Source organism: Apium graveolens, chromosome 9 (assembly GCF_009905375.1).
Source record: "Apium graveolens cultivar Ventura chromosome 9, ASM990537v1, whole genome shotgun sequence".
NCBI classification, from domain to species: domain Eukaryota; kingdom Viridiplantae; phylum Streptophyta; class Magnoliopsida; order Apiales; family Apiaceae; genus Apium; species Apium graveolens.
This window is the reverse complement of record NC_133655.1, coordinates 6,273,536-6,345,624: the sequence shown is the minus strand read 5'-3', so window position 1 is coordinate 6,345,624 and position 72,089 is coordinate 6,273,536. Positions and strand designations below refer to the sequence as shown.

The 72,089-nt window shown below is 35.9% G+C and overlaps 5 protein-coding genes and 1 non-coding gene across 7 annotated transcripts; 5 read left to right on the top strand and 1 right to left on the bottom strand.

The window, feature by feature from the left end:
- The first annotated feature begins 98 nt into the window (after positions 1 to 98).
- On the top strand, positions 99 to 1,296 carry LOC141686706 (2-hydroxyisoflavanone dehydratase-like). Its single transcript, XM_074491756.1, has one exon. It carries the CDS (start codon positions 203 to 205, stop codon positions 1,175 to 1,177), a length of 975 nt encoding a protein of 324 aa, XP_074347857.1. The 5' UTR covers positions 99 to 202; the 3' UTR covers positions 1,178 to 1,296.
- A 1,925-nt stretch (positions 1,297 to 3,221) lies between these two features.
- On the top strand, positions 3,222 to 4,745 carry LOC141684926 (uncharacterized). Its single transcript, XM_074490061.1, has 3 exons — positions 3,222 to 3,341; positions 3,443 to 3,526; positions 3,630 to 4,745. Exons 1-3 carry the CDS (start codon positions 3,222 to 3,224, stop codon positions 4,743 to 4,745), a joined length of 1,320 nt encoding a protein of 439 aa, XP_074346162.1.
- A 38,655-nt stretch (positions 4,746 to 43,400) lies between these two features.
- On the bottom strand, positions 43,401 to 43,507 carry LOC141688586 (small nucleolar RNA R71). The gene has a single exon (XR_012562020.1). It is a non-coding gene; the product is annotated as a small nucleolar RNA R71 (small nucleolar RNA).
- Positions 43,508 to 56,308: 12,801 nt separating this feature from the next.
- On the top strand, positions 56,309 to 57,979 carry LOC141682721 (uncharacterized). 2 transcript variants are annotated; one of them, XM_074487419.1, is made up of 4 exons: positions 56,309 to 56,620; positions 56,838 to 56,878; positions 57,013 to 57,174; positions 57,274 to 57,979. In XM_074487419.1, the coding sequence occupies exons 1-4, from the start codon at positions 56,378 to 56,380 to the stop codon at positions 57,341 to 57,343; spliced, it is 516 nt and encodes a 171-aa protein (XP_074343520.1). In that variant the 5' UTR covers positions 56,309 to 56,377; the 3' UTR covers positions 57,344 to 57,979. The 2 variants fall into 2 exon arrangements, with proteins under 2 accessions (XP_074343520.1, XP_074343519.1); XM_074487418.1 differs by having other exon boundaries at positions 57,010 to 57,174; positions 57,274 to 57,742.
- A 5,780-nt stretch (positions 57,980 to 63,759) lies between these two features.
- Positions 63,760 to 64,785, top strand: LOC141684925 (uncharacterized). The gene has a single exon (XM_074490060.1). It carries the CDS (start codon positions 63,760 to 63,762, stop codon positions 64,783 to 64,785), a length of 1,026 nt encoding a protein of 341 aa, XP_074346161.1.
- A 2,885-nt stretch (positions 64,786 to 67,670) lies between these two features.
- LOC141684924 (secreted RxLR effector protein 161-like) lies at positions 67,671 to 68,153 on the top strand. Its single transcript, XM_074490059.1, has 2 exons — positions 67,671 to 68,010; positions 68,095 to 68,153. The coding sequence occupies exons 1-2, from the start codon at positions 67,671 to 67,673 to the stop codon at positions 68,151 to 68,153; spliced, it is 399 nt and encodes a 132-aa protein (XP_074346160.1).
- Positions 68,154 to 72,089: the final 3,936 nt, after the last annotated feature.

The following is a 72,089-nucleotide window of genomic DNA, read 5'->3' as shown; positions in this document are numbered from 1 at the left end:
AACTAATATATGAATTTCAGTTAAGTGACCCCTTGATATTTAATAGGTATTGAAAATAAATTTTGAACTCTTAACATTTATCATGTCTATATAACCTACTCATACAGCTAAATCACACAGCTGCATAATAAGTTGCATTCAACTCTCTCTGTCCCACGGCAATACTAACACACAAAAATCTCATTTCTCTTCCATATTTACCATGAGTTCTCTTGTGCAAATGGTGAGTTCTCCTCCAGAAATGAACTCGAAAACCAGTGACATTGCTCATCACTTGCCTCCATTTTTGACTGTATACAAAAACGGCACCATAAATAGGCATCTTGGCAGCCCATTTATGCCTGCACCGGAAAATCTTAACGGTGCCAGATCAAAAGATGCTGTGGTTTCATCTGATCCCAAAGTTACTGCTCGTATTTTCTTGCCCGAGTCTTTGACACCGGGAGAAAAACTCCCGGTGTTAGTGTACATTCACGGAGGCGGATTCTGCGTTGAATCCGCCTTATCGTATTTTTACACTCCTTACACTTCGTCCATAGCGTCGAAATGTAATGCGTTGGTTGTTTCCGTTGATTACCGGCTTGCGCCAGAACATCCGATCCCAGCGTGTTATGATGATTCATGGGAAGCCTTGAAATGGATTGTTTCTCATGCATCCGGGTCGGGTCCTGACCCGTGGGTAAACGAGCATGCAGATTTCGGGCGGGTTTTTTTGGCGGGTGATAGCGCGGGAGCGAATATTTCACAAACAATGGCTACATGGGCGGGTGTAAAAGGACTCGAGTCGGGTGTTAAAATTTCGGGTTTAATTTTGGTCCATCCGTTTTTCGGGAATGACAAACCCGATAAAATATGGAATTATTGTTGCTCCGATGAAACGGGTCTTGACGACCCGAGATTGAATCCGGCTGCAAACCCGGGTTTGTTGGCAAAGCTTGGGTGTGCGAAAGTGTTGATTTCTACGGCTGAGAATGATCTTTTGAGACAAAGGGGTTGGAGTTATTACGAGGCTTTGAAAGAGAGTGAGTGGAAAGGAGAGGTTGAGATTGTGGAAACTAAAGGGATGGGCCATGTGTTCCATTTGTTCGACCCGAATTGTGAAAAGGCCGGGTCACTAATGAAAATGATAGCAACTTTTATAAAAGATGACAAGGTAAAGGTTCATTCTTTGCTTTAGATTTTATAGAGAATCAATAATCAAGTTCATGTTGCTATAATATAATGTATTGAAGCTAGTGAGGAGATGTGTAATAACGTGCATGACTTGGCAAATCTATAATATTTTAGTTTATTTTACTCCTCAGTTCATTTTTAATTGTCATATTTTCGGTGGTTAAATTATAAAAAATTAAAAAACATCAGTTAAATTTTGATCAATTTAATTAAAAAAAAAGTTAAATGTGATGATTAAAAAGGGGGACCGACGTGGCGGGTGCATGAGAAGGACCTTGTTGAAGCAGTGTATCGACATTATCATTATTGTTGCAGATCCTATTCATGGACAATTACTTGGGTGGTTCAAAATGATGCTATCACAACAAGTCACGTCTAACTTGTATTACAAGTAATTTTTGTTCGTTTTTTGTAAGTTCCTTATCGGAAGGAATCCCAAATAGACACCAACTTTTGTAATAATAGGGTTCCAAGGGTATCAAATATAATTTTTGAGTGACTGTCTTACCAATTTTATGATATATGAGCTATTTTAATTGATGAGATTATTTTCAATGCATGAAGTATATCTCGTATAATTGTAATATGATTAATAAAAAAATCACTTGAAATATAAGAATCATTATGAAATTCAGTTTAGATATGTTAATATTTTCCTTTGTGATAATACTAGCTATGTTGATATTTTCCTTTGAATCGACTCAAACTCCTTTATGTGGACTTCGCTCAGTTAGAACTCGTACACTAGCCGAGTTTGAACTTGAACTCAAACTCATTTATTAGCAATTTGGCTTGACTCAACCCGATTTACTGCCCTTATAATCACACCAAGTAAATTTATCCAAAAGTATTGAACATATCACAAAAAATCATTCGTCAAAAGACTTAAACAAGACTTAAACAGGACTTAAAAATCAACAAAACAGTGTTTCAAGTTCAACATCTAGTATATGGACGTAGGTGAAAGACACGACTGCGTAATTTCACCTTTCTCCTTTATGGCATCAAATTTGTGGTCTCCCTACGGTCGTAGCCGTAGGAACCTTAAATAGAAACGTGACTCTCCAAACTCCCTTTCTCCTTGGTTCCATAAAACCCATTACATAATAAAGGGCCTACGTCCACCGTAGACGTGGCGCACCTTCGGAGTCCGTAAGTCAAAATATCTGCAAACCACAAGCGACAAGAGGTTATAGCCGAAAGCTCAATTTCCGTAGGCCGTTGACCCCACATCTCAATCTTATCCTCTAAACATTACATGTGTCATTCACCAGGGTACCATGTCACACTCTCCTCTTCTCCCTGTCTACCACGTGTTGAATAGCCTATCACAGTCACCCACTACTGACCTAGGGGACAGCTGACTAGTTATAGGGGATAAAAAGGAAAACCAAAGAAAAAAGAGAGACAGACACAACAAGACAACTAAAAAAATATAGACTCCCTACGTACCACACCCAGAAACCATAAACACGCTATCAAATTGGCGCCACCGCCGGGGAAACAACAAAGAATACTAATCACCATACCACAACGACATTCTCTCTTTCTTTTTCCAAAACCCTCAAAGAAAAATGAGTAATGGATCAGACAACGAATCCCACACTTATGGCAGTTCTTCAGAAACACCTAATAATCTTCCTACGCATAGTATGTTGTCCAACTTGAGGGCTCAGCTGAATTATATGCAACAGTAGATGGATCATTTAACAGCGCAGATGGCTGCAAATCAACAACAAGCTCATTACCCTCAATATTACCCTGAAGCCGTTTTTGGTTCTTATCTTGGAGGACACTCTAGGTCTCCCTCGCCTGAATATTCCCAACCAAATTCACCAGACAAAGATTCCCAAGGCTCTTATCCTAGCTACAACACTCTTCGATCTGGAGAACGCCCTCCCCGTAGGGCCCAAAGGACTCCATCTTCTAAATCATCAGGAAATGGTACTTCGCATGATGGAGGAGGGTCCCGGTACAAAATGCCTACCCCAGCCCGAAGGGTCAGGAGGTCCCCATAACCAAGGAGAGCCCATCGAACCACTACCCCCATGGAAAGGCAGGAAGACATGATGACTCGCCTAGCCAGGCTAGAAGGTTTATACCCTGGGGCTGCCGCGAATACGGCCACGGGAGGATCACCTTTCACTGAAGCTTTGGAAGCTACCCCCGTCAATCTTTGAGTAAAAATCACTGGCTTGGAATCGTTCAATGGTACTTCTAACCCGAATGATCATTTAAGTTATTATGAAAATTTGATGATATGTGATAGGTACAACGACATCACCAAATGTCGATTGTTTATTTCAACCTTCAAAGCCTACGCCAGGACTTGGTTCTCAAGTTTAGCCCCCAGGTCTATTAGTTCTTAGGAAGAGTTTAAGGTATTATTCTTATCAAAATTCCGTGTTAATACCCCTCATGCTATTCATACGATATCTATAGAGAATGTAAAGCAGGAACAGGGTGAAACCCTACGGGATTATATTGAGAAGTTTAAGAATGCGAATTCCAAAGTTAGAAAATTAAAACACACAATTGTTATGGATTCCTTCATCCGCAATATGAACTATCAAGAATGCAGAGATTCCTTCAAGGAACCGTGTAATCGAGAGCCTATAGATCTTTTTGAAGCCTATACCATAGCTTCGGCCTCTATAGCAACAGACGAAAGGATTCGTGCTTATTATCCTTCGGCTCGGGGAGAATCTTCCTCGTCAAGCCGAAGAGCCATGCAGGTAGATGGGATGGAAGACTTCCGAGGAAGGGGCCGGAGAAACTTCCCTACAGATAAGAGGGCTATCCCAAGACAGATCCGAGAAGAACCCAACTTTACCCCATTAACACAAACCCCATCTTATGTACTTCAACAAATAAGGACCAAAGAATTCTTCCAATTGCCCAATCCTATGAGGACACCCAAAGAGAAGAGAGATCGAACCCGCTTCTGTGATTACCATGCGGGAATTGGACATAACACAGATGAATGTACCTCCCTCAAATACTTCTTGGAGAGACTAGTGAAGAGAGGACTCTTAAATGATTATCTTCCCCCTCGAGACCGTCAGAACCCTCAACAACTGGAAGGTACCGCAAGAGCTGCACCACCCTGGCAAGTGGTTGATATGATTGTAGGAGGAAACATGACACCTGGTGAGATCATGCAAATAGAGCCCCCGCTTCAGGCCTTTCGCCTTACTGGCACTTCCATTTCTTTCTCAAATGCTGATTATTCCAAGGGAGATGTTTGTCGGAATGGTCCACTCACAGTTACTCTCGATATGGCCAACCAGGATGTCAAGAAGGTCTTGATAGATAATGGCTCCTCCGTAGATATCATCTTCAAACACGCTCTCAAAAGGATGATTTTAAGTACTCCCCTGGAAGACATGAAGCTCAAAGACATACAGGGGCCTGTCTACGTATTTGGAAATCAAGCCGTACCCATTCAGGGGGCTATTGACATTCCCACTACCTTCGGTACTTCTCCACAAGAGGTAACTTCCAAGGTTAAATATTATGTCATTGACATGGCCTCTCCAGCTTCTCTGAGTAGCACACTAAACACAGTTTAGTGGCAATCCAACAGGAACAAAGGAAACACCAAAGGTGAAAAAAGCATTTAGATCACCACCAAATCACAATTACAAATCTTTTGCATTATAGTAATGGAAAAGGTGTAAAGCATTAAGATCTTCACGCTATTACTAAATTAGGCTTTTGATTTACGAAATAGATGAAGAAAAAGAAACAAATACTTCAAGGTTTGTAGATTCCATGCTCTCATTGTAGATTCTTGCTCCAACTCAAGGTATCTTGCTTTGGCAAGCCCTTGCCATATTTCTTCCACCATGTAACCCTTAGGATCTGCGCCTCTCCCAAGATCCAGAGCCTACATTTATATCAGATTAGAAAATTTTCCTTACTATATTCCTTAACAATCAGCTGTATTTGTTTCAGACTGCTTGAGAAACATCAAATAGTACTTCAGAAAGACTCTGCTCCCAGGACCGTGGATAGGATATCGTGCTAAACTCGACACTCTTATGAAAAATTTGAGATAATAAAACTTCAGCTAAATGCCTACTATTTGAAATTAAATTTGAATGTATGTTTCTAACCAAATTATGAAGAAACCCTATGTTTACTGATTTGCCAGCTTGTATATATAAGACCATATGAATAATTCGGTTCTTCTTTCGAGGATTTCTAATGATCGCATTTAGTCTTGCTATATATAATACTATAGGTCTATAGCACACAAAAATATTTTCTTAATGTGTGCATGTCAAAGAACCCAGAATTTGTAGCAAAACACTAGCTTGATGTTAATACAAAATTAAGTGAGTGAAATATTGTGTGCGCTATTTTAATTTCAGTTAACATAATATTACTACATTTTAATTTGCTTTGTTCACCAGCTAACAAACATTCAAAAAGACTTGGAAATAACCAAAACACATTCACCCCCTGTGTTGTATTCATTTCCTAACAAGTGGTATCAGAGCAAATTCTGAAAGCAAACAGATTAAAGATCTTGGAAGAATGAATACACAGAAAATTAGCAATATCAACATTTCTGCCTTTGACAGATCTAACTCATATTATGGAAAAAGAAAATATTGTTGTTTATAATGATGACCAATATATCATATGTTCAGATTCTCAAGAATGGACCTTTCACCCCTATGGAAAGAGTTGAGGAATCTACAGATATAGACATAGTCATTCCAGGCCATTATGCTCCTAAAGATCCCTCAAAGTATACTGAACCTAAAAAGGAGAAAGTCTCTATAGATAGTGGCTTGCAACTGATTTTGATAGAGTCACTTGACAATGTAATGTATAATAACATTATCAACTATGACACATCCAAACAGATCTGGGAGAAGATAGAGATTCTATGTGAGGGAACAGAGGAAGTTAGGTCAAACCACAGGAGAATTTTGGTATCTCAGTATGGGGGTTTTATGGCTAAACCAAAGGAGAGTATAACTGATATTTTAAAAGATTCAATAAGCTGATTAATGACTTGCAGCTTCATGATAAATACTATGAAGCTGAGGACGTTAACTTGAAGTTTTTTCTCACCCTTCCTGACCATTTAGAACATAAGATCTCAGCTATAAGAGAAGGGAGAGACTTGAGTATGATGACACTGGAGGTTTTATATGGTATCTTAAAAACCTATGAACTGGAGATGATTCAAAGAAAGTATTTAAGAGCTGGTCATGGACACATTTTTGATGGATCAAGTGCTCTAATTGTTAATGACAGCCAGTCATTTGATGATGAACAAGAAATCTAGACTCCAGTTATTTCAAGCAATGAGCAAAAGAACAAGGAACAACAGAAGCAAGTTATTCTTGAACTTGAAGAGGATGAAGTTTACACCTTAGATGAACTGGATGAGCTAGATCAGTCCATGGCTTACTTAGCAAGGAAATTCTCTAACATTAGAGTAAAGAAGCTAAAGTTCTTCAAAAATAAGGGACAAACATCCAACAAGGACAATAGATGGAAAGGAAAAGCACAGTACAACTCTGGTGGTAAAAATGGCTACAAAACTGGATCTGTTGACAGATCAAAGATTAGATGCTTGAATTATGATGAATTGGGTCATTTTTCCACAGAATGCAGAAAGCCTAAAAAGGTGAAAAAGGACAAGGCTTATCTTGAATTGGAAGCAAAGTATGAACCTCTTCTAAGAAATCAACAGGGCAAAGCTTATATTGCATAAGGAAAGAGTTGGGATGATTCTGACAATGATGAAGATGAGGAGTTTGGAAACTGTGCACTCATGGTCTTGGAGCGAGGAGAGTCATCCTCATCAAAGACAAAGGTACCAACTCTTACTACTATTGATTTGAATGCTAGTCAATATAAGGAGACTGTTAAAAAGATGAGCATGAAAATGTTCCACATCCATACTAGCTTGGTAGTAGCTACTGAAGAGGTCAGTAGGTTATCAAAAGCTAATGAGAAGCTTGAGATTGAGAAAAAAGATCTAGAACTGCAGCTTGTTGAGCTTGAAACTGTCAAGCAAGAAAATGATTATCTAAAGAACAAGCTAAAGTGTGCTACTGAGATAGAAGCTGTGTTGAGGGAGAAGATAGAAAAGAATGAAGTGAGACTGAAATCATTCAGAAATACATCTCAGTTAGTTGGTCAGTACCATGAGAAGATAACATAGTTATTGGCTTGGATTATGATGCATTGAACATCAACAAGAAAGTTGAAGGTGATAAGGGAAAATCAACTGCAAGTGAAGATGTCCCAGCTATGCTGAGAAAGGTTGGTTCACCTATGTTCACAACAGGTGAAGTAAATTTCAGTGAAGAAGAGTTGATCATAAAGCAAGAAATTGCTGATGAAGATAATGAAAAGAAAAAATACATAAACAACTCTAACTTCCAAAGCTGAGAAGAAGCCCATAATTGATCAAACCCCTAAGAAGCCAATCAAGGAGGTTAAAACTGAGAATGCATGAAAGAAAAATAAAAACAGAAATGGGAAGATTGGGATAAACAAAAGCAACAACTTTGCATTTGTTACTGATGCTCCTAGAATACAATGTCAGAAGTGTGGCTCTACAAATCATCTAACTCACCTTTGTAAAAAGGCTGTTAGTGAGTCAAGATTGGGAGCATGCAAGTATGGTGAAGCAAAGACTGAAGATCCCTATTCTTTCTATGATAAGTTTGATTGCATTCCTTGGAACATGAAAGTTATGACAAGTTGCCACAAGCTGAGAGTAGACCTCAAATAAATCAATGTTCGGTCTACAACCAAAAAGGAACATGCAAAACAAGCAATGAACACCATTCTTTCTGAATCAACTCATTCTAATTCTGCATATTCTGTTAACAAGAAGAAAGTATCAAACACTGCTTGGGTAGCTATAACACTTAATCCTCATTGTGTGCTGGGAAAAATGAAGAAAGTCATATGGATCATTGACAGTAGTTGCTCAAGACATATGACAGGTGATATGGCCCTGCTATCACAGTTTGAGGAGATGGCTAGCCCATTAGTGACTTTTGGAGACAACAACAAAGGTTTCATAATGAGATATGGCAAATTTATTTCTGGAAATGTTATCATAGAAGATGTAGCATTGGTTGCTAGTTTGGAAGTAAATCTCCTAAGTGTTAGTTAGTTCACAGATAGAGGATTCAGTGTCAAATTTGAAAAAGGAGAATGCTTAATCATCAGCAAAATGAGCAACGAAGTTTTTCTGAAAGGAGTAGAAAGGGAAGCCTATTTGTTGCAGACTTGAACTCAGCAAATAAGGATGAAATTTGTTACTTCTACACCAAGGCATCTGAAGAACAAAACAAACCATGGCATAAAAAGCTCTCTCACTTGAATTACAAAGCAATCAACACTCTGGTCAAAAGGGAGTTAGTGAGAGACATGCCAATTCTGGAGTTTGCTCAGAATAAGGTCTGTGAGGCTTGTCAAAAAGGAAAAATGAAGAGATCAAGTCACAAGAGTAAAACTGTGAATTCTATAAGTGCACCTGTTGCAACTTATTCACATGGACTTATTTGGACCAGTTAATGTCTTATCAATTTCAAGAAAGAAATATGCACTTGTGATGGTGGATGACTACTCAAGATACACATGGGTAGAATTTAAGCATTCTAAAGATGAAACTCCACACATCATAATTGAACACATCAAGAAGATTGAGAAACAGGCTGAATATCAGAATTGTGTGAAAAGATTGATGAGTGACAATGGCACAGAATTCAGAAATACAACTCTAACTGAATTCTGGAAAGACAAGGGCATTGCTCAAGAATTCTTAGCAGTTGGGGCACCTCAACAAAATGGTGTTGTGGAAAGGAAAAATAGAATATTAGTGGAGGCTTCTAGAACAATGTTGCAAGATGCTAAATTGCCAACAAGTTTTTAGGAAGAAGCTATTAACACTGCATGCTATACTCAAAACAGATATCTCATCAACAAAAATCTTGGAAAATCACCCTACCCAATCTTTTCTAAAAGGAAGCCTACTGTGAAGCATCTTTATGTGTTTGGAAGCAAGTGGTATGTTCTAAAAGACAACTCTGAATATGTGGGAAAATTTTACTCTAAAGTTTTTGAAGCAATTTTTCTGGGATATTCATTGGAGAAAACTGCCTACAAAGTCTATGTGCTTGAAAAAAGAAAATTATGAAAAGCACAGATGTAACTTTAATACAAATCACAGAATGGATGAAGAGTCAATTGAACAAGTGAATCATGAGAATGGAAGCTCATCTCAAACACCTGAATTTGATAGCACAAACTCAGGGGGAGAAAGAGAAGAAGGTTCTGCAAGTCATGCCAGTGGTGAAGAAAATGCAGAAAACTCAAGTCAACAAACTCACACCAGGAAATGGGATAGAAGTCACACAGGAGAAGCAATTATTGGTGATCCAACTGTTGGAGTAAGGACTAGAAGTGCAACTGCAAATGAATGTCTTCATGCATGTTTTCTTTCACAAGTTGAGCCCAAGAAAACTGAAGAAGCTCTACTTGATCCCGATTTGAAATCTTCTATGCAAGAGGAGCTAAACCAGTTTGAAAGAAACAAAGTTTGGGAATTGGTTCCTGCACCAAAGAACATGAGTGTAATTGGAACAAAGTGGGTGTACAGGAATAAAATGGATGAAAATGGAATTGTCACTTTGTACTGTCAGAATTCTTGCTTAAACATGAGTGTAATTGGTATGACATACTGTCAGAATTCTTGCTTAAACATGGATTTACTAGAGGTACAATTGATAAGACTCTCTTCTACAAACATCATGGTGATGATATGATTCTAGTTCAGATTTATGTGGATGATATTATCTTTGGTTCTAGTAATGAAAAGCTATGTCAAAGATTCTCAAAGCTTATGCAGAGTGAATATGAAATTAGTATGATGGGAGAACTAAGTTACTTTCTTGGACTTCAAGTCAGTCAAAGAAGTGATGGAATCTTCATTAGCCAAACTAAGTATGTCAAGGATCTATTGAAAAAGTTTGGCACGGTTGATTGTTCACCTGCATCTACACCTATGTCTACAGCTACTAAGTTGGATGAAGATAAGAAAGGAAAAAATGTGGACATTTTTAGGATATAGAGGAATGATTGGATATTTACTGTATTTAACTGCTAATAGACCAGACATTATGTTTGCAACATGTCTGTGTGCAAGATTTGAAGCCAATCCAAAAAAATCACATTTGATTGATGTGAAGAGAATTTTTTCAGATACCTAAAAGGGACTCCAAACTTGGGATTATGGTACTTAAGGGAACAGGTTTTGAAGCTGTTGGATACACAGATGCAGATTTTGTTGGATGCAGGGTTGACAGAAAGAGTACCAGTGGAAGCTGTCAATTTCTTGGACAAAGACTTGTATCATGGTATAGCAGGAAACAACAATCTGTATCAACTTCTATAGCTGAAGCTGAATACATAACTGCAGGTAGTTGTTGTGCTCAAGTGTTTTGGATTAGAAATCAGCTAATGGATTATGGCAAGTGTTACACAAAATCCCAATTATGTGTGACAATACTAGTGTTATATCTATTGTGGCTAATCCAGTTAATCATTCTAGAACAAAGCACATTGATGTAAGGTATCATTTTATTAGAGAACATGCTGCAAATGGTACCATTGAGCTAATTTTTGTTCCAACAGAAAAACAATTAGCTGACATTTTTACTAAACCTTTGGATGAAACAACTTTCACTAGATTTGTAAGTGAAATTAGAATGCTTAATTCTTCATCCTAAAGGCAAGAACTCAGCTAATGTTTTGCAGCAGATTAATTTCTAGTAAATCAAGATTAATTTGATTTAATTGGAAATTAACTGAAATATGAATTATAAATATTTCAGATTTCTCTACATATTTATTTTTCATTTTACTTATTGTCAAACTTGGAATTTGTTATAAATTCTAAGTAAACTGTCTTTTTGTTAATTCATATTTTCAATATATGAAGTTAATAAAAGATAGATTTCAAAAGCAGGAAAAGTATATAGAGAACTGAGTTCTCGATAAATATAAATGACTTCTCGATAAGTCATTTTGAGATTCTCGAAGTATTTCTCGATAAGTCAGTTTTGGACTTCTCGAGTAATACATCTCGATAAGTCATTTTGACTTCTCGATAGATTTCTCGATAATTCTTTACTACAATGCTATCATTGGGCAGCCTACCTTGTTCTTTTTAGGAGCTATCATATCTTCCCCTCACATGAAAGTGAAGTTCCCTACTTCCATGGGACCTGGTGAACTGATTACTGATCCTATAGCTTCTCAATATTTCTACTCCACTTCTTTAAGCTTGGCTCAGACTCAGCCTAAGAAGAGGAAACCCTACGGAGAACCGAAAGAAGGAAGCTCCTCTAAGACACCTAAAACTTCACAAGATGAAACTTCGCAAGTATTCTTGATTGAAAGTTGATTCTCCTATTCAGAAACTTCTCTAACAAAAGCCGAACTTCATCGTACACCTAAAGTTGAACCGGGGGAACCCGTAGAAAATATTGAGCTAGTAGAAGGAGATCCCACTCAGTGTATTTCTATCGGATCACGCCTTCATCCCTCTCTAAAGCAAGAACTAATTCAACTCCTGCAGGAATTCTCAGATATCTTTGCTTGGAAGCCTGAGGATATGCCAGGCCTTGATGCCAATAAAACCGTGGTCAAGCAGAAAAGGAGGAATTTCGCACCTGAAAGACAGCAAGCTATAGATGAGGAGATCAACAAATTATTGAAAGCCAAGTTTATTTATGAGATACAATTTCTCGAGTGGATATCGAATGTTGTGTTGGTCAAAAAGACTAATGGCAAATGGCGAGTTTGTTGGATTTTAATCGCAGCGGGTGCATGGTAAAACACTTTTTCACACATAAAATCCAAATAAAAGCATATAAATCGTGGTAAAAATGTAGGGATCGATTACTAACCTTTAATATGCGATCCAAAAGCAACGATCGGAGATCCTTAGCAGTTGCTCCTCAAACATGAAGCACTCCACCGGTATCCACCAAGAAAACGACGTTAAGGAGGAGGAGGAGGTGGAGAGAATTTGGTTTTCTAAAACTTTTGGGTTTTTTTGGGGTTCAAATAAAATTAGGGTCTATAATAGTATATTTATAAACAAAATTTTCAGCTGAAATTTTCCCATAAATATTATTATTATTATCCCATTTATTATTCTCATTAATAATTAAAACACCTTTTAATTATTAATCCTTTTTCTAAACACTTTAGAAATAATTTTCTCTCTTGATTTAATTTCCAAAAATTAAATCCTTAATTAATAATATTAAGAACTTTTCTTAATTAATTTATAATCAATTAAATCTCATTTAATCAATTATTAAATTTGTCAATTAATTATTTATTTCATAAATAAATAATTATTAGCCATTATTAATTATTTCCTCCACCATTAAATCATTCTCTTTTTATGGTGTGACCCTGTAGGTTCAATATTAAGCCGGTAGTAGAAATAAATAATAATAAAACTATTTTATCATTATTTATATAAATTCTCTAATTTATTAAATATGATTAATTAATTAATCACATTTATTCTACATCGTGAGGGATACTTCTCAGCATATCGCGACTATCCGGATAATATGAATTCACTGCTTAGAATACCAAGAACCTATTCAGTGAATAGTTACCGTACAATAAACTCCTTCTACCCTACAATGTCCCGATTAAATACAAGGCATGGATCTCGTGTCAAGCCTATCTAATTCAATCACTTGCTTACCATTTACTATGCGTAGTTCTATGCAAATTAGAAACTCCTTTCTAATTTCATTTACTCTGGCCAGAGATTCCTGAACTAGCATAAGTGGATCAGCCTTGAACATTCGCTTCCTTCACTGGAAGGGGTAGATCCTTTATTGATCATACACTATCTTCGTGTATAAATTCCTATACCTAGTAGAGCCCTAATAATTGTCCTTGGAGACTAAGAACTAAACCAAAGCATAGTTCAGTATACACAAGATGACTATGATAACCTCAAATCTAAGGATACTTGTACAACTATCACTATGTGAACAACTGCTGACACGTGAGTGAACTCCATCAGTTGTTCAGCTGTGCGAGTCATGTTCAGTGAACTTATCTTAATAATAAGCACGTACATACTAGCTATAGTGTCACCACACAAATGTCTATGAGAACAAACATCCTTCATAATGAAGCAAACATAGTATGTACCGATCTCTGCGGATTATTAATTACCAGTTAGTAATCCTACGACCAGGAACTATTTAAGTTTAGAGTTATCATCTTTTAGGTCTCACTATTATGATCTCGTCATAATCCATAAAAAGCTTTACTCTAAACTATGGTATATCTTATTTAAACACTTAAATAGATAAAGCCCGTAATAAGAACAAAACAAGTCTTTTATTAATATCAATGAAATCAAAACAGATTACATAAAAGTTATTCCTAAATCCTCATACATGATTGGACTTAGGACATATTCCTTTCAATCTCCCACTTGTACTAAAGCCAATCACTCTGGTATCTAATACTCATCTTGTCTTTATGACGATCAAAGTGACTTTCATAAAGTAGCTTTGTGAGTGGGTCTGCTATGTTGTTATGTGTGTCAACTCTAATTCAATACAATACAAGAAATGTTACCGCGCTCCCACTAACCCTTTTGTAAACGCATGGTTCATCTACGTTTTTGATAAAATCAAACTCTTTGATTGTCTCATCAAAACGGATATTCCATCTACGAGAAGCTTGCTTTAAACCACATATGGTTCGCAGTAGCTTACACACTAGGTTTTCATTTCCCTCGGAAAGAAAACCATCTGGCTATATACCAGATCTCATAGTCGTAGTAAGCAGCAATCGCAAGCAAAATCCGAACTGATTTTAACAGGGCTACAGGTAAAAGGTTTCATCAAAGTCAATCTATTGCCTTTGTCTGAATCCTTTTGCCACAAGCCTGGCCTTATAGGTCTCCACCTGGCCATCTGCTATAATCTATCTTTTGTATACCGTATACATAGATTCCATTCTGGATTTCATGGCACTATGCCATTTCTCTGAGTCAACACTACTCATAGCCTCATTATAGGTCACAGGGTCGTCATCATAAATGATCGACAACTCATTGTCATTCTTAATGACAAGGCCATATTACCTCTCAGGTTGGCGAAACACTCTCCCTATTCTATGAATGGGCTATTCCACAAAAGGTTGTTCAGTCAGAACAGGTGTTTCCACTTGATCCGTAGTAGTTTGTGCTTCTTGAACTTCATCAAGTTCAATTTTGCTCCCACTGTTTCCTTCAAGGATAAACTCCTTTTCCAAGAAGGTAGCATGTCTGGAGACAAACTCCCGATGATCGGTGTAAAAGTAATACCCTAAAGTCTCTTTAGGATATCCCACAAAACTACATTTTACGGATCGATATTCCAGCTTGTCTGGGTCAACTTACTTGACATAAGCTGGACATCCCCAAATCTTAACGTGTTTAAGACTCGGTTTCCTTTCTTTCCATATCTCATACGGTGTTTGAGGAACAGATTTGGAAGGCACCTTATTCAGTAAATATACTGAGGTTTCCAATGCATAACCCCATAGGAATACTGGAAGATTCTCATAGCTCATCATGGACCGAACTATGTCTAACAAAGTTCGATTTCTCCTTTTAGATACCAATCTGGAGGAGTCCACTGGGAGACTATACCATTTAGTTTGAGATAATCTAGAAACACTCCATTAAAGTATTCACCACCACGATCTAATCGAAGAATTATAATACTATGTTTGGTTTGTTTCTCCACTTCATACTTATACTCTTTGAAATTTTCAAAGGCTTCAGACTTGTGTTTCATCAAACACATATCCGAAACTAGATCTATCATCTATGAAAGTAATGAAGTATGAAAATCCACCCATGGCTTGCTTAGACATTGATCCACATACATCTGTGTGTACCATTCCTAGCAAATTTGCAGTCCTCTCTCCATGTCTACTAAATGGAGACTGCAGTGCCACTATGAAGTGAGATTTTCATCATCCCTTTTCTTTTATTAGTTTGTTCAATCTGAAGTAAATTATGTCACATATATACAGACCATTATTTAAAGCACCACGTCCATAAAGAATATTATCTCTAAGAATAGAACATTCATTATTCTCAATAATAAATGAAAATCCAGCCAAGTCTAACATGAGAATAATATTCCTCACAATCGAGGGATCAAAATAATAATTATTTAAAACAATAGTCTTGCCCATAGGCATATGTAAATGAAATGATTCTACATCTTCAGCAGCAACTCTTGCTCCATTTCCCATCAGTAGAATCACCTCCTCTTCTTCAAGAGTCCTACTTCTCCTTAGTTCCTGCAACAAATTGCAGATTTGAGAACCACAGGCGGTATCTAATACCCAAGTAGAAATTTTATTTAATGACATATTCACTTCTATCATGAACATACCTGAATCAGAAGCGGTAGTCTCACTACCCTTCTTCTTCTTCAATTCTGCAAGGTAAACCTTGCAGTTCCTCTTCCAGTGCCCCACCTTGTTACAGTGAAAGCAAACAATTTTGCTCTTGGGGTCTTCAGCTTTTGGTGGAACCGGCTTTTCTTCACCTACTTTCTTCTTCTTGGAAGAGTTCCTCTTCCTTTTCTTAGGATTGGAACCTTCACCAATTAGAAGAACAGAACTCTTCTTAGGGGGGAAATTTGATTCCGCAGTCTTCAACATGTTGTGGAGTTCAGGCAGGCTGACATCCAACTTATTCTTGTGAAAGTTCACAACAAACTGCGAGAACGAACTCGGAAGCGATTGCAAGACCAAGTCTTGGCTCAGCTCCCCATCCATGGCAAAACCAAGTTGTCCAAGACGTTCAATCAAATTGATCATCTTAAGTAAATGGTCATTCACAGATGATCCCTCAGACATCCTACAACCGAACAACTCCTTCGATATCTCATATCGAGCTGTCCTCCCTGCCACATCATACAACTCTTGTAGATGCATTAGGATAGTGTGAGAATCCATATGCTCATGTTGCTTCTGTAGCTCAATGTTCATGGAAGCTAGCATGATGCATTGAGCAATATTTGCATCATCTATCCACTTACGATACACAACATGTTCATCATTATGTGCATCACTAGCAGGTTCAGTAGGCTTAGGTGAGTCAATCACGTATTCCAGCTTCTCAATCCTGAGAACAATTCTAAAGTTTCGAAGCCAGTCAGCATAATTAGGACCAGTCAATTTGTGAGCATCCAGTATGCTCCTAAGTGATAGTGCAGAAGACATAATGTATATTGTAAACCTATAAATGATAAACACATAACAACACTTAGCAAATATTCGATTTCATTTTAAAACACTATATGAATAGGGTCTTTATTCATAAGTGGCTCCCACTATTTTATCTAATTTATTCAACCCCCTACGTGAGAAATTAAGCATTCATAATGCTAGTGGAAATAGGGATCCTACATTCCATTACACAACCCCGGCTGTAGCACGAACCGCCATGTAATGTTCAATAGGCAGACAACTCTTGTCAATTACATCTTATGTTATTCCCTAATCAAACTTTAGCCTCTTGAATAATTGAGTCTCGGCTGTGGCACGACAAACTCAATATTCTAAGTCAAGTCTAACCCAACATTCCGTACAGTTGAATCAGTCCCCAAAGGTCCACGGCTGTGGCACGTACCGACCTTTAGATTCTTATTCAATGTACACATCTCTATGTAATAGACAAGTATATCTTATTTCGAAATCAAAGCCCTCGGCTGTAGTACGAACCGACAATGATTCAAAAATAAGAACTACTTTCTATCATGTTGGAAGGCTATGACCGACACAAGCCCGTTATATCATTGGCCAATTACTACTTGATATTATTTAATTTTAGAGGGATTATATTATGTTATAATCATAATCATATTATAAAGAGATTCTTCCTTTTAAATTAAAAATTTCAAATCAATAATCAATAATCAGATGATTCCCAGATCGGGTGGAGCATTGTCAAGAGGCGTCACTTAATAACCCTTTCTTACAGATAGAAATCTGTTGTTGACAGAATCATCCTTTCTCTCATATCAAAAATTCATATTCAATTACGTGTTTCATAAACACAAGAATCTCATGATTGTATTCATAATATTGTTATTAAGGTTATGAAACAATTTCACTATACTAGGTTGTCTAACAAACGCCTTATGTTCATTCAAGTTCACCTAAATCTATCATCGCATGATAAACTAAGCATATATCAAATATATAAATATGAATAAACATCAAGGTAGGCATGTTACATCATCTAGCACATTAGTCTAAGCATTATACATCTCTATGTATCACATGAAGCATTTAAAAGCAGTTAAAACAGTTAAAAACAGCTTTAAAACACTTTTGGAAATATAAACAGTTCAAAACTTTTATATAAACTAAAATTGATCACTCCATTAGATCCGTCTCGGAAAAACGAATCCAACGGTATATTGCACGCCCAAAACGGAGTTACGAAACTCCTAGAAAATCAATTTTAATGTAATCAGTTGGGCTGTAACGCATTACAGGAACGCGTTACAAGCCCTGTAACGCATTCCGGTGATGCGTTACAACCCTTTTAACCAATTAAAAGGTGTAACGCATTCCGTGAATGCGCCACAGGGTGTAACGCATTCCCGGAATGCGCGACACCCCCTTTTTTTTTCTTTTGCAGCAGCCGCCGCCTGACAGTTCTCGCACGGAAATTCGTGCCGCCTGACATCTGTGTCTTTGTTCCTCTGTGCAAACACCAGTACAGCAACAGACAAGCAGCAGAAGTACAAATATATATACATACTTACAACTTATATATATATATATATATATATATCTTTATTTAATTATGAATTTAATTACAACAACTTCAAAAATTCATAATAAAAAATCTATACATCATAAAATTATGAAAAAAATACCCAGACGATCTACAACACTTGTAGAACCCAGATCAACATTCAAAATTATTCTGAGAAATGATTTCTCATCAGATAAAATTAATTCATGATATAACTTGTAAAAATCATAATTAATTCATACAAGCACATAAAATTCTGAATTTTTTACTACAGATCTATATGCATATAACCTATGCTCTGATACCAGTGTTGGATTTTAATCGCAGCGGGGGCATGGTAAAACACTTTTACACACATAAAATCCAAATAAAAGCATATAAATCATGGTAAAAACGTAGGGATCGATTACTAACCTTTAATATGCGATCCAAAAGCAATGATCGGAGATCCTTAGCAGTTGCTCCTCAAACGTGAAGCACTCCACCGGTATCCACCAAGAAAACGACGTTAAGGAGGAGGAGGAGGTGGAGAGAATTTGGTTTTCTAAAACTTTTGGGTTTTTTTGAGGTTCAAATAAAATTAGGGTCTATAATAGTATATTTATAGGCAAAATTTTCAGCTGAAATTTTCCCATAAATATTATTATTATTATCCCATTTATTATTCTCATTAATAATTAAAACACCTTTTAATTATTAATCCTTTTTCTAAACACTTTAGAAATAATTCCCTCTCTTGATTTAATTTCCAAAAATTAAATCCTTAATTAATAATATTAAGAACTTTTCTTAATTAATTTATAATCAATTAAATCTCATTTAATCAATTATTAAATTTGCCAATTAATTATTTATTTCATAAATAAATAATTATTAGCTATTATTAATTATTTCCTCCACCATTAAATCATTCTCTTTTTATGGTGTGACCCTGTAGGTTCAATATTAAGCCGGTAGTAGAAATAAATAATAATAAAACTATTTTATCATTATTTATATAAATTCTCTAATTTATTAAATATGATTAATTAATTAATCACATTTATTCTACATCGTGAGGGATACTTCTCAGCATATCGCGACTATCCGGATAATATGAATTCACTGCTTAGAATACCAAGAACCTATTCAGTGAATAGTTACCGTACAATAAACTCCTTCTACCCTACAATGTCCCGATTAAATACAAGGCATGGATCTCGTGTCAAGCCTATCTAATTCAATCACTTGCTTACCATTTACTATGCGTAGTTCTATGCAAATTAGAAACTCCTTTCTAATTTTATTTACTCTGGCCAGAGATTCCTGAACTAGCATAAGTGGATCAGCCTTGAACATTCGCTTCCTTCACTGGAAGGGGTAGATCCTTTATTGATCATACACTATCTTCGTGTACAAATTCCTATACCCAGTAGAGCCCTAATAATTGTCCCTGGAGACTAAGAACTAAACCAAAGCATAGTGCAGTGTACACAAGATGACTATGATGACCTCAAGTCTAAGGATACTTGTACAACTATCACTATGTGAACAACTGCTGACACGTGAGTGAACTCCATCAGTTGTTCATCTGTGCGAGTCATGTTCAGTGAACTTATTCTATAATAAGCACCTACATACTAGCTATAGTGTCACCACACAAATGTCTATGAGAACAGGCATCCTTTATAATGAAGCAAGCATAGTATGTACCGATCTCTACGGATTATTAATTACCAGTTAGTAATCTTACGACCAGGAACTATTTAAGTTTAGAGTTATCATCTTTTAGGTCTCACTATTATGATCTCATCATAATCCATAAAAAGCTTTACTCTAAACTATGGTATATCTTATTTAAACACTTAAATAGATAAAGCCCGTAATAAAAACAAAACAAGTCTTTTATTAATATCAATGAAATCAAAACAGATTACATAAAAGTTATTCCTAAATCCTCATACATGATTGGACTTAGGACATATTCCTTTCAGAGTTTGCATTGACTACACTGACTTAAACAAGGCTACTCCCAAAGATCATTATCCTCTCCCCACTATCGACCAGTTGATGGATGCCACTGCCGGAAATGCCTACTTCAGCTTTTTAGATGCCTTCTCGGGATATAACCAAATTAAGCTAGCTCTCGAAGACCAGGCTAAGACCGCACTTATTACCCATCTAGCGGTATAAGCTTACCGTGTTCTTCCGATGAGATTAATGAATGCCGGAGCTACATATCAACGGACCATGAACAAGATATTTTCCAGCCAAATTGGAGGAAATTTAGAAGTATATATAGACGACATGATTGTCAAGTCCAAATTTGAGGAAGGACACCTGCATGATCTGAAAGAAACCTTCTTAACCATTCGAAATCATGGCCTTCGATTGAATCCCTCCAAATGCACCAATGGAGTGGCTAGCGGGAAGTTCCTAGGCCATATGATTAGTGGGCGTGGGATAAAAGTTAACCCAGAAAAAGTTAGGGCTATACTAGAAATGGGCCCCCCAACAACACCCAGGCAGATTCAGTCGTTGAATGGATGTTTAACTTCTCTACGAAGATTTGCTAAGTTGGCTGAAAGAAGCTGCCCCTTCTTCGATGCACCAAAAGGAGTGAATAAATCCAGAGAAGTGCAGTGGATGCCTTCGTGTCAAGACGCCTTCGACTCTCTAAAGAATTACTTATCATCCCCGCTGATTCTCTCTCAGCCTCTGGAGAACCCTTATATTTGTATCTTGCCGTCGCCCCTGGAGCTGTAAGCTCATGTTTGGTTCGCGAAGAAGGAGATAAACAATTTCCTGTGTACTATGTCAGTCATGTCTTACGGGACGCAGAGACCAGGTATCCCACTATTGAAAAAATGGCATACTCTCTCCTGCTTGCTAGCAGAAAACTTCGCCCATATTTCCAAGGACACGACATCAAAGTATACAGTAATCAGCCCCTATGGAAGATACTTCACAAACCAGACCTCTCTGAAAGATTGGTAAATTGGGTTGTAGAGCTCAGCCAATTTAACAGCACCTACCTACCTCGTCCTTCCATCAAGGGTCAAGCTTTGGCCGATTTCCTAGTCGAATGCTCTACACCTTCAGAGATTGAACCACCTACGGAAAACTCCTCCGAGTTGGTACACCTACCTCCTCCATGGCTGTTATTTGTTGACGGATCCTCTACCTCAGACAGCAGTGGAGTTGGAGTCCTATTAATAAGCCCCGAAGGATTCGAGGTCCAACAATCTATAAGGTTCGACTTCCTTGCTACAATAATTGCTCAGAATATGAAGCACTTCTAGCGGGTCTACGTTTAGACAAAGCTCTTCAAGTACAACACTTAATGGCCTACAGTGACTCCCAACTTATAGGCAACCAAGTTCTTGGTGGGTTTACTGCCAAATCCCCTCTAATGATAAAATATCTCGAAGTAACTAGAGCCAAACTCCTAGAATTTCACATTGCCTCCCTTGAAAGGATTATGCGAGAGAAAAATCAAAGAGCCGATATCTTAGCAAAGTTAGCCATAGACGAAGATCACTCCCCTTCTATGGGTCTTTACAAAATTTTGCTGACATCTCCTTCGGTAACTCCTCTGACCGAATTTGCTTCAGAAATATTAGTACTCTCCTACGACCCAAATTGGATGACTCCGATCTACCTTTATCTGCAACAAGGGATCCTCCCTCAAACCAAAAGGGCTTCTTAATTGCTACGTTCTAAAGCTGCTCATTACACCATTATAGATGATATTCTTTATCAAAGATCTTTCTTAGCACCCCTTCTTAAATGTGTTGAAGTTCATGTGTTGATTGTGCAGAAGCAGACTATTGTGCAGAAGCATACTTTAAGGAGAGATTGCTTAAACTATGTCAAAACCTGTGCCGAGTGCCAGTTTCATGCTTCAGTTCCCAGGTTACCTCCAGTTTTTCCTACGGCTATTTTATCCCCATCCCCTTTGACATTTGGGGAATGGATATTATGGGACCTTTTCCCCCAGCCAAAGGAAATATTCGATTCCTGCTGGTAGCCGTTGATTATATGACAAAGTGGGTTGAAGCCAAGGCCGTGGCTCATACGACTTCAGCAGTATGTCGAAAGTTTTTCCATGAACATATCGTCACCCGGTTTGGGATTCCCCGTATTTTAATTACTGATAATGGAAGGCAGTTCATCGAATCTGAATTTGAGGAATATCTGACAGCCTACGGGATACAACACCGCGGATCATCTGTGGCCTACCCCCAATCTAATGGCCAAGTCGAAGTCACTAATTGAACCCTCCTATAAAGTTTGAAGAAGAATGTTTAGGATTCCAAGGCACTTTGGGTAGAAGAATTACCAAATATATTATGGGCCTATCGCACTGATACCCGCAAGCCTACCGGAGAAAGCCCCTTTCGGCTCACTTATGGCACTGAAGCTCTCATACCAGTGGAAATAAAAGAATCCTCATCTCGAGTCCAAGATTATAACTCTCAGCTGAATCAACAAGGCCTACGAACAAATCTGGATTTTCTCGAGGAAAGAAGAGAAAATGCTCTTATACGGATGGCTAACTACAAATAGAAGACTGCTCTTCACTTTGGCAAAGTACTTCCTCGGCAGTTTCAGATTGGAGATCAAGTGCTTAGAGCCGCTTCAGTTTCTACTCCCTCCAAAAACAAGAAGCTAGACCCCACTTGGGAAGGTCCCTATGTCATCACTCAAGCTACCCGGCCAGGGACTTATCACCTCGCACAATTATCCGGAGAACCCCTTCCAAACACCTGGCACGCCACTCATCTCAAGCATTTTTATCAATAAGTCTTTTGACTTATTAAAGATGTTATGAATGTTGTAAATAGAACCCTAAGTTTATAAATACGTTTGCTATAAATATTAGAATGATAGTGTCTCTTACGATTACTACAAAAGCCATAATCGGCCCGGGCTTAACCCTCTACAAAAGCTTACCTATTGAAAATCCTACATATGCAGCCTACGGCCTGCGGCATAGGTAATGCCATCTCACAACTATTTGTTACAACATCAATATAAGCGGTTCCTTACCTACGGCTCGAATAGTTTGCTTAGACAACTATTTGTTACAACGCCAATATAAGCAGTTCCTAACCTAGCGGCCCGAATAGTTCGCTTAGATAACTATTTGTTATAACGCCATTATATGCAGCTCACTGCCTGCAGCTTGAATAGTTCGCCTAAATAACTATTTGTTACGAAAACCAACACAAGCAGCTTACCGCCTGCGGTACAAATAGTTTGTTTGCACAAATATTTGTTAAAAATTAAATTGTACAAGCATCTTTATAACATGTTCTCCCTTAAAAACATTTATTGTACAAACTATGTTTATTAAAATGCTTACGGCATAAACACGCATGTTTATAAAAAATTATTTGCCTTTTGCTCTAAATCCAAACTATTATTTGCTTACGATTGGCACATGACTCAAATTCATTTTTATCACAATAATCATATGTGCAAAATAGTAAAACACGGCATTTTATTTCATAAGTTTTAAAAAAACTTAAGCATTAATCCCCCATGGGATACAATTTATCAAATGAAATTTTTTCAAACATCAACAAAACATTTAAAAACTTAAAAAGCATCCCCCACTAAAATACTCAAGCGATAGTTTTCTTCCTTCACCAAAACTAAAATCTCTCGCAGTTCTTCAACCTTCAACTCCAACTTAAAGATTTTGCTATCCTGACGATGAATCCTTTCCTTGTCTTGGAAATAGTAGCCAACAACTCTTCCTCCTTCTTCATAGATTTCTTCCCTTTGTCACTTAAACAGCTACCTTGGGACTCCATGGAAAAGTTTGGATCTCGCTTTCAGAAAAAAGAAAGGAGAAAAGACTCATTTTTTAAATAAATTTACTTCATAAAACCTACTCTTTATATAGGACAAAGTGATTCTTTACCTTCTTGCATTTAGAATAGGAATATTAATTGCATTAAATAACTCTTCTTGACCCTTTGAAATTCCTCCTCCTCAAACTAATACGTTTTATTAATTAGCACAACTTACTAAACTTTTCATTTTCCCAAATTTCTTTTGACCAATTGTTTAAATTAATTAGAATAACACGAAAATGAAAAATACGAAATCAAATCCAACAGTCAACACAGAAACTTATTATAGCATTTCACATAAATTAATTACATAATTTAAAATTAAAATTACATCATGAATAACGCGGCCTACGGCCAACGATATCCTCAAGTCATTATTCTCATTCTGAAGTCTACGGAGAGCCTCACTGAGCACTTGCACATGTTCCTCCTTCACCACAATTGTCGCCCATAAAGACCTAATACTATCCCTCGACTCCTTTAAGTATTCCTTCAACTGAAACTCCCTTGCAGACTTTCCCCCACTTGAAGATATATATTTTTTACCTACGGACGTAGAAAAGGAATAGATGAAGAAGTAAAAGATAAATCACATTTTCACTAACCACACCCCTTATATAGCCCATCCATCACCAACCAACCGTTCCAGTCAACAGATGACTCCTCGTTTTCACAAAACTATTCACTACCCCTCATAAATGAATCCACAATTATTCACTTTCCAAAGACTTTACATTTTCCACAAGAATTTACTTCCGTTAAAAATCATTTCCTAAAGGAAATGTTTCCTTTTCGAGGGGGCAACCCCCCAAGCGGATTCCAAATTCTTCAAAATTAAAAATCCATATTTTAAAATTTGTTTTCTTAAAAATTAAATCCAATTATCACAAGCAACAACGATAAATATTCAAAATCTTAAAAATCTTAAAACAAATATCAAACTCCAGCCAACGGAATGCACGAATATATTTTCAAATTAGTTATACAGGACATAATACTAAAGTACTGCCATCATCCAAATCACTTAGGAAAATATATAAAAAATAGTAGCAAACAAAACAACTGAAAAAGAAAAGTTATGAACCCCAAGATCAGACATGTAAAGTTAATCATTGAGGGATTCTGTCTGCACAACTTGAGGGCCCTGAGCCTGAATAGTATCCCCCCTCCTGCCGTAGCCGCGACCACTGTGTTGGAGCCTGGACATTCCTCTACAACAATTGGATCCAAAGCTATGTCTTCGGCCCCGGGAATGGTCATTTCACCCTCAGCCTCTGCCCTTCCTCCCTGTAAGGCATATGTCATAGCCTATTTGTATATTCGAGGATTCAACTCAACTCAAATAAGAATGTAATAAGTAAATAGTGGATCTACCGTCAAAGAGATCTCGCAAAGTAATATCTGTCAAAGGATTCAGAAACAAGGTTCATCTACAGACTTGAGGAATTTATTCACTGGAAGAAGTTCAAGAAATTGATCATGCCTCAGTGATATAAATCAAGATTGTGGATTTAATCAAGTGACAGAGATCTCGTCAGGGTATCAATTAATTACAAGGATTTAGTCTGAAGAAAATGAAGAGTATCAAGGTCAAGGCTTGAAGAAACGTCACGGAAGTTAGTCACTCATGAACCAGACAGTACATTGAGTGTCAACATTGAAGTGGTGGAATTGATTCATAATTGACAGTGATTTTCAGAAGATTTTCAGAAGAATGGTTGCTGCTCAAGATTAGTATTAATTCTCTATTAATTAATTAAGTCATATAATTTAATTAAGAAAATAAATTATATCTGCAAAGATTAATTTATTGATTAATTGAATTAATTGATTAATTAATTCAGAATTAATATTAAGGATTTTCAGAATTTAAATTGGATTAAAATCTATTTAAATTCAACAAGACAATCTGATTGTACTAATATGACAATCGGTATGACAATTGATAGTCATACCGAAAGTCATGCTAATACAAACAATTGTCTTACCGAAAGTTACACTGGGAGGAGGATAGTCTTGCTAGTTCATTCTGATAGTCTTGCTAGTTCATTTGATAGTCCTACCGAAAGTCTTGCTAGCTGTTGGGATTGTCTTGCTGAGCTCAGGATTGTCATTCCAATTCATTCTATTCGGTTGTTTGATTAAAAGAAGCAGAAGCAGAACACATTCAATCATCCAGAACACAAGTAAAAAACAAGAACACAGCAGAACAAATATTTCATCTTCTCTGCTAATTTCAAGACATAATTTCTAGTTTGTAAAGTTAAATCCAAACCACTAGAAATCTTTATCTTGTTCTTGTGTAACTATCTAGCGGATCAAAATCCCTAGAACTTAATCTCAAATCGCGTTTAGCATTTGATTCTAATTATTACAAAAATAGAAAAAGTTCATGTCGAATTTATTCTATATTTGTGATAATTAATTTGAGATTAATTCCTTGTAATCGATACAGTTGTTGTAACACCTTTCAAGTTTAATAATATTCTTATTTAACTTGAATTTTGTTTCATATTTTTATTCCGCATTTAATTCGATTATTTGGTATTGTTTGTATTCAACCCCCCTTCTACAAACACATTGGGACCTAACAATTGGTATCAGAGCCTTCTGATTAACGAACAAATCAAGATCCTAGACTTTTGTGATTTTTCAACTCCTTGAATTTTTATTTATTCAAAAATTCATAATGACTTCACAAAAAGTTGGAACCGTTAAAATTCCACTATTTGATAAAGAAAATTATATCATGTGGAAGAAGAAGATGCTCTTGTTTTTACAAGTTGCAAATCCCAAATATCTGAACTTGTTAAAGAAGGGTCCAACAACTCCAATGGTTATTGAACCAGAGGTGATAGTAGATGATGTTGTGATTACCAAAGCTCAAACCTATCCAAAGGAGCCTGAGGATTTTTCTCCTGCTGAAAAAGAAGAAGCCTCCTTGGATGCCAGCCTTCAGTTAATTTTAATTGATTCCCTTGATCCCTTGATGAACAGACATGTGATGAACTGTAAAAATTCCAAAAACATGTGGGAAACTATTGAGGTGATTAATGAAGGCACAGAGGAAGTTAGGGAGAACAAGTTGGAGATCCTAACCTCTGAGTATGAATATTTTAAATCAAATCCAGGAGAAGGAATTACTGAAGTGTTTGAGAGGTACAATGCGTTGATCAACAACCTAAACATAAATGGGAAATATTATTCAATCAGGGAGGTCAACAAAATGTTTCTTTTAACACTGCCAACTCATCTTGAACATAGAATCACTGCCATTAGAGAAGCTAGAGATCTGAGTGAGATTTCTTTGGATAGACTCTATGGTGTGTTGAAAACCTATGAGTTGGAGCAGATTCAGCAAAAGGAAGTCTACGGGAAAGATAGAATGGTCAGCACATCCACTGCTCTTATAGCTGAAGGTCAACAATAACAACAATCTCAACAGTCGGAGAGAATGGTACAGTTTTCCAAGGCTGAGGAAAATGTGATAGTAGCAGAATATGATCCTCCTACTATAAATCAATCCAGTGATGATTTTTATTCCTTGGAAGAGCTGGAGCAATTGGAAGATGAGTCAATGGCCCAAATTGTCAAGAGATTCTCCAATGTCAGATTCAAGAGAAATCCCAAGTTCAAGTGCAAGTCCAACTACAACAAATTCCAGAAAGGTGGATCTTCATCCTCTAACACCAGCAGTGGTGGATACAAAACATGGATGGTTGATCGGAGCACCATTAGATGCTATAACTGCAATGAGTTGGGACACTTTGCCACAGAATGTAGAAAGCCAAAGCAAGTAAGGAAGAACTCTTATGATTCAAATCAGAAGAGTAACTCTGAAAGGGCTTATCTGGCAAAGGGAAGAAGCTGGGATGATACTGATAGTGAAGATGAAGAAGAAGGAAATCTTGCTCTTATGGCTGTTGATGGAAAAGCTTCATCGTCAAGAAAAGAGGTAAAATATACTAATGTTGAATTAGTTTATCATCTAGAAGGTAACTTAGATTGTGCTCGTCGTGATAATGAACTGTTAAGTTTACAGATCAAAGACCTTGAGAAAGAGGTCAATAAATTAAGACTTGTGCACATTAATCAAGACAAGTTAAAAGAACAAGTATCTTTTATAGAGAATAGAGTTGACTGTTATAGAAAACTCGAAACTGTTCTCAAAGATAAGATCACCGGTCTTGAGACTAAGGTTAGAGCCTACTTCAATTCTTGTTCGAAGGCTAAAGAGTTCTACAGTAAGCAAGCTGTTAATCAAACATCTGGAATAGGTTATGATTACAATGTTGCTATTGGAGAATTAGGCATAAACTCCCCTCCTCATGTCTATGCTAAAGGGAGGGAAGTACCACATGTGCTTAAGGCTGTTGATGAACCCCTCTATAAAGCATCAATTGCTGAACCATTTGATGCGACCTCTTCTGTTATTCAAGAAGAAATACGTGCTGAGGATCATGCTAATGAGAAGATTGTTTCCAAGTCAAGTGAGTAGAAAGTTCCAGTCAAAGTTGTGAAAGCAACTGAGACTAACTCAGACACACATGAGTTGGATAACAAAAATGCCATGTCTACCATGCATAAATTGCCTGCTGTTAATCACTCTCATAAAGCATGTGGTGTTTCTAATTGTATGTCCAGTGCTTTTAATATGATGTATGCTTATTTTAATGGTAAGCATGTTTCTAATGATAAGACTACTCCTCGTCAGCATGTGAATAACAAGAAGCATGATAGGTCTAAGACTGCTAGTCCTTCTAAGGCTAGAAAGGAGACATTTGTGCCTAAGCCTAAACAGAAATTTGTTAAGGCTGTTTACAAGGTCAAATGTTCAGTCATTGAGGATGTTGAGACCATTAAAATTAAAAATGTTGTTTTTCCTGACAAAGGACAATTCTACAAGTATATCGGGCCCCACCAAGTTTGGGTTCTGAAGAAGGTCTAATCCATTTGAAGTGCAGGGCAGTATACAGGTGTAACCGGTAGTGTGGATTCTTGGCAAGTGGATCATCAAGACATATGACCGGAGATAGAGCCCTGCTATCAAATGTGGATTGAGAAAGCTGACCCACTGGTTACCTTTGGAGATAACAACAAAGGTTTATCTGAGGGATATGGCTGTTTGCAAGCTGGATATGTTATCAGTGAAATTTTGTATATTGTGCTAGGTTATTATCAGGAAGCAGTATCTAACATATAGCACCAGTGACAAGACTTGAGAATATTACGACATATCAAGCACCTGCTGCACATTACACTTGGAATTGGACTCTAGTAAGATGTGTACAAGTGTACTCCTGGTTGGTGAGTCAAAAGAGGAAGTCAGTGCACCACAGTTCATGGACTTTGCAGCTGCAGATCTATTAGACTATGCAATCCCTTCTTCACAATCTCACTTCAGGTTGGTATGAACTAGTGTACTGCTCAAGCAATCGTCATATTTATAACTCTCTAATCACTAGGCACAAACATATTGTTTTATATGTGCAGTGATATATTGATAATGCTATCATTGAACTCAAACTTCTTTATACATTAATGATTTATTATTTAATGTAAAATCTTTTGAAATCACTATTATAAATCATTTTCTCTCTATTACCATATGTTCTGTGATACAGGTTCAGTCTCCAGTGACTTTCTTTCATTGACAGTCATGAGGTTGAAAACCGACAACATCTATCCCAGACTGTAAAGACAAACACGGAAACAGAACCAACCAACACTCTCTTACCACTAAATGAAGTATGAATGAGCGTGAGGGAGATAGTTCCTTAGTGCACCATATAAGGAAGGTTCGGTAGTCAACCCAGTAGCTCTGTCTCATACATAGATGAGTAGTATTTAAACCGAGACAACTGCTAGCCCCCATACATCTTCTCAAAAAGATGTAATGGCTGAAAAGGCACAAAAACAGTTACTAGATTCATTCTCTCAACAGGGTGCGTCTATTGAATTTTGCCTGTCGGCCAAGGCATCCGATGTAGTGTCACCACTTCAAACATAAACAATTCTTGATTCACAAGGAAAGGTTACACACACAAAGGATGAGTTGACGAAAACAAGAGTTTCGACCATTTTAAGGTCAGATTCGATTGTTCAAGGTTCGTTAATGGATCAATTGCCTTTACAGGTGTTAGGAGAGGATACTGATCCAAAAGCCATATGTCAGTGGGCAGTGTCTACCTCCCCAGGCTTAAATCCCCTGGATGCATCTGCGGATAGTGCATCTGACATAGGTGCAGATCGGTAACTTGTTGACAATGATTCAGATATTACCTGATGAGTCACAAGGAAATGTCTTCACAGACATTAGAAGGGAACTTTGATCTTTATGCTAAATTCGTTGGATCATTGTTTACCTTCCCAGAATTCAAATCTGGAACCCTAGGAAACTAGCAACTTGTAGATTATGACTCAGATTCATCTGACGAGTTTAACAAGGATGGGGATTTGTGAACTCCCATTGCACCACCTGTGACCTCCTTAAGGATGGCTAAGGTGATTTTCCTTGCAGGTACAGCTGAATGTTGGAGCTATGAGAGGAGTGATACACTTATGAGAATGAGTGTAAACACGAGTGGAGAGAAGAGTGAAACACATGTGAGGTACACTAAAACAGAATCACACACTCACGGTGAGGAAGTAAGAGAAACTACTTGTTATTTCTGTTCCAACCAAGTGAAATATGAGAATTCCTTCAGACAACGGCATACATTCCTTTTCTAAGGGGGAGATAAAAGCTTAAGTAATAGTTTGGAGGATTCCTCAACTAAGGGGGAGAAATAGCAGGGAGGAAGAAAAAGATCCTACATATGTACACTACACCACACAATTGTTGTTTGTAACTACGGATCCTATTGTACGGGAGAGGTGGTAAACACAAGGTGATTTTCTAGTAAGGGAAAAAGCTGTTTTCAAAAGTAGAGTACCATTGGTTTTTATCTGCGGATCCTATTGTACGGGAGAGGTGGTAAACGAAGGTGATCTTCTTTAATCAGTTGATTCTCATAGGGGGAGAAGCAAGAGAGATATGCGCTTCTCAACAGGAAATGTGGTTGTACAAAAAGAAGATGAAACTATTTGAAGATATGTTCAGTCTAGAGGAACATCTATTTGGAATCTGGAAAAGGTTAAATGTTATCCATAACTTTTCTGTTATTTACTTTGTATTTTTGTTTATATCTTTTTCTTATTTGTTAGTTTAGTTATCCTCTAGGTATTTGTGTGTTATTGTCTAACAAACAAATAGGGGGAGATTGTAAGGCATATGTCATAGCCTATTTGTATATTCGAGGATTCAACTCAACTCAAATAAGAATGTAATAAGTAAATAGTGGATCTACCGTCAAAGAGATCTCGCAAAGTAATATCTGTCAAAGGATTCAGAAACAAGGTTCATCTACAGACTTGAGGAATTTATTCACTGGAAGAAGTTCAAGAAATTGATCATGCCTCAGTGATATAAATCAAGATTGTGGATTTAATCAAGTGACAGGGATCTCGTCAGGGTATCAATTAATTACAAGGATTTAGTCTGAAGAAAATGAAGAGTATCAAGGTCAAGGCTTGAAGAAACGTCACGGATGTTAGTCACTCATGAACCAGACAGTACATCGAGTGTCAACATTGAAGTGGTGGAATTGATTCATAATTGACAGTGATTTTCAGAAGATTTTCAGAAGAATGGTTGCTGCTCAAGATTAGTATTAATTCTCTATTAATTAATTAAGTCATATAATTTAATTAAGAAAATAAATTATATCTGCAAAGATTAATTTATTGATTAATTGAATTAATTGATTAATTAATTCAGAATTAATATTAAGGATTTTCAGAATTTAAATTGGATTAAAATCTATTTAAATTCAACAAGACAATCTGATTGTACTAATATGACAATCGGTATGACAATTGATAGTCATACCGAAAGTCATGCTAATACAAACAATTGTCTTGCCGAAAGTTACACTGGGAGGAGGATAGTCTTGCTAGTTCATTCTGATAGTCTTGCTAGTTCATTTGATAGTCCTACCGAAAGTCTTGCTAGCTGTTGAGATTGTCTTGCTGAGCTCAGGATTGTCATTCCAATTCATTCTATTCGGTTGTTTGATTAAAAGAAGCAGAAGCAGAACACATTCAATCATCCAGAACACAAGTAAAAAACAAGAACACAACAGAACAAATATTTCATCTTCTCTGCTAATTTCAAGACATAATTTCTAGTTTGTAAAGTTAAATCCAAACCACTAGAAATCTTTATCTTGTTCTTGTGTAACTATCTAGCGGATCAAAATCCCTAGAACTTAATCTCAAATCGCGTTTAGCATTTGATTCTAATTATTGCAAAAATAGAAAAAGTTCATGTCGAATTTATTCTATATTTGTGATAATTAATTTGAGATTAATTCCTTGTAATCGATACAGTTGTTGTAACACCTTTCAAGTTTAATAATATTCTTATTTAACTTGAATTTTGTTTCATATTTTTATTCCGCATTTAATTCGATTATTTGGTATTGTTTATATTCAACCCCCCTTCTACAAACACATTGGGACCTAACACTCCCTCTTCTATTGGCTTCTGCTTAGTGGCCTCACCCTCATCTTGCTCCTCCATCCGTTTCAATTCCCAAGCCCGAAAGTGGTCCACGCTGTGCCGAGCAAGATCTACAACATTTCCTTCACCCATGAAAGATAAACAATCATTAAATCCCTCCTCATGCATCAATCCTGCCTTCTCATATAATGAAGCCTCATACTCTGCCGAAGCCAGGAACCGATCCACATTGTCTTTATAAGTAATGAGAGCCTCCTGCTCCACCTTCTCCAAAGTTTCAGTTACTTCTCGAACTTCTTCTGCCTTAACATCTAACTCTTTCTGCAACCTATCCATCTCTGAACGAAGGCTTTCTAACACCCCTTGCTCTGACTGCAATTTCTCAAGATTTTCTCTGTTGTCCTTTTTCAGACGATCCATCTCCTCGCTATCAGACTTGAGAACTTCCTGCAACTCATCATGTTTCTTCTTCATTTCCCTCAGCTGTTCGAGGGCGTCATCCTTAGCCTTTCTTTCGGTCTTCACCTTCTCCTGATCCACCTTCATCTTCCCCTTGCCTTTTTCCACTCGGTCAGCCAAATCCACCACTCGAGTCCCCAACTGAAAACAAGAAAGGACGCCCACATGGATTAAAACAACCAAAAGTTTGAATATATATATATAAATAATTCTATGCGTATAATGTTCATATGATTTCCTAACCATACCTTTCCCAGTAAAGTCTTTGTTTCAGTAATGGCATCTTCATCCGTCTCAAGCACGATTTTCTTACAATCAGGAGATAGAGAAAATACTCCCAATGCTCCTATTGGAGCAGTACTCCCTCTTTCTTCGACCAACCAGCCCTCCCCTAGAAAAATAAACAAAACCAAGGGAAGGAAAGAGAAAAAAGAAGAGTAGTGAATAATGACGGAAAAAAAGGGGAGAAAAGAAAGAAAGGAAATAACAAGGATTATAAGTGATAAATGGATTTTATATCTACTTGGAACGCTTTATTACAAGCTTAAGTTGGTGTTTTACACCCAAGTTGTTGGTATTTTAGATATGTTTTTGTGTTATTGCATTTCAGGCAGCAGTTAAATGAAGAAAGGAGCTATTCAAGGAAATATGCTGAAAAAGATCAGAATTGGAAGCCTAGGCCATTCTCAATTTGTAGAGAATCTCGTTAGCTTTGCGTGGGCAGTTAAATCGCCTAATTCTGACGAGCAGAACTCAAGATACGGCCAAAAGAAGAATTGTTAGAAAATTTCCAGAAGGTCAGCACGGCCGCGCCAGAACCAGCGCGCCCGCGCCGCTGAAATCACTATTCCACCGCGGCCGCGCCCGAAAGTAGCGCGCCCTGTGTCTGCACCAGAATCCTAATTTTAGTCAAAATTGAAGATTTTGAGAGTCTTGGTCATCCTGGAGCCTATATATATCAATAAAAAGACGTTTTTAACAACGAGGAGTGAGGGGGGAGCAATAAGAAGACCTAGAGAGCACGAGAAGGCTACGGAGAAGAAGACTTTTGTTTTTTTAATATAGTTGATACTTGGCTTATTTTCGATTTGTCTTTGAACCCTAGTACTCTTATCTTGTTATTATCATGCTTTCATTGGAACCCATGGTGATGATGAGTTCGGTTATGAACTAATCGTTGTCATGGGGTTCTAACGGATTTACCTATAGATTTCTATAGTTAATTGTTTTGATACCTTGATTTGTGGTGATTGATTGATATCCTAGTATTGGTTGTGCTTATTCGTCTTATGTGCGTAGCTAACATATAAGATAGCGTGTTAATCTCTATTGAAGCGACAATGAATATAGAGATTTAGAACTTACCATGCTAGCATAGGTTCATGTATTTGTTATGCATGATTCATAGGTAATTTTAACCATCTTACTTGCCCTATGTAATCACGATAGATAACTTGCACATTAAACCTTTATGTTGTCAAATTCTATAGACATATAGGCTCTCAACATAATTGGTGTCTATTCAGCTTCTATCTCTTTTGTGGATGTCTGGTAGTAGGATATTCGTACAACGACAGTTGGAGTGTACTAGTTTCGTGTTATCTGATTAGTTGTCATCACCATTGCATGTTAAGGTTAAGAACAATGACTTTGAATGAAGTATTTAATGAAGTTAGAATCCCATGTTTGTCTCATATAGTTAATTCAATCACTTTTATTCTTAGTTAATTGCATGTTAGTTTAATATTAGTTATAAAAATCTCAACTTGTTATTGTCTTAGCATTGAGCGATAGCCATACCATTGTTACATAGGTGTATAAGCTTAAGTTACCTAAAAAGAGTCTCTGTGGGAGCGATTCTGATTTATATCTTATACTACTTGCGAACGCGTATACTTGCGTGTAATTTAGCGCATGTTTTCGCCCTAACAAGTTTTTGGCGTCGCTGCCGGGGACTAGGTGTTAATTTTTAGTTTATGTGCTTGTCATCAGTGGTCGTTAAAGTTCACTGACTCGGATTCTTTTACTTTCACGGTTTACTTGTTTGTGTTTCAGGAACTCATTACAATGGGAGATCCAGCAGCACTAACGAAAGCGTTGATGGAATTTTCTCAACCCAAGATCAATGACATTCAATCTAACATTGTCAGGCCAGCTACTGTTGGATTTTTAACGCAGCGGGGGCATGGCAAAACACTTTTACACATACAAAATCCAAATAAAAGCATATAAATCGTGAATAAAAATTCGAGGGATCGAATCTAACCTTTTAAAATAATTTGGAGACAACGATCAGAGATCCTTAGCAGTTGCTCCTCAAGTGTGAAGCACTCCACCGGTATCCACCAAGAAAACGATGTTAAGGAGGAAGAAGGAGGTGGAGAGAATTGGGTTTTCCAAACTTTTTGGGTTTTCGGGTTTGATGTGGGTTCGAATAAAATAGGGTCTATAATAGTGTATTTATAGGCAAAATTTTCAGCTGAAATTTTTCTATAAATAATATTATTATTATCCCATTTATTATTCTCATTAATAATTAAAACACCTTTTAATTATTAATCCTTTTTCTAAACACTTTAGAAATAATTCTCTCTCTTGATTTAATTTCCAAAAATTAAATCCTTAATTAATAATATTAAGAACTTTTCTTAATTAATTTATAATCAATTAAATCTCATTTAATCAATTATTAAATTTGCCAATTAATTATTTATTTCACAAATAAATAATTATTTAGCCATTATTAATTAATTCCTCCACCATTAAATCATTCTCTTTTTATGGTGTGACCCTGTAGGTTCAATATTAAGCCGGTAGTAGAAATAAATAATAATAAAACTATTTTATCATTATTTATATAAATTCTCTAATTTATTAAATATGATTAATTAATTAATCACATTTATTCTACATCGTTAGTGATGCTTCTCAACATATCGCGACTATCCGGATAATATGAATTCACTGCTTAGAATACCAATAACCTGTCAGTGAATAGTTACCGTACAATAAACTCCTTCTACCCTACAATGTTCCGATTAAATACAAGGCATGGATCTCGTGTCAAGCCTATCTAATTCAATCACTTGCTTACCATTTACTATGCGTAGTTCTATGCAAATTAGAAACTCCTTTCTAATTTCATTTACTCTGGCCAGAGATTCCTGAACTAGCATAAGTGGATCAGCCTTGAACATTCGCTTCCTTCACTGGAAGGGGTAGATCCTTTATTGATCATACACTATCTTCGTGTACAAATTCCTATACCCAGAAGAGCCCTAATAATTGTCCCTGGAGACTAAGAACTAAACCAAAGCATAGTTCAGTGTACACAAGATGACTATGATGACCTCAAGTCTAAGGATACTTGTACAACTATCACTATGTGAACAACAGCTGACACGTGAGTGAACTCCATCAGTTCAGCTGTGCGAGTCATGTTCAGTGAACTTATTCTATAATAAGCACCTACATACTAGCTATAGTGTCACCACACAAATGTCTATGAGAACAGACATCCTTCATAATGAAGCAAGCATAATATGTACCGATCTTTGCGGATTATTAATTACCAGTTAGTAATCCTATGACCAGGAACTATTTAAGTTTAGAGTTATCATCTTTTTAGGTCTCACTATTATGATCTCATCATAATCCATAAAAAGCTTTACTCTAAACTATGGTATATCTTATTTAAACACTTAAATAGATAAAGCCCGTAATAAAAACAAAACAAGTCTTTATTAATATCAATGAAATCAAAACAGATTACATAAAAGTTATTCCTAAATCCTAATACATGATTGGACTTAGGACATATTCCTTTCAATCTCCCACTTGTACTAAAGCCAATCACTCTGGTATCTAATACCCATCTTGTCTTTATGACGATCAAAGTGACTTTCATAAAGTAGCTTTATGAGTGGGTCTGCTATGTTGTTATGTGTGTCAACTCTAATTCAATACAATATAAGAAATATTATCACGCTCCCACTAACCCTTTTGTAGACGCATGATTCATCTACGTTTTTGATAACATCAAACTCTTTGATTATCTCATCAAAACGAATATTCCATCTACGAGAAGCTTGCTTTAAACCACATATGGTTCGCAGTAGCTTACACACTAGGTTTCATTTCCCTTGGAAAGAAAACCATCTGGCTATATGCCAGATCACATAGTCGTAGTAAGCAGCAATCGCAAGCAAAATCCGAACTGATTTTAACAGGGCTACAGGTAAAAGACTTCATCAAAGTTAATCCATTGCCTTTGTTTGAATTCTTTTGCCACAAGCCTGGCCTTAAAGGTCTCCACCTGGCCATCTGCTATAATCTATCTTTTGTATACCGTATACATAGATTCCATTCTGGATTTCATGGCACTATGCCATTTCTCTAAGTCAACACTACTCTTAGCCTCATTATAGGTCACAGGGTCGTCATCATCAATGATCGACAACTCATTGTCATTCTCAATGACAAGGCCATAATACCTCTCAGGTTGGCGAGACACTCTCCCTGATCTATGAATGGGCTGTTCCACAAAAGGTTGTTCAGTCAGAACAAGTGTTTCCACTTGATCTGTAGTAGTTTGTGCTTCTTGAACTTCATCAAGTTCAATTTTGCTCCCACTGTTTCCTTCAAGGATAAACTCCTTTTCCAAGAAGGTAGCATGTCTGGAGACAAACACCCGATGATCGGTGCAAAAGTAATACCCTAAAGTCTCTTTAGGATATCCCACAAAACTACATTTTACGGATCGATATTCCAGCTTATCTGGGTTAACTTACTTGACATAAGCTGGACATCCCCAAATCTTAACGTGTTTAAGACTCGGTTTCCTTTCTTTTCATATCTCTTACGAAGTTTGAGGAACAGATTTTGGAAAGCACCTTATTCAGTAAATATGCTGAGGTTTCCAATGCATAACCCCATAGGAATACTGGAAGATTTGCATAGCTCATCATGGACCGAACTATGTCTAACAAAGTTCAATTTCTCCTTTCAGATACCAATCTGGAGGAGTCCACTGGGAGACTATACCATTTACTTTGAGATAATCTAGAAACACTCCATTAAAGTATTCACCACCTCGATCTGATCGAAGAGTTATAATACTATGTTTGGTTGTTTCTCCACTTCATACTTATACTCTTTGAACTTTTCAAAGGCCTCAGACTTGTGTTTCATCAAACACATATCCGAATCCAGATCTATCATCTATGAAAGTAATGAAGTATGAAAATCCACCCATGGCTTGCGTAGACATTGGTCCACATACATCTGTGTGTACCATTCCTAGCAAATTTGCAGCCCTCTCTCCATGTCTACTAAATGGAGACTGCAATGCCACTATAAAGTGAGATTTTCATCATCCCTTTTCTTTTATTAGTTTGTTCAATCTGAAATAAATTATGTCACATACATACAGACCATTATTTAAAGCACCACGTCCATAAAGAATATTATCTCTAAGAATAGAACATTCATTATTCTCAATAATAAATGAAAATCCAGCCAAGTCTAACATGGGAATAATATTCCTCACAATCGAGGGAACAAAATAACAATTATTTCAAACAATAGTCTTGCCCGTAGGCCTATGTAAATGAAATGATTCTACATCTTCAGCAGCAACTCTTGCTCCATTTCCCATCAGTAGAATCACCTCCTCTTCCTCAAGAGTCCTACTTCTCCTTGGTCCCTGCAACAATTGCAGATATGAGAACCACAGGCGGTATCTAATACCCAAGTAGAAATGACATATTCACTTCTATCATGAACATACCTGAATCAGAAGCGGTAGTCTCACTACCCTTCTTCTTCTTCAATTCTGCAAGGTAAACCTTGCAGTTCCTCTTCCAGTGCCCCACCTTGTTACAGTGAAAGCAAACAACTTTGCTCTCGGGGTCTTCAGCTTTTGGTGGAACCGGCGTTTTCTCACCTACTTTCTTCTTCTTGGAAGAGTTCCTCTTCCTTTTCTTAGGATTGGAACCTTCACCAATTAGAAGAACAGAACTCTTCTTAGGGGGAAAATTCGATTCCGCAGTCTTCAACATGTTGTGGAGTTCAGGCAGGCTGACATCCAACTTATTCATGTGAAAGTTCACAACAAACTGCGAGAACGAACTCGGAAGCGATTGCAAGACCAAGTCTTGGCTCAGCTCCCCATCCATGGCAAAACCAAGTTGTCCAAGACGTTCAATCAAATTGATCATCTTAAGTACATGGTCATTCACAGATGATCCCTCAGACATCCTACAACCGAACAACTCCTTCGCTATCTCATATCGAGCTGTCCTCCCTGCCACATCATACAACTCTTGTAGATGCACGAGGATAGTGTGAGCATCCATATGCTCATGTTGCTTCTGTAGCTCAATGTTCATGGAAGCTAGCATGATGCATTGAGCAACATTTGCATCATCTATCCACTTACGATACACAACATGTTCATCATTATGTGCATCACTAGCAGGTTCAGTAGGCTTAGGTGAGTCAATCAAGTATTCCAGCTTCTCAATCCTGAGAACAATTCTCAAGTTTCGAAGCCAGTCAGCATAATTAGGACCAGTCAATTTGTGAGCATCTAGTATGCTCCTGAGTGATAGTGCAGAAGACATAACGTACAAAGTAAATCTGTAAATGATAAACACATAACAACACTTAGCAAATATTCGATTTCATTTCAAAACACTATATGAATCGGGTCTTTATTCATAAGTGGCTCCCACTAGTTTTCCTAATTTACTCAACCCCCTACATGAAAAATTAAGCATTCATAATGCTAGTGGCAATAGGGATCCTACATTCCATTACACAACCCCGGCTGTGGCACGAAACGCCATGTAATGTTCAATAGGCAGACAACTCTTGTCAATTACATCTAATGTTATTCCCTAATCAAACTTTAGCCTCTTGAATAATTGAGTCACGGCTGTGGCACGATAAACTCAATATTCTAAGTCAAGTCTAACCCAACATTCCGTACCATTGAATCAGTCCCCAAAGGCCCACGGCTGTGGTACGTAACGACCTTTAGATTCTTATTCAATGTACACATCTCTATGTAATAGACAAGTATTTCTTATTTCGAAATCAAAGCCCTCGGCTGTGGCACGAAACGACAATGATTCAAAAATAAGAACTACTTTCTACCATGTTGGAAGGCTATAACCGACACAAGCCCGTTGTATCATTGGCCAATTACTACTTGATATTATTTAATTTTAGAGGGATTATATTACGTTACAATCATAATCATATTATAAAGAGATTCTTCCTTTTAAATTAAATATTTCAAATCAATAATCAATAATCAGATGATTCCCAGATCGGGTGGAGCATTTTCAAGAGGCGTCACTTAATAACCCTTTCTTACAGATAGAAATCTTTTGTTGACAGAATCATCCTTTCTCTCATTTCGAAAATTCATATTCAATTACGTGTTTCATAAACACAAGGATCTCATAATTGTATTCATAATATTATCATTAAGGTTATGAAACAATTTCACTATACTAGGTTGTCTAACAAACGCCTTATGTTCATTTAAGTTCACCTAAATCTATCATCGCATGAAAAACTAAGCATATATCACATATATCAACATGAAAAAACATCAAGGTAGGCATGTTATATCATCTAGCACATTAGTCTAAGCATTATACATCTCTATGTATCACATGAAGCATTTAAAAGCAATTTAAACAGTTAAAAACAGCTTAAAAAACACTTCTGTTAGCTATAAACAGTTCGAAACAATTTTATAAAATATCATGTAATATACCATTAGAAGCGTCTTGAAAAGACGAATCCAACGGCACCAAAATCACCCAATTCTGAGCTTCCACGCGCTCTCACGCGCCCCGAGAAGGTGTCCCACGCGCCGCCACGCGCACACGCGCTGTCAGGCGCGTGTCAGACCTCCCCCCACGCGCGCCCACGCGCCCCTAACCCCTATGCTGACGTCATCTGATGACGTCAGCATGATGTCACCAGGTTGTGTCTTCCACGCGCCGCGCGTGGCACGCCAGTGCGTGAGTCCCACGCGCGCGTGGTCGACGCGCGGTCCTCCGTCCTTTTTCAGTCAGCCGCCTTTTCTCTCTCCCTCGGTTTGCGTGCATGACAGACCTGCCTTCTGACACCACTGTTTATCTGTCTGCTTTTCTTTCACGGTTGCAAAAACAACACAGACAACAGCACATATGCAGATGCAATATATATATACTTATTAACAATTATATATATATGATTATTTAATACGAATTTAATTGCTAGAACTTCAAAAATTCATAATAAAAAATCTATACATCCCAAAATTATGAAAAAAATATCCAGACGATCTACAACACTTGTAGAACCCAGATCAACATTCAAAATTATTCTGAGAAACGATTTCTCATCAGACAAAATTAAACCATGATATAACTTGTAAAAATCATAATTAATTCATACAAGCACATAAAATTCTGAAATTTTTAACACAGATCTATATGCATACAACCTATGCTCTGATACCATTGTTGGATTTTTAACGCAGCGGGGGCATGGCAAAACACTTTTACACATACAAAATCCAAATAAAAGCATATAAATCGTGAATAAAAATTCGAGGGATCGAATCTAACCTTTTAAAATAATTCGGAGACAACGATCAGAGATCCTTAGCAGTTGCTCCTCAAGTGTGAAGCACTCCACCGGTATCCACCAAGAAAATGATGTTAAGGAGGAAGAAGGAGGTGGAGAGAATTGGGTTTTCCAAACTTTTTGGGTTTTCGGGTTTGATGTGGGTTCGAATAAAATAGGGTCTATAATAGTGTATTTATAGGCAAAATTTTCAGCTGAAATTTTCCCATAAATAATATTATTATTATCCCATTTATTATTCTCATTAATAATTAAAACACCTTTTAATTAGTAATCCTTTTTCTAAACACTTTAGAAATAATTCTCTCTTTTGATTTAATTTCCAAAAATTAAATCCTTAATTAATAATATTAAGAACTTTTCTTAATTAATTTATAATCAATTAAATCTCATTTAATCAATTATTAAATTTGCCAATTAATTATTTATTTCACAAATAAATAATTATTTAGCCATTATTAATTAATTCCTCCACCATTAAATCATTCTCTTTTTATGGTGTGACCCTATAGGTTCAATATTTAGCCGGTAGTAGAAATAAATAATAATAAAACTAGTTTATCATTATTTATATAAATTCTCTAATTTATTAAATATGATTAATTAATTAATCACATTTATTCTACATCTTGAGTGATGCTTCTCAACATATCGCGACTATCCGGATAATATGAATTCACTGCTTAGAATACCAAGAACCTGTCAGTGAATAGTTACCGTACAATAAACTCCTTCTACCCTACAATGTTCTGATTAAATACAAGGCATGGATCTCGTGTCAAGCCTATCTAATTCAATCACTTGCTTACCATTTACTATGCGTAGTTCTATGCAAATTAGAAACTCCTTTCTAATTTCATTTACTCTGGCCAGAGATTCCTGAACTAGCATAAGTGGATCAGCCTTGAACATTCGCTTCCTTCACTGGAAGGGGTAGATCCTTTATTGATCATACACTATCTTCGTGTACAAATTCCTATACCCAGAAGAGCCCTAATAATTGTCCCTGGAGACTAAGAACTAAACCAAAGCATAGTTCAGTGTACACAAGATGACTATGATGACCTCAAGTCTAAGGATACTTGTACAACTATCACTATGTGAACAACAGCTGACACGTGAGTGAACTCCATCAGTTCAGCTGTGCGAGTCATGTTCAGTGAACTTATTCTATAATAAGCACCTACATACTAGCTATAGTGTCACCACACAAATGTCTATGAGAACAGACATCCTTCATAATGAAGCAAGCATAATATGTACCGATCTTTGCGGATTATTAATTACCAGTTAGTAATCCTATGACCAGGAACTATTTAAGTTTAGAGTTATCATCTTTTTAGGTCTCACTATTATGATCTCATCATAATCCATAAAAAGCTTTACTCTAAACTATGGTATATCTTATTTAAACACTTAAATAGATAAAGCCCGTAATAATAACAAAACAAGTCTTTATTAATATCAATGAAATCAAAACAGATTACATAAAAGTTATTCCTAAATCCTAATACATTATTGGACTTAGGACATATTCCTTTCAGCTACCACAGCTAATACCGTTGAAATCAAGCCTGGCACGATTCAATGGGTACAGAATTCAATCCAGTTTGGGGGTTCTCCAACGGAAGATCCCAACATGCATATTAGAGATTTCATCGAGATCTGTGACACTTTCAAATTCAACAATATTTCTGAAGATGCTGTGAAGCTGAGACTTTTTCTATTCTCTCTGAGGGACAAGGCTAAGAGCTGGTTACACTCTCTACCGGCTGGTTCAATTACTACTTGAGAGGATCTTGCTCAGAAATTTCTTACTAAACTCTTCCCTATGGCGAAAACAGCTGCAATGAGGAATGCTCTTACTCAATTTGCGCAGCAATCGGGAGAATCTCTATGTGAAGCTTGGGAGCGCTACAAGGAGATGCTTAGGAAGTGTCCTCATCATGGCATGCCTGATTGGATGATTATCAATTGCTTTTACAATGGTTTGAGAGCACAGTCCATACCCATGCTCGATGTTGCATCAGGTGGAGCATTATGGGCAAAGAGCTATGAGGAAGCTTATGATCTAATTGAACTAAAGGCTGCTAATGAATATCAATATCCAGCCTAGAGATTGCCACAGGGCAAGGTAGCAGGAGTTCTTGAAGTGGATACAGCTACGGCTATCACTGCTCAACTAAAGGAGTTGTCTATGAAGATCGATTCTTTGGCTAACTATGGTGTTAATCAGATAACCAGTGTTTGTGAGCTGTGTGCAGGTTCGCATGCGACAGAGCATTGTGCTATATCTTGTGAATCATCTCAGTTTGTGAGCAACTTTTAGAGATCGCAGCAACCTGTTCCAGACACTTATCATCCTGGCAACTGGAATCATCCTAACTTCAGCTGGAGCAACAATCAGAATAGGATGCAACAGCCATTCCAGCAGTTTGTAAACAAGCAATTCAACCATCCTAGTTTTCAGCAAAAAATTGCACCAAGACAACAACTCCAACTTCAACAACAAACTCATGATGCAAGTCAATCTTCGAATGAAAAATCTAAATTGGAGGAGTTGAGGCTTATGTGCAAAAACCAGGCTCTTATATGCCAAAGCCAGGCTATTTCTATCAAGACTCTGGAGAACCAGATGGGATAAATTGCTAACGCCTTATTGAATCGACTACCAGGAATGCTTTCTATTGATACAGAAGTTCCAGGCAAGAGGGAAGCAGAAGAGCAGGTTAAGGCAATTACATTGAGGTCTGGGAAGGTTGCAAGCCCTGAAAAATCTCAAGTTCCAGAATCTAAAGTTTTGGCTGAAGAAGATGTGCAGAAGGAAGCAGAAGTGGAATCAAGGAAGAAAACTGTGAAACACACTCCTCCTGAGGGTAATACAGGGGAGAACATGTTTATCTTCCACCTCCTTTTCCTAAAAGGTTATGGAAGCAGAAGTTGGATAAGTAATTTGCTAAGTTTCTGGAGGTGTTCAAGAAACATCATATCAACATACCTTTTGCTGAAGCTCTTGAAAAGATGCCTAGCTATGCGAAGTTTATAAAAAGGTATTCTCTCTCGGAAAGTGAAGCTCGATGAATTAGAGACCGTTGCTCTTACGAAGGAATGCAGTATAGTTCTGTAGCAGAAATTGCCTCCGAAGCTTAAGGATCCTGGAAGTTTCACTATTCCTTGCACTATTGGAAACTTGTCGTTCGACAATTGCTTGTATGATTTGGGAGCTAGCATCAATCTGATGCCCTTGTCTATCTTCAAGAAGCTTGGTCTACCTGATCCGAAACCGACATACATGTCATTGCAACTAGCTGATCGTTCTATTGCTTATCCGCGAGGAATAGTGGAGGATGTCTTGGTTAAGATGGATAAACTCATCTTCCCTCCTGACTTTGTAATTTTTGATTTCGAGGAAGATAAGAAGATTCCCATCATCTTGGGAAGACCATTCTTGGCTACAGGCCGAACTATGATCGACGTGCAAAAAGAAGAGCTTACGATGAAGGGTCACGATCATAAGGTCACTTTTAATGTGTTCAAGGAAATAAAGTTACCCACAGCTAAAGAGGAGTGCTTTAAGGTAGAGTGGGTCGACTCTATAGTGAATTCGGAACTTGAGCAATTGCCAAAGTCAGATACCCTAGAGAGATCCTTAATAGGGGAATCAGTTATTGAAGATGAAGAAAGAGCAGAGCAATTGCGGGTATTGAATGCACCTCCGTGGAAGAGGAAGTTGGATATGCCATTCGATTCTCTTGGGTTAGCAGAGCTGAAAATTTCTCAGGAGCGTCTCGAGCCGTCTATTGAAGATGTTTCCACACTTGAGCTTAACCCACTAGCGGATCACTTGACTTGTGCATTCTTAGGTGCACCCCATGATAAGGGCTTGGGATATATTTTTGATGATGTAGAGGGTAGCCGAACGGATCCTCCAGTGCCTACAGAGGGTTCTTCTCATGCGCAGCAGGCAGTTGATAGGACTGGTGTTGGTGATGCGCAGTACAAGCGATTGACTAGGCGTATGGAGGCCACGCACGACATTCACTGTCATTTTGCTGCAGATTTGACACACGCTCTCGGTACTGTTTCCCGAGACACTGGTGTCGAGGTTGATTGACCACCTGATCCTCCACCCGAGGAGGGTGATCTTCCTGACAACTAGGTATGCCTGAAATCCTTATTATTACCTTCAATGAGGACATTGAAAATTTTAAGTTTGGGGGTGATAATGTAAGGATTAGTAGTGTGTGTTGTGTCCATATAGTGCATATAGATTCATATTGCTTGTTTAGTTGTAGACTGTAGTTCATTCATATTTTTGAATGATTGTTCATTTAGGACATATTTGTTAACATTTTTGTTCGTGTTATTATGTGAGTCCATGTAGTTGCATTTGCATGCATATAACATGATCCCTTAGGTTGAGCTATTTTTGATTGATTGGTTGATGTTGATGTGAGTGTAGTGATGACGAATAATGGGATGTTTGAGTCCTAATGAATTGATTTGCAGGCCAGAAACAAATATTTTTACAAAGTCTTGTAGGGTTGCTTTTTATCTAGATCATGATCATACTTGTTTGTTGTTGAGATTTAATCACTTGGTTATATTTAGAATTTGTGATATTCTCGTAATGACGTAAAAAACCTGATTTTTTATCTGGAGAAAAACTTGGTTTTCATTGCTAGTTGTGAATAAGGTTAGGCGTCAAATGGCTAGTAGCCAACTCATATTTTTATGAGTAGTCTAGGGTTGAATGAGATGGAGCGAAACGCACTCATTCAGAAATTACTTAAAAAAAGAAAAAAAAGTATGTGTTTATGCATAATTGATCAAGAGTGAGCTCTTTAATACTCGAGTTATTAAGTTCTAGGGGACTTTGTGCCTAGTGACCTAAGACTTTTATAGTCTGGGATCCGCTAACCTAACGCTCGCTACATGGGTATTATTGTATAAGTCTTTTATGACCTCATTCATTGCACGGTCAAATAAGCATCTTTGTTATATGTTAAATAATAGCGTGAATCCTTGTATAACTCTAGTAGGAAGGAGGTGTTGTGAGTTATTATGCGTTTAACGTCTATTCTAGTTATAAACTTGTGATTGTTTTGATGATAGATAAGTTATGATTATTGATCTAGTATCGAGAGTATTTCTGTTAAGCATTCCACACACGCACGTTCTGGTTTGTGAGTTGATTTGTGAGATTTATTCGAACTCTGTTTTGAGTTATTACATTCTTAGAGGCGTTGGATTATTCATTTGGTTATGGTTATTCAGAGGGGATCGTTTGCATTATCATTTAGTTGCACTCATGTAGTTGCATTCATGCATTAGGTTTGTTTTATAGTTTTAGTCTATTTATGCTTGAGGACAAGCATCGATTTAAGGTTAGGGGTGTGATAAGTGGATTTTATATCTACTTGGAACGCTTCATTACAAGCTTAAGTTGGTGTTTTGGACTCAAGTTGTTGGTATTTTTGATATGTTTTTGTGTTATTACATTTCATGCATCAGTTAAATGAAGAAAGGAGCTTTTCAAGGAAATATGCTGAAAAGAGATCAGAATTGGAAGCCTAGACCATTCTCAAGTTGTATAGAATCTCGTTAGCTTCGCGTGGGCAGTTGAATCGCATAATTCTGACGAGTAGAACTTAAGATGCGGCCAAAAGAAGAATTGTCAGAAAATTTCCAGAAGGTCAGCGCGGCCGCGCCAGAACCAGCGCGGCCGCGCCCGAAAGTAGCGCGCCCGCGCCCTGTTTCTGCACCAGAATCCTGATTTTAGTCAAAATTGAAGATTTTGAGAGTCCTGGTCATCCTGGAGCCTATATATATCAATAAAAAGACATTTTTAACAACGTGGAGCGAGGGGAGAGCAATAAGAAGACCTAGAGAGCACGAGAAGGCTACGGAGAAGAAGACTTTTATTTTCTTTAATATAGTTGATACTTGGATGCTTGTTTTCGATTTATCTTTGCACCCTAGTACTCTTATCTTGTTATTATCATGCTTTCATTGGAACCCATGGTGATGATGAGTTCGGTTATGAACTAATCGTTGTCATGGGGTTCTAACGGATTTACCTATAGATTTCTATAGTTAATTGTTTTGATACCTTGATTTGTGGTGATTGATTGATATCCTAGTATTGGTTGTGCTTATTCGTCTTATGTGCGTAGCTAACATATAAGATAGCGTGTTAATCTCTATTGAAGCGACAGTGAATATAGAGATTTAGAACTTACCATGCTAGCATAGGTTCATGTATTTGTTATGCATGATTCGTAGGTAATTTTAACCATCTTACTTGCTCTATGTAATCACGATAGATAACTTGCGCATTAAACCTTTATGTTGTCAAATTCTATAGACATATAGGGTCTCAACATAATTGGTGTCTATTCAGCTTCTATCTCTTTTGTGGATGTCTGGTAGTAGGGTATTCGTACAACGACAGTTGGCGTGTACTAGTTTCATGTTATCTGATTAGTTGTCATCACCATTGCATGCTAAGGTTAAGAACAATGACTTTGAATGAAGTATTTAATGAAGTTAGAATCCCATGTTTGTCTCATATAGTTAATTCAATCACTTTTATTCTTAGTTAATTGCATGTTAGTTTAATCTTAGTTATAAACATCTGAACTTGTTATTGTCTTAGCATTGAGCGATAACCATACCATTATTGCATATGTGCATAAGCTTAAGTTAACTAAAAAGAGTCTCTGTGGGAACGAATCTGATTAATATCTTCTACTACTTGCGAACATGTATACTTGCGTGTAATTTAGTGCGTGTTTTCTCCCTAACCATAAGGCTACCTGTAGTAAAACGGAGGATAGTACATTTCTCCGAACTCTCTTCAGAATTAGGCTTCCCTACGCTTGGAACCAAACTCATCACATGGATCGTCGCCTTCGGATCATTTCTCCCTTCAAATGAAGGAGCCGAAGCGGGTTCCAAATTAATTAAATCCGCTTTCTTAATAGCAGCCTCCTCCACCCTTACTTTCTTAATAGCAGCCTCCTCCTCACTCGGACGGGATTCTGTGGGCCTCTTCCCTCCGACAGACACTGAAACACTCCCTTCGGCCCCGGCTTGACTTGCAGCGGTCCCCGAACACGCCTCATTACCTCTCTCCAAGGCCGTCCTCGCCTTCAATTGTCTCTCAGGGGCCAGTTTCAAAATTCTTCGACGATCCATGCGGGCAGGGATATGCAAATCTTGTAACATAACTGAAATAACGAAATCTTCCTGTTAATTACCAAAAAGAAAAAAAAGGAGAGAAGAGAAGCATATAAACTAAAGAAGACAGTAAAAAACCCGAAATATATATATAATATATAGGAACAAATAAACGTCAAACGCTTACGGTTATGAGTTACTAAAAACTCTGGGTCCCAAAAACTTTTAACAGGCCACAAACCCTCCTTCTTCCCCTTACAAACTGGACAACATAATCATGTTCATTCTCTTCCAACACTTCATACCTTCGCACCGCCCCCAAAATCCCATCAGGCCTCTTATACTCTGGAAGATAAGCCAAATCTCCCCCCTTAAACTTCAAAAACTCACCATGCCAACCTTTGTTGGACGAAGGACCCTGTACCAATATTTCCCCCAAGGTTGTAGTCCCCTCTCCAATGGATCTCTTGCAAAGGATAATAACCCCGTGACCCCTGCATTTTGTGCAAAGACCAGAAAAGGCCTAATGTGGGTTCCAAACCCCATTCAGTACATCTAGCTATAAAGGCAGTAATTTTCCTCACAGAATTAGGACCTAACTGACCAAATCCTATCCTCATCTCGCACAGAAGCGTATGTATAAACCGATGCATAGGCAATCTCAGCCCAGCCCTGAACGCTTCCAATGGGATTCCAACCCACCTTCCCCTCCTCTGTGCCACAACCTCTCCCCCTCATTAGGTAACCTTATCTCAAACTCCTTCGAAATCTAAAAGGCATACCTTACTTCAACAAGATAGCTATCATCAAAATTGGGAGGCTTGTTGATCTATTCCAAGTCTCCCAAGAGCTTCTCCAACACATCATCCGGGATAATCCTATACCCCTTTGCCTTATAATAACTAACCTCACCTAAAAACTTAAAATAATTATCTCTCTGAACATCCGGAGGAGTTTTCATAAACTTCTGCTCTACATCCATCCATCCCTTATCCCCGACCAAACTCCCCATCGCTATGCGTACTCTACCCTTCCCCCCTCTCACTTTCCTGCCTCTGCACTCTAGCCAACTCAGCCACTTCTTTCCCTCTCCCTCGACCAATACCAGGAAAACTTGATTCCCCTGCTCTCTCTTTTCCCCGACCTTGAGACGTGGAAGGGACACCCTTACGAATATGCGATTCCCCAGAAGATGGACCCGAACCTGTACTTTTAGACACTACCTCCCGAAGGGGGCGATCGTCTTCATCTACAGATCCCTCCTTTTCCGAAGAATCACTCCTAGAAGTTTCATCGCTTTCGGTATCTTCCTCCCCGACTAGCGATACGTATAAGGCTTTATTCTCGGAATCCGGTGTACTTTCACTCTCACTCTCTTTCACCACAAACCTCCCACGCTTTCCCATCCCTAGATTCTCTACAAACAAAAGAAAAAGGCCCTGTCAATAAATTGGCCATAAGAAGCAAAAAAAAAAAAAACACAAAACACGAAGAGTACACACAACATAATTACAGAATAACCTTTCTTTTACCCACACCAAAATCACCCTTTCACGAACTCAACCCTTATCCCCAGACCCAACCAAACTCTAGTCTCCCAATAGCCAAACATCACTCTTTCCCATCATGCATCCTCTAAGAACCCCTCTTTTTTTTAAACAACATTCACTTAAAACATTCTCCGTTTTCAAACCCCAATTTACATCCTAACCCCTTATAGATATCACCAATTTATACACAAATAGAAAAGAATCAAGTACGAAATCAAAACAGAGTTGAAGCTAGTACCTGATTGGAAACGAAGCAACTGTGTGGAATGAATTGAGCAACCTTGTTTTTCTCCCTTCGTACACCCCTCTCAGTTCTGTCTAGCCAAAAGTGAATGAAAAAAGAAAATAAAACTGAACAAATGTATATATTTGAAATTTAATAACTTCCCCCGCTTTTCAAGGAGATGAATCGTCGAAACTATGAAAGCTAATGATTCACGGGAACCACAAAAAGAGAAAAGGCAGGCGCATGAAACCCACTCCTCCTCAAAACCCGCGCCTCTTATAAAGACACTTACAAGACGCGTCGCCTCCACCTCATACTCCTTAATAAACGGTTTAACTGCTCTTATTAACCTCTTAAAAAAGGAAAATCGTTATTAAACTTTCTTAATTAATTAAGATTCACTTGAGACACTATGCTCAGCTCCTCTTCAAACACGATAGCTTCCTGAAAAAAGCTACACTTATGGAGGGGGCATTTGATGGCATCAGATTTGTGGTCTCCCTACGGTCGTAGCCGTAGGAACCTTAAATAGAAACGTGACTCTCCAAACTCCCTTTCTCCATGGTTCCATAAAACCCATTACATAATAAAGGGCCTACGTCCACCGTAGACGTGGCGCACCTTCGCAGTCCGTAAGTCAAAATATCTGCAAACCACAAGCGACAAGAGGTTATAGCCGAAAGCTCAATTTCCGTAGGCCGTTGACCCCACATCTCAATCTTATCCTCTAGACATTACACGTATCATTCACTAGGGTACCATGTCACACTCTCCTCTTCTCCTTGTCTACCACATGTTGAATAGCCTATAATAGTCACTCCCTACTGACCTAGGGGGCAGCTGACTAGTTATCGGGGGATAAATAGGAAAACCAAAGAAAAAAAGAGAGACAGACACAACAAGACAACTAAAAAAATATAGACTCCCTACGGACCACACCCTGAAACAACCATAAACACGCTATCACTCCTGTTTTCTTATTCTTACTTCAAAAAGCACTTCATTCAAAGTCACACTGCACAGAAACAGGCATATAACCTGTGCAACATACAACGCATGAGGGGAAAAAATTTCCAAACCCGCACCTGCTATCTCTAGAAATTGCGAGAAACTTTGACGAGCTTTTGCTCTACCATGTCGGCCTCTCTAAAAGTAAAACCAAAATGTTGCCATCCAGTACTCCTACTCACTTCATGAATATCTATAACGATATCATTTAAGTTTTTCAATCTCGTGTTTGTTGTGTAAAAACTTATTTATTTTCCAATCCAGACACTATATTTTGTAATAATTTGGGTACCAATAACAGTTTTCGAATGACCTTGGTATCAATGACGGGTTAATATGAGCTACGTTAATTGACGAGATTATTGTGAATACACGGGGATCCAACTTATTTATATAATGACCAATGAGGGAATGTCACATGAAATTTGAAAACCATTTTGAGATACAATTCAAGTAATCTAATCTAGCATTTTTCCTGTGTGATAATATAAAACAATGATCTATTCACAGCAAGTAAATTTATGAAATGAAACTGAACATTCACATAGAACTCGTTTGTCTAATCTGCAGAAGACTTAAACATCAAAAAAACAGTGTGTTTCAGCATCTAGAACGTTGGTGAAAGACACGACTGCGTAAGTTTGGCAGACCCTTTCGCATGTTTTCATTTTCTTACTTGCAAAAGCACGGTCACCCTATTCCTAAGGTGTTAGAGGAAGGCCCGAATAAGATCATATATTTAACACTCCCTCTCACTCGAAAGACCATTTATGGGTCGAAGAGTGGAACACTGGGTGGCTGGGAATCGAACCTTGGTCCTCCCGCCAGCCTACGCTCTGATACCATGGTGAATAACCGGTTCATCTAAAACCTTAAGGTGTTAGACGAAGGTCTCAATAGGATCATATATTTAACACAACCTGTGCAAGATACAAAGCATGAGAAGAATAAATTTTCAAACCAACACCAGCTATCTCCAGAACTTGCAAGAAAATTATCGACGAGCATTTGTGAGACCGTATTTGTCTCCCTAACAGTTAGCGAGTGTCTTACTCATTCTAGTTCCTCAGTTCCGTCCTCAGGCAGCAAGAGCGCCAAAAAGAAAGATGAGAAAATAAAAGAGCCTGCACTAATTTTGTTTCGTTAATGTGCCAAAAAGATTCATGAATGGAGTATTTTTTTTTTCTTTTGTGTGATTAACTGAATATTTTATATTACATTCTTTTTTTCTCTGATTTGAAATAGTCTTATGAACTTGTATAATTAGCTACGTACAAGATCTAACAGCTCCGGTACTTCACCATCAAATGCTATTATTAGCCGTAAATTTGGATCAGCTTATATAATTACAGATGCCATAACCAATAAAGTTATTACTTAGGGTGTGAAAGAGTATTACATAAGAACTCCTGAAAAGATATGGAACTCCAGTTCCTTCAGAGAAACGGCAAGATCATTGGCGCAAGAAGAAGGGGTTGATCCGTTCTCATGGAGAAACCACGCGATTGGAACTTTTTATGATGACCTTAATCATAAAGAGCAAGTGAAGTATTGTTCAATGTCAAGGATCAAGTTATGCTTGAACTTGATTTAACTACCATTGCAAAGCATTTGCATTGCTATGATTTATTTGCATTGCTGTTTCAAATAGCTTGGTTCATCACGTCAGCTCTAAAATCTCAAGATGTTAGACGAAGACCGTTTTCAGGATCTTATATTAATATTCTAACGTGACAAACTCTAATTATTATTTTGGGATGGAATATCCATTTGATAACAAAAGGATAAATAACCAGAATTCCCATATGGACTAGATACAAATGGTGACATAGTGTGAAGTAGCATCAAAATTAAAACAAATTTGGAGGTTTGTGATTGTGAGATTTTCCAAGACAGAGAGGTTAGAGAAGCCAAGACAAGTATCCTTATCTGTAGGGGGGTGAATGTGGTTTGCTCAAATATCTTTAATGGACTTTGCCCACACATTAGGGAACCCCATCCACTGCTCCTATTCACAAATCCCCATCTACATCCTCCCCCAACAAATATGCCAATGGAATCCAATGCTTACTATTTTAATTTCTACCCTTCATATTTCAAATTATATGCTTATCATGTGTGCAGGTGGTGTTGTTCTAAAACAGATTGTAAAGTTAAGATTCTAAGATCAGTTTATATATCATTTTCTCAGATCTTAAGATCTTACTCTACTCAGCTCAATAAGTACATATATATGATTTTTTCTTAAAAAGAATTACGTTTACGGGTTAGAGCGTTTGAAATAGTTTTTTTTACGTATTTTGATTATACTCTATTCAGCTCAATAAGTAGATATGTTTGATTTTTTCTTATAAAAGGTCAAGGATCGGTTAGATTGTGAAATGATATACTTTGTACGTATTTTTATGTCTATTCAAATAATAATTTTACGCATTTTTAAGATCAGGGGTCGAGACGTCGGAATGTGCTTGGGTCTTCATGGATGATAACTTTCTTTGATAATATTTGTTAAGGAGTGACGTAACCAGAATCATAGTCTGTACTAAAATAAATTATCACTATCAACAAAAAATAATCAATATTAGGCACCGATCGGATGAGTAGTATTACTATCCTAAAATGTGAAAAAAAACTACTTTTCTTACAATTTTTTTACTATCTTAACAAAAACAAAGAAACTTCAAAATAGTAGATATGTTTGATTTTTTTAATAAAAAGTCAAGGAGGATCCGTTAGAGTGTGAATTGATATACTTTTTACGTATTTTTGTGTCTATTCAAATAATAATTTTACGAAAATTTTAAGATGAAGGGTCGAGACGTTAGAAGTATTTGAATGTGCTTGAGTAGTAAGGATGATAAGCCAAGTCTTTAATAATATTGGTACAATATTTGTAAGGAGTGACGTAACCAGTGGGAACTAAAATAAATTATCGCTATCGATAAAAAAATGATCGATATTAGGCACCGATCAGATGAGTAGTATTACTATCCTAAAATGTGAAAAAAAACAACTTCTCCTCCAATTTTTTTTACTGTCATAACAAAAACTAAGAAACTTCAAAATTTAGAACTCCATATGTGAGTCACATTCTATTGTCATTTTGTTCTTTATTTTAGCCACAGAAGTCTCAAAAACCTCATTTTTGGATGCTTCATGTAAAACAAAAATGGGAACATTGTTATGTGCTCCACTGTACTAGTACTAACATAAAAATGTACACTGTAAAAGTTGAAATCAGAACAAATATACAGGCCCAAACTGTGAAATTTTCAGCAGCAGCTTCTAAATTAAGCCTGGAATTCAAAGTCCCACCACACAAGAAAAATGAAATTGTATACTGCAAAGTACAGGAGTACATGAATTCTTTCTTGTCAAAGAAAAGGAAAAAAGTACAAAATTCTGATACAACAATGCATGACTTTTTGTACATGCATTTTCAGTGAAGACATTGTCTTAAAATAACGGTCCCCAATTCTGTGGAGCTCACATAACTTACACTTTACTAGCCATTTTTAAAGGACCTTTGCAGCTTCACAAATCCCTATGCTGTGAAAATTCTGTTAAGTCGTTGTATAGTACTGACCCCAGCACAACCGCAGCAGTTATTATTTAAATAAATATTATTCATCTAGACTTATAAAAGTTTTAAATTGTTGAGTTACGGATTCTTATCAAATTTCAAGGAGTTAGAAATTAGGTGTTTAACTTTGACAGTATAAATTGTAGAGTTACGGGTTCTTATCAAATTTCAAGTAATTAGAAATTGATTTATTAGGATCGTATTCAATTATAAATATTCCTCTCTCATTTGAAATTAATGTCAATTTCAAAGGATTGGAAATAGATTTATTAGGATCGTATTCAATTATAAAAACTTTCCCCCCTCATTCCAAACTATTCTCAAATTTTAATATCATATTAAGTCGAGAGACCTGAAACCTTAAAATGTCAAAGGTGTTAGATATACCATTATCATACTCCATCATCAATACAAATGAGTATCGAAAAAATTAATATAAATTTGAATCAAATGTAATCAAATACTCATAGTCGAGTTTCGAAAATCAATTACCGAATAGAATAAAGATTAATGGGATACTTTGATGCTTAAAATTTAAATGTATATTAATAATTTTTTAAAATTTTTACTCCCTCCGTCCCTCCCAAATATTTACATTCGGAATTTAAGAAAAATGATAAAGTAGTGGAGGAAAGTTTAAAAAGTGAATAAAATAGTGGAATCGATTAATATTATATGCATAAAATAGGTATAGTAGAGAGAAGTAGTGGATGTAGTTATTTTAAAAATTATAAAAACTTTACTATTTTTGAATAATTTTGAAATATAAATAATTGAAAGGGATATTATATAAAGGAAAGTGTAAACGAATAATAAAGGAAAGTGTAAACGAGGGACGGAGGGAGTATTATTTTTATAAGATTTCAAAAAATTTATAAACAAAGAACAGGTAATTTCTGAAGACCCGGCAAGGCTGTACTCCCCTGGCAAATGCAACCGGATATAGCCAGTCATATTCTGTTATACAACTGATAGGTGTCGGTAAGTTTAAGTTCACATGGGCTGTACCAATTCTGTGATCCTCAACACTCAACAGCCAGATCTTCGTAACGGCCGCTGCACATGGCTTTGTAATTCCGTCCGTCACCGTTAACGGAGTGGTCCCCACTCGACTCCTCAAAATTACAATATTACCCTTCCTTCTCCCACACTCTCTTATATGTACATGTGCCTGCCTTTCATATCCAACCATTTTTTCATTTGTATAGACGGCGCAAGTACATTTAACATATACTTATACACACACTCAATACAAAAAATTGAGCTGCAGAGAGATGGAGATCGTGCATGCGAGAGCTGCGGAGGTGAAGAACGGTGATAATTCGACGTCGAAAAGACGAAAGCTTGGTTCAGGAGAGCTTGTGAATTTAAATTCGGAGAATTTGAATCAATGTAGCTGTTTGATCAATTCACCTGAGAATTCAGCTTCTCCGGAGAGGAATGCAGTTTCGGTTGATCAGTCTCCGGCTTGTAGTGATGAATTTTACGACAATACCTCGAGATCTGCTGATCTTAAGGTGATTACTTTAATTTTAAGCAATTTACATGATTCATGTAAATTCATGTAAATTGCTTAAAATTTTTCATAATTGAGCAGTATAATTCAATATCTCTCTCTCTCTCTCGTAGAACTAGAATACATGTAAAATGTACATAATTGTCTATGTTGTTTGTATACTTTCCTTTCTCATCTCTTTAATTGCTAATGTTGAATTTTGATCTTTTATTTTTCAGGTTGAGAATTCGAAAACTAATAATTCAACATTTATGAACAGGTGAAATTAATTTTTATATTTATTTTCTTCATAACTCTCTTCAATTATGATGAAAAAAATTTAAACCGACAGTTTCAGTTTTATGTATATCTGATTTTATATATAAGGAGGTGTTGAATTTTTGTTTGCAGTAGAGAATTATCCTCGTCAAGCCTCTCACAAGTAATGGAAACAACGACAACGAAGACGACGACGAAGAACAAGGCTTCATCAGCGCAGAAGAAGCCTTCCATGGAGGAGATCGAAGAGTTCTTCTCTAGAGCAGAAAAATACGAGGCTAAACGATTTGCGGAAAAGTAAGCATGTTGAATAATCATGATATATGTAACTGCATTTCGAAATTTGAATCTGTTATTTTAACAGACATTGATGAAAAATGTGTTTGTTTGGTTCAGGTACAATTATGATATTGTGAAGGATGTGCCTTTAGAAGGAAAGTACCAGTGGGTTCGTATAAAGCAGTGAAAAACAGTTACAGATCTACAAAATTTCGAAATTATTTAACGGACGAGGCAGTTAATCCTCGTCCGGTTACATATTCGATTATTATGAATAATTTGTACAGAGATATATCTCGATCTATTCATCTACTAAACACTTAAGTCGAGTAGTCGATGAAAAAAGCACGGATTTAAGTAGAGATCCAGGTAAGTGCGTATTTATGTTCAGTAGTCGATAAATATAGGTCCAATCGAAACAAGCAGAAGCTTCGGTTGTCTGCAACGTCCATTTTGGTTGGTATGACATGAATATTAACAATCAATATGACAATATGTACACATTATACAAACCCCATTTGTTTGCAGAATTATTTAACATGTATGTAGATGATATCTCTGATTCTCTGTCGATACATGTCTGGCCCTGCTGTATTGAAAGTGGTAGTAGAGTGACATTAATTTTGTGGGGAATTTGTTTTTGGAATTTGATTGTTGTGTTTGAAAAGTAAGTTTCGTTTGGGTTTGGTTTGGCTTTTTGTTGGTGTTTTGTCAGTTTGTTTGCAATTCCAAGCCCTAATTTGCATATATTCCTTTCTCCACATTGTAAAGTGAATTGATTCTTTTCACCATAACATTTATGTTGTGTTTGATTTGATCTTCATCTCGTGTTTTTTGGTGATCATTGTGATAATAAAATTTCGGTTTTTTCCATTGCCACATACTAAGCGCTAAATTTCATAAGTTTAATTTATTTTGATTGGTGGGGTTTTTTTATATACAGGAAATCCATCATCATTTATAGAAAGGAATCAATAAAAATGAAATACAATTATAATATTCCGCGTTTAGCATGTGCACATGCACACACACTAGCATTAGCACGGTAGCTTCTTATGGTCATGTTTTTTTGTGGATTCATACTCATTAGTCATTACTTACGCCTGTAGTGAGTATTACATTTCATTTGGACTGATAATTTCTTTCAATAATTTTTTTTTTTAAAAAAATAACAGTAGATTCCAAACCATTTCACAATGTAAAAACCTCCTCAACAGATATCAAATTCTTTTAAAATAAAATTGGATATATAAAATAGTAGATTAAAACTTAATTAGAGATAATCTACAAGACATCTGCACAACCACAACAACATGGAAAAGTTTATAAGTAAAATGTTCTAAAATAAAATTCAGATAACATGACATTATATTTATTCGCCGATCTCATGTTATTATTAAAAAAATTACCGATTATATTAATATTTACGTTTTCGAGAAGTCTAACATTTTAATCGTCCCGAACTTACTGAAATCACTTAATATATAGATATATATCAGAAGTGTAAACAAGCCAAGGGAGGGAAGACAGAATTTGTAAATACTCATAATAATTAAGAAGGTGACAAGGGCAGCATGGGAAGAACAATCAAATAACAGATAGATAGATGCATGCATCATATAATTATATACACTGCTGTAACTGAATTAGAAAAATAGAAATTTCGATGTACAGATCCACCAATCTCATGTGAGATTGTAGCATCGTTTTTGGTCTCTTCTTTAAGTTACCATGACTTTCTGTTTATAATAATATCTTACCTCTGCAACGTTAAAAAACAGAAGTATTAAATTAATGGCGTTCAAAACTTTCATTCAATTAGACGTAATTTTAACAGCAAGATTCATTGTTTAACAAGTGAGATACTTACTTTTGAAATAAAAATTCCACCATATAATAATTAAATTTAAAATTTATTTTCCATACATAATAAAAAAAAACTCATTAAATCATAAAATTGATAGCACAAACCAATTAAACATTATTTACGGTCAATCAACTATCGAGTTATCCTAAATAACTTAGTATTTAAATTCGAGCGTTTACTTAACATCGAATCTAATACATTTGCGGGATAATTCAATTACTGAGTTATATTAGATGATTTAATACTTAAATCTGAGCATCTACTTAACGTCGAATCTAAGATATTGGAAGAATAATTACTTGAAATTCAGATCTCAACTAGTGAAAAACATGTTATGAAAAAGATAAATTTAACATAATATTTCAAAATTTTAATTTCAAAAATAGAACAAAAATACTTTATATACCATTTACTTTCCTTCCTACTCCCTCCGTCCTAATTTATATGTTTTGTTTAACTTTTGATTGTCAGATTAACTCAATTTTGACTATAAATATAAACTCATTATTTCACTATTTTGAAAAATTAAAAAATACATATTGAAGTAGATTGAACATACTTTCTAGTGATATAATTTTTATAAATATTTTCGATAATCTACTATATATAATTTTCAGTAAAAACTGGGTTAATTTGACCGTAAAAAATGAAACAAGACAGATAAATTAATAGAGCGAGGCCTTTTAGAAATTACAGATAACGGGACCACGTGCTGTGTTGGAGACGTGATAAGGTCCTAACTTTGATTATGCCTCGGATCTGGTGCACGCTATTACCCATTTAATTGAATGAATTAAATATTGGGACTCCTCGTTTAAAGTAGTAGTGTCTCGAAAGCTGTAAAAAGAAAGAATGTTGCTTAACTATTAATGAACCTGTATTAGCAGCTGCAGCAGTGGAGTACAGCAGAAGCTGTTAAATTACTTCTTCTACACCCTTTACGAAACAGATTACGATCACTTCTTAGTTTACTTTCTTTCAACTATTACGCCGTTCCTTTGTTTCCTACGGCCGGGAACGAGACGGCAAATGGTCGGATTCAGATCGAATATTATAGAATTTGAATTTAAATTTAAAAATTTAAAATTTTAAAAATTTTAAATTTAAATTTATCAAATTTCGAATCGGATTGAATATATTTTAGATATTCAAGTTTACTTATTACATAGTATAATTTAATATCGAATTGAACATAACAAACGCAGAAATTTATAAATTTTGTGCATTTTGATTGATTTCTTTTTTATGATAGTGGTGGACCGCCTACATCTTAAATAATAAGAGTTGATATTGAAATAAACAGTTATCATTCGCTAAATAAGTGTGATAATCTTGACATCAATCTACCATTAAAAAAATATATATATAAATTACATGTTATTTATGTTATTTATAACATAAAATATGTTATTTATGTGTCGAATATTAATGAAATTTCGGGTTTGAATCATGTTTAGATTGAGTTTCAGATTTTGGAACGGGCATTGATTCCATATCACTGAAATCCAAATTCAAATTTAAATTTAAAATTTCGATTTCGGTATATTTAAAATATCGGATTTCTGTTCGGGTATCTGTTGAATTATATTAATTTGTCATCCGTGTGCTAGGATTTCATTAGGGGTGTGGATAAAAATATTGTTCTTCAAAAATCAATAACGAATTACAATGAGTGATAATAATTTTCGGAGTAATACACATTTGTTACTATCTGTATTGTAGAAATGGGAAATCGAATCAGTTGACATAATCGGTTGACTTAACGATTTAGTATTAACTGAAAATTGAGAATTAATTGAAGTAAAAATTTGTTATATTTTTATGTTAAAAATTTATTTAATATATTATTATGATTATATTACTGATTTATTAAAAAATATGTATTTACTATATTATACATTTTATAATTATTCATATTTAAATGAATTTATTATTATAACTTTAATAAATTATTATATATATTCTGATAAAGAAAATTTTATTACAATTAATCGAATCTTAAAAATTGAAATCGATTGGGCATCTTGTAAAAAAATAATTGAGGATTAATGGGTTAAAGTAGGGGTTGAACACTTTAACTTATAAATATAAAAAAATACCAAATTTTGTACTGTACATGAAATTAAAAGAAATTTACATTTTTTTTTTTCAAATTGTAGAGCGCAGGGCTCCATAATTTTTAAATATTTACTTGTCCAGTAATTAACGTGTCCACTGCGAACTAAACTTTCCAACTTGATGAGGCCCAATTTGTTTTGGACTTGTAAAAGAGTCGAAGTGATTTTGAAGATAAGGCCCATATAATTGACAATAGTAAACTGGACTGTAGAGCCCACTGTTTATATCGGGTCAGCTGTAGAGTGATATTAATGTTGGATTTTACTAAAGCAACTGGACTAGAGAACTAAATGAAGATTTAAATTTTAATATAATTTTAGTGAAATTTATATTTAGTCAATTTTTTTTTAATATAATGATGTTTCGATATTCAAAATAATAAAACAATGTTAAGCTTTAGCTAGCGTTAATAATATATTGTACTAACTCTTTGTTCTCTTAATTTCTTTATTACTTTTATTTCTTTATAACTATACCAAATTGATCGCTTAATACTTTATTAAAATACCCAAGTATTCGATTTGTTCATTTAACCAATAAGAACATTACGGATTATTTTAAGATCAAAGAACATTTCTACATTTTAGACCAATTATATTATATTAGAAAATATATAACTAATTATATACTATATTATAAAATTTGTTATTTACTATTTTCATCCTATTGTAGTAATCACTGTTAGTTAATAAATTCATTTTAAATACATTATTTTCTTTGTTATTTTTTAAGTGGTTTGTTTTGAGCTCACCACCTGAGGTATATATATTGAAAAAATAATGTGTAAATTGCAAGGGCAATTTCACAGCTATTTTTACAATGTTTCTCTTAGAAAAGAACTATCTTTACAATACTAATTATAAAACTTATTTCTTGAGAAAAAACTGCTACTATTTAGTTTTTATATATATTACCAAGTTACAATTTTACTACAGAACAAAATAATGCAGACTTCTACGTTCAATAAGATTACTTCATTATTTTTACCGAGCCTTGACAAAATTGGCTTGATTTATCCTTAGACACACTGTTTTGAATATCCCTCAAATTTGTCATGCATGAAAATAAAATATTTTTATTCTTCAAATTCCAAGATAATATACAAAGTTTGTCTTTGCTTCCATTTTTTTCTTGAGATTTCAGTCAGCCCATGTGTTGTGTCAGATTGAATATTTGACGATTGTTAAGTCACTTTTAACTGTTATTTAGGCTACTCTAGCCGGTGATAGTGTTTTCTTTGACCGTTAATGGGCTGACGATCTTATTTCACTTAAACAGAATTACATGAAATTACATATTTACAATTAACCATCTTATTCTAATTATCCACTTAATCAATATGAATTTTAAACGAATAAATAACATCAATGACTTTTACAGAATTTCTCACAGAAAATGTTACAAAACTTATCAGTTGATAAATTACTCTATCAACAGTCATTGACAGCTACAAAATGACTTAAGCAAAATTATGCTATGTGTTTTGCTTATCATCAAAAGTACATATGATTCCTAACATACTTAATTTAACATATTTATATAGTACATAATTTTTTATCAAAACATATTAATAAAATATTATTTTAAAGTAAAGTCAATCAGAGTTTTACATTAATCCCTCCATCCCAATCATCTTGTAATTTTTTCGCTTGGACGTCCCTTTCAATTATTTACCTTTCTTAAGTTTAAAATAATAGTAAAATTATATAACATATAAATTAATTACATCCACTACTTATCTTCGTTACACTCTTTTTATGCATATTGATCGTTCTCACTATTTCACTCACTTTTAATTATACGTATTCTTCACCTCTATATCCAACTTAAATGTAAACAGATAAGTGGAGAAAAATATAAATTATGGGATATTTTTTTTATAAATATTCACTAAGAAACCATGATTTTAATTTAAAATTAGTCATTATTATTATTATTATTATATATTAATAAATTGATTTTCATAAAGATTATTTATATACAGGGTTGAAGAAATTTTGAGCGATTCGATATTGTTTGTGTTCAGCTTATTTCAAATAATAACCTCGATTTGATATATTATTAAACTCAATTTTTGATTAAAAAAAACAAATAAAAGTTCATCTTGTATAGTTAGGTTTGATAAGAAATTGTTCAATTTCAACAAGATTACTTCAATGTTCGATAACATATTATGCTCGTTTGGGAAAATTTGAATAAGTAACTCATAGATTAAAATGAATAAATGGCAAGTAAGAAATAGATGAATCTGGTGTAATATGAATGTCCAAGAGTTTTCTAGAACAAAGTCCCTTGACTTTCTAAGTTCATGTAAACTATGACTCTTGGCTTTTAGAGTCCTTGTAACTCACTTGTAGAGAGCCTATATAAATGGTTCATCATCTCTCTTGTAAACACATTAGAAAGAAATATACATCTCTCTTTCAACACATGTTCTCTATTATATATTTACATATATTTCTAACACGTTATTAGCAAGATATTGCTTGTATGATTATAACTTTGGGAGGAGGTTAGTTTACATAAAGATTTCGAAGGCAACGACAGAAGTGGTTCATCGTTTACATTCAGCCAGTCATCGTCTCTCTCGTATTCCATTCAAGATTAAGTTTATAAAAATGTCAAATTTTACCAAAATTGAATTTGAGGCTCTTGACATTAAGGGAAAAAATTATTTATCATGGATATTGGATATCGAAATACATTTAGCCGCACAAGATCTTGGAGATACAATCAAAGAGGGGAATAAGGAATCTGAATCAAATCGCGCAAAGGCTATGATCTTTCTACGACGCCATCTCCATGAAGGACTTAAAACTGAAAATCTTATAGTTAAAAATCCACTTGAGTTGTGGCGAAATCCAAAAGATAGATATGATCACCAAAAGACTGTGATCCTTCCAAAATCTCGCTATGATTGGATGCATTTGAGGCTGCAAGATTTTAAAATCGTCAGTGAATATAATTTCATACTTTTTATAGTAACTTCTCAACTAAAATTACGCGGAGAAAAAAATACTGACGAGGATATGTTAGAAAAGACTTACTCCACTTTTCATGCCTCAAATATATTCATCCAGCAACAATATCGTGAAAAAGGTTTTATAAAATATTCAGATTTAATTTCTTGTCTTCTTGTTTCTGAACAAAATAATAAGATTTTGATGAAGAATCATGAGTCTCGCCCTTTCCCTGAAGCGAATGTGACAACATATAATTATGAGCGTGATCGAGGTGGAGGGCGTGGACGAGATGGTAATCGTGATCGTGGCCGTGGTTATGGTCATGGACATGGAGCATATGGTCGTGGTTCTCAAGTCCAAAAGCACCCTTATTTCAAGTTCAATAAGTCCAATGCCAACCAGAAGTTGGAGAAAAATATGGACAAGGAGAAAAAGAAAAAGATCATTGAAAATGAATATTACAGATGTGAAATGAAGGGCCATTGGTCGCGTACCTGTCGTACGTCAAAATATTTGGTTGATCTTTATCAAGTCTCCATGAAGGATAAAGGCAAGAACATCGAAACAAATTTGGTGTTTGAAGAAAAAGAAAATGCAGACAATCTCCTTAAAATGACATATCTGGATACAGTTGATTTTTACGAGACTCCTGATGACACCACTGCTCCAAATAATAAATAATTGTACTTGTTTACCTTACCTGTGACAATTATTCGCGTATGTTAATATTATGACTATATATCTTTATGATGATTATAATTATTACTAATTATATATTTATCTATTATTGAAGCAACATGGATATTTCTCATTCTCGTATTGGACTTATAACAAAAGAGGAAGACATTTGTCTTGTAGATAGCGCAACTACTCACACAATTCTTAAAAATGAAAAATATTTCATCTCTTTAAAAAAGTATGAATGCAATGTTTGCACGATTTCTGGAAGTATAACATTGATTGAAGGCTTTGGAAGAGCTATTATATTATTACCAGAAGGAACAAAATTTATTTAAAAGATGCATTGTTCTCTCCAAAATCACAGAGAAATCTATTAAGTTTTAAGGATATCCGTAGAAATGGATATCATTTTAAAACAATGAATATAAAAAATAAAGAATTTCTTTACATCACAAGCATCATTTCGGGTAACAAATATGTTAAAGAAAAATTACCCGCTTTTAAATCTGGATTGTCCTATACAGTTATCCTAAATGTTGAGGTTAATGCCATAGTAAACCAGAAGTTTATTGATAATTTTATTATTTGGCATGACCGGATGGGACATCCTGGATCAATCATGATGCGAAAAATTGTTGAGAATTCAAATGGGCATCCATTAAAAAACTAGAATATTTTTCAATCTATAATGAATTTTCTTGTGCTGCTTGTTCTCAAGGAAAATTAATTATCAGGCCTTCGTTGGCAAAATTGGCATAGAATCTCCTAATTTTTTAGAAAGAATACAAGGTGATATATATGTGGGCCCATTCACCCATCATGTGGACCATTTAAATATTTTATGATATTGATTGATGCATCAACAAGGTGGTCACATGTGTGCTTATTATCATCTCAAAACCTGGCGTTTGCGAGATTACTTGCGCAAATAATACGATTAAGAGCACAATTTCTGGATTATAATATTGGAACAATCCGGTTAGATGATGCTGGTGAATTCACATCAAAAGCTTTTAATGAGTTATGTGCATCAATTGGCATATGTGTTGAACATCCTGTCGCTCATGTTCATACACAAAATGGTCTTGCAGAATCGTTTATTAAACAACTCCAACTAATTGCTAGACCATTGATTATGAAAAAAAAATTCCCTCTTACAGTCTAATGGAATGCTATTTTACATGCATCAGCACTTGTACACATCAGACCTACAAGTTATCAAAAATTTTCTCCCTTACAATTGGTCTCTGGAAGAGAAACTGATATTTCTCATCTTAGAACATTTGGGTGTGCGGTATATGTCTCAATTGCTCTACCACAACGTACAAAGATGGGTCCCCAAAGAAAATTGGGAATATATATTGTTTTTGAATTTTCCACAATAATTAAATATCTAAAACCAATGATAGGTGATCTATTCACTGCAACGTTTGTAAACTGTCATTTTGATGAAAATGTTTTTCCAAAATTAGGGGGAGAAAATAAAATACTCCCAAAATTAGGGGGAGAAAATAGATAGGTGGAAAGAGAAATTTCATGAAATGCATCTTCATTGAATATTTTTAATCCTCGCATAGGTCAATGCGACTAAGAAGTGTAAAAAATAATTCATTTACAAGGTATAGTAAATCAGCTACCTGATACATTCATCGACATCAATAGAGTAACCAAATTACATATTCCAGCTGTAAATGCTCCTGCAAAAATACAAGTCCTGGAAGGACAAATTTTCATGGCAAATAAGTATAAACCTCGCTTAAAGAGGGGTAGACCGATGGGTTCCAAAGATAAAAATCCTCGAAAAAGAAAAGGAGCAAGCACTCAAGATGCCCAAGTAGAGGAAATAAAATCTCCAGAAGAGATTCCAGAAGAGACCCGTGACATGATAGACGGTACTCCTGAAGAGGAACAGGTACTTGAAAATATTGACATTGAAGAGATTTCGATAAATTATGTTGTCACTGGAAAAAGATGGAACCGAAATAATACTGCCATTGACGAACATTTCACACATAATGTAGCGCTTGATATAATGATGGATCCTGAAGATCTTGAACAAAAATCAGTCGATGAATTTCAATGTAGAAAAGATTGACCAAAATGGAAAGATGAAATTGAAAATGAATTGAGCTCACTTAATAAACATAATGTTTTTGGGCCTGTAGTCCAAACCCCATAAGGGACTAAACCCCTTGGTTATAAATGGGTATTTTTAAGGAAAAGAAATCACAACAATGAAATTGTAAGATACAAAGCACGTTTAGTTGCTCAAGGATTTTCACAAAGACCAGGTATTGATTATGAGGAGACTTATTCTCCTGTGATGGATGCAACAACGTTTCGTTATCTTATTGGCCTGACAGTCATTGAAAAGTTAGAAATGCGATTGATGGACGTTGTGACAACATACTTGTACAGTTCCCTTGAGAAAGATATTTATATGAGGATCCTTGAAGGATTTCAAATGCCTGAAGCATCAAAATCATATTCTCGGAATCTTTACTCGATTAAATTGCAGAGATCCATATATGGATTAAAACAATCTGGTCGACTGTGGTATAAAAATTAAGTGAATATTTATTAAGGGGATAATACAAGAATGACCCTATTTGTCCATGTATTTTTATAAAGAAAACAAGATCTTCATTTGTTATAGTTGCTGTGTATATTGATGACATAAATATTATTGGAACTCCTGAAGAGCTTCAGAAAACTGTGGATTATCTCAAAGTAGATTTCCAAATGAAGGATCTTGGGATAACAAAAATTTACCTTGGGCTACTAATAGAGCATCTACGAGATGGAGTTTTTGTGCATCAGTCAGCATATACAGAAAAAGTCTTAAAACGTTTTTACATGGATAAATCACATCATTTAGCTCTCCAATGGTTGGTCGATCACTAGATAAAAAGAAGGATGTCTTCCGACCGAGAGAGGAAAATGAAGAAATTCTTGGTCCCGAAGTACCTTATCTTAGTGCTATCGGAGCATTAATATATCTTGCTAATAATACAAGGCCCGATATAGCATTTTTAGTAAATTTATTAGCAAGACATAGTTCTGCGCCAATGCAAAGACATTGGTCTGGAGTGAAACATATTTTTCGATATCTTCGAAGTATAACTGATATGGGCTTATTTTATTCTAATAAATCCAATGCAGTTTTAACTGGCTATGCAGATGCAGGTTACTTATCTGATCCAGACAAAGCTCGATCGCAACCAGGTTATTTGTTTACTTACAGAGATACATCCATCTCATGGCGCTCAGTTAAATAATCTGTGGCTGCTACTTCTTCTAATCACGCAGAAATTCTTGCAGTTCATGAAGCTAGTCAAAAATGTGTCTGGTTAAGGTCAATAATTTAGTATATTCAGGAGTCTTGTGGCATGTTACATAATAGGACAGTCCCAACAGTGATGTTCGAAGATAACACAACATGCATCCAACATTTGAAGGAAGGCTATATTAAGGGTGACAAAACTAAACATATATCATCAAATTTTTTTCTTCACACATGATCTTAAAAAAATGGAGAGATTGAACTTCAGCAGATTCATTCAAGTGACAATCTTGCAGACCTGTTTACCAAGTCATTGTCGCCAACAATTTATGAAAAATTCGTGCATATGATTGAGATGCGTCATCTCAGAGAACTTAAATAAATTTTTCAAAATCGATGTACTCTTTTTCCTTTACTAGGATTTTTTCCCAATAGGGTTTTCCTAGAAAGGTTTTAATGAGGCACGATTATTGAAAATTGGACATTCAAGGGGGAGTGTTGTAATATGAATGTCCAAGAGTTTTATAGAACAATATCTCTTGAATTTCTAAGTTCATGTAACCTATGACTCTTGGCTTTTAGAGTCCTTGTAACTCACTTGTAGAGAGCCTATATAAAGGGTTCATGATTTCTCTTGTAAACACACTAGAAAGAAATATATATCTCTCTTTCAACACATGTTTTATCTATTATATATGGGTTTTGGTCCACAACCCCGGGTGGTTGTAGTAACTACCTTCCGCATTAAGGCATTGCGGCAGTACTTACAACATTGTTTCATTGCACCACACGCAATGAAACAATGCGGTAGGTACAGCCGCATTATTTCATTGCACGCCGCAATGAAACAATGCTGCAGGTACTGCCGCATTGTTTCATTGCGACCACGTAATAAAACAATAAAGCAGTGATTTAATTTCTTAAATAATAAAAAAATATATTTTAATGAATTAATTTGTTTCCGATAATAACGGAGTTAAAAAGTATATAATTAATTTTAACAACAACTTGTTCTATATTTACTATTTTAATTACTACTTCCCATTTATATTATCAATTGTATAATGAGTTAAGAATTTAAAATTAAATTAGATATATAATCGGAAAAATAATTAAAATATTAGTTTTAATGAAAAACATAAAAAACCGCATATGATAACTGAAATGTATGGAGTATTTCTATGATTGTTTATTGATCGAAAGGTGCATTGTGCAAATCTTTTCAAGATTTAGCTGCTTCCGGTAATGTTCCGTTTCACGGTATAAATACTTAATGGGTGTGATTGATAGAGAGAAGAGATACTTGAAAGATGCTTTTGCGGATGAAGACCGTAGCGAAAGAACCCATGAGGCGAAAACTCAAGAGGACTACCAACATGATCCAATATTCGATCCTCCAATGTCGAAAACTAAAGGAAGGAAAAAAAACTAAGAGATTTAAAAGTGGAATTGAGATGAAACCTTCAAAGATCAAGCCTCGCAAGTGCAATTATTGTAGGGAGATCGGAGGAGAACACGATGCAAGAAACTGTTCCCTAAGGGAGGAGCATGATCGAAGAAATTTTTAGGTTTTAAACTAAAAATTGTTGACAAGTAGTACATTAGTTCTTTTAACTTTTCTATTTAAATTACATAATATTAACATTATTTCTAAATTTACACATAATGTTGCATATTAATGTTATTTTTTAACAAAACCAAGTTTAGTAATATTAATATTGTTTAAACATTTTTCAACACCAAAACTCTTAAAATAATTAAAATATGCAGTAGTAATGGGAAAATTTGAAAAAAATGATTTAATAAATAAAGTCAACTAGACCTTAAAATAGTGAACACGAACGTGGTATTTCCCCTAACACGGTCTAGAGTTCTTTACTTTCGGGTCGCTCTTTTCATCCAACTCGAAATATCGGAAGATGATAGTGACAGAGCACCCAGCAATGAGACATTGCTAGAGGTCACACTGCAGCAATGACTCATTGCGGGGTACTCTGCTCCACCCAAAACTCACTGCCTCTATTTGTTACAAAAGTGAGTTTAGTAATATTAATATTTTTTAAATATTTTTCAACACCAAAACTCTTAAGATAATTAAAATATGCAGTATTAATGTAAAATTTTGAAAAAAGTGATTTAATAAACAAAGTCAACTAGACATTAAAATAGTCAATGCGAACTAATGACAAAGTACCTAGCAATGAGACATTGCTGCAGGTACTTACTGCAGCAATGACTCATTGCTGGGAGCTCTGTTCCACCCAAAACTCACTGCCTCTTTTTGTTAACAAAACTTGGTTTTTAGTATTATTAATATTTTTTAAATATTTTTCAACACCAAAACTCTTAAAATAATTAAAATATGCAGTATTAGTGGTAAAATTTGAAAAAATGATTTAATAAACAAAGGCAACTAGACCTTAAAATAGTCAACAGGACCTAGTGACAGAGCCCCTATCAATGCCTCATTGCTGGGTATGGTCACTGCAACAATGATTCATTGCGGGGTGACTAAACTGTAAAATGTGTAAAATATGATATCTCCCGCAATGATTCAATGCTGAGGTCTGTGACCAGTTTTCTGCAGAAAACTGGTAAGCAAACTAGTGCTTGCCAGTTTTCTGCAGAAAACTGGTCACAGACCTTTATACAGCTAACATCAACATTGCGGGTGATTTACATAGTTTAAGAAAAAAAATGGCATGGTTCCGTTTATTATTATAACTTACCAACATGTTTCAACTAATTCTAAATCAACCAACCAACAACCAATCAAAGCAACCACAATCATGATCTAAATTAAACTCAACCAATCAACATCAAATCTAAATGCAACATTAATCCAATAAACACAGTCATAATCAATAACAAAGAAAATACCGAAACAAATCCAAAATATAAACTATAGTCCCTTATTCCTCTGCTGGATCCCATAGTCACTTATCCGTCTGGCGAGCCCTTTTGAAAGCTCCCAAGCTATGCGATACTGGAATGTCCAAATACCCAATACATGCTCCCAAACAGCATCTCTCAATGATATGCCATTAAGTATAGCATCCATGTATTTGCACACGTACACGCCACAATCATGGGTATTAGACTGCATCGGTCGTTCCTGTACGAAATTAACCTTCATCTTATGTCCATCAAATCTGGAAGGATCCAAGTAATACAACATAGCTGACACTATGCACTCCTAGAAAGGTTTGGTTTCATATAATTAGTAACCAACAATGACAAGTGTATGTAAATTAACTAGTAAAGTAATTACGAAGAACATAAAATACCATGGCATATATATATCGAGAGTAAATACTCTTAAGACTATCCCCCCATTCAGCTAGAGGATCAATTAAAAGGAGCTTCTGTTGTTTAATGTCCAGAATGAACCAAAACAAGTGAGCATTATTGCAGCAAGGGTAGAAAGCAAAGTCACAATCAAATAATAGTGTCCCAATGCGCTGGACTGCATATGAATCATATAAACTATGCAGGCCGGCCAACTGCACCATCTGAGAATTCAGCTTCGGGATGGGCCTGCAATATTGAAACAATATAAAAGATCAAATGAACTACAAATTCAAAGAGTTATCAATTATTATTAACTTAGTAATGCATGAACTAAAAAGTATTTTTTATTTTACCTTCAAGTTCTTGCAATAATCTTTTAACAGCAGTTGCACGAAAAAGCTGAAGTTAAAGAAGAACTTCTTAGCCGTGGGCTCCAGACCCGAGATGGACTTCCTAACCTTCAACAACTCTATATAGGCATCTAAGACATTGTTGTCTAAATCACATTCCGGCTTTAAGGTCTGGACAAAATCCCAAGTAAGCTCAGCTGTGCTTCTGTGATCTCTCCAAATAAAATCATTCTTGTTACCCCACCAGTGCTTGTCTAGCCAAAAACCTTCCTACTTTTCAATGGCCTCGTCATATCAGCATGCCGCCCAGGACCACCCCGCCTCAGTTTATCCTTCAACTTGTCTTCATCAATGTCCATCTGTAAATACATTTCAAAAGC

Excerpts from the sequence above, each read along its gene's own strand:
- LOC141682721 (XM_074487418.1), top strand. The coding sequence starts at position 56,378 with ATGGAGATCGTGCATGCGAGAGCTGCGGAGGTGAAGAACGGTGATAAT. Across the intron at positions 56,621-56,837 it reads CGAGATCTGCTGATCTTAAG|GTTGAGAATTCGAAAACTAA; the intron begins GTGATTACTTTA and ends TTTATTTTTCAG. Across the intron at positions 57,175-57,273 it reads GCTAAACGATTTGCGGAAAA|GTACAATTATGATATTGTGA; the intron begins GTAAGCATGTTG and ends TGTTTGGTTCAG.
- LOC141684925 (XM_074490060.1), top strand. The coding sequence starts at position 63,760 with ATGTCAAATTTTACCAAAATTGAATTTGAGGCTCTTGACATTAAGGGA.
- LOC141684926 (XM_074490061.1), top strand. The coding sequence starts at position 3,222 with ATGGAAAGGCAGGAAGACATGATGACTCGCCTAGCCAGGCTAGAAGGT. Across the intron at positions 3,342-3,442 it reads AAGCTTTGGAAGCTACCCCC|GTACAACGACATCACCAAAT; the intron begins GTCAATCTTTGA and ends GATATGTGATAG. Across the intron at positions 3,527-3,629 it reads TTCTCAAGTTTAGCCCCCAG|GAACAGGGTGAAACCCTACG; the intron begins GTCTATTAGTTC and ends AATGTAAAGCAG.
- LOC141684924 (XM_074490059.1), top strand. The coding sequence starts at position 67,671 with ATGGTTGGTCGATCACTAGATAAAAAGAAGGATGTCTTCCGACCGAGA. Across the intron at positions 68,011-68,094 it reads CAAAGCTCGATCGCAACCAG|AAATTCTTGCAGTTCATGAA; the intron begins GTTATTTGTTTA and ends CTAATCACGCAG.
- LOC141686706 (XM_074491756.1), top strand. The coding sequence starts at position 203 with ATGAGTTCTCTTGTGCAAATGGTGAGTTCTCCTCCAGAAATGAACTCG.